Genomic DNA, 72,089 nt, shown 5'->3' with positions numbered 1-72,089 from the left:
CGTGACTCTCGGCTGCTTAACCTCTTATGTTCTGCTTTTTCTTATTTGTAGTTAACTAATTAAACATTACTAATTATTTATGTTTATGGCTTCTCAAGTTGTCTTAGGTGTGGCCCTAATCCCATTAATTGTCCGACCGACACCGGCCACGAACAATGAAATATACTGTGCTATGCAACGGGTGTTACAATTCTCTCCTCTTAAATAAATTTCGTCTCAAATTTTACAGTATCAATCTCTCGAATAGCTGTGGGTATTGTCTCCTCATGTCCTCCTCTCGCTCCCAAGTAGCTTCTTGGCCCGAATGATGGTTCCACAAAGACTTTTACCAACGGTATCCGCTTATTCCGTAGTCGCTTCACCTCATAAGTTTAATCTTTATGGGTTCTTCTTCATATGTGAGGTCTGGATTTACTTCAATTTCCTCTACTGGTAGTACATGAGATGGGTCTGATCGATACCTCCTCAACATAGACACATGGAAGACATTATGTATCTTCTCCAACTCTGGAGATAGTGCCAACCGATATGCCAAAGGACCCACTCTCTCCAGAACCTCATATGGCCCAATGAAACTAGGACTTAGTTTCCCTTTCTCGCCGAATCTCATAATTCTTCCAAGGAGAAACTTTGAGGAAAACTTTCTCACCCACTGCATACTCAATATCCCTTCTCTTCAAATCAATGTAGGACTTCTGACGATCTGATGCAGCTTTAAGTCGATCTCTAATCACCCGGATTTTCTCTTCAGTCTGTTGAACAATTTCGGGTCCAATCATCTTTCTTTCACCCATGTCATCCCAACACAACGGGGTTCTACATTTTCTACCATACAAAGCTTCATATGGAGGCATCCCAATGCTTGATTGGTAGCTGTTGTTGTAAGCAAACTCAATCAAAGGCAAGTGTGTATCCCAACTGCCCTCAAACTCAATCACACAAGCCCGTAGCATATCCTCCAAGATCTGAATTACCCTCTCAGATTGGCCATCTGTCTGTGGGTGGAATGTCGCATCAAGTTCAATCTAGTTCCTAGGGCTCTCAAGACTACCCTAATCTAGAAGTGAACCTAGGATCTCTGTCGATACGACGATAGATACGGGCACTCCATGCAATCTCACAATCTCATCGATGTATAACTTGGCCAATCTGTCTACACTCGAGTCCATCCGGACTGGCAGACAATGAGCAGATTTAGTCAATCTATCAACAATGAACCATACTGCAACATGACTCTTCTGTGTCCTCTGAAGTCCCATCACAAAATCAAACGATATACTCACCCATTTCCACTGCATCGGTAGTGGATGTAACAACCAATGGTACTTGATGCTCGCTTCACTTGTCGACAAGTTAGGCATTTGGATACAAACTCGCCACATCTCTCTTCATACCCATCCACCAAGAATGCTCCTTTAGCCCTCTATACATTTTTGTACCACTGTGGTGCATGGCAAAAGGAGACTCATGTGCTTCCTTTAAAATGATCCTCCTCAATTCAACATCATTAGGAACACACATTACGCCTCGTGTAGCAATAGACCATCATCTCTCGAGTGAGAATTCGTTTCTTGCCCCGCTGACTTTTTCCATCGACCGATACTTCGATCATTCCGAGACCATTCTAATCTGATCAATCAACAGTGGCTATACATGCCATGCAACTGCTGCTTGCCCCTCATCATTAACCTCTAAGCTGGCATGCAATGATCTTAACTCATGTACCAAAGACAAAGGAGTAACTCAGAGACTCGCCATAGTCTTGAGACTTAGGCGCCACCACAACATTAGCTTTCCTCGGCTGATAGTCTATCGACAATCATAGTCTTTATCAACTCTAACCATCTCCTCTGCCTCAAATTCAACTCTTTCTGGGTGCCCAAATACTTCAAACTCTTATGATCCTGTAGATGTAACATTTCTCCCCATACAAATAATGTCTCCGATCTTAAGAGCAAACACTATAGCTGCAAGCTCCAAGTCATGTGTCGGATAATTCCTCTCATGCGGTTTTAGCTGGCGTGATGCATAGGCAATGACATTTCGATCTTGCATCAATACACAGCCTAACCCATTGTGAGAAGCGTCACTATATACTGTATATTCTTTACCCGAGTAGGTAAAGTCGGATCGAGCTTCACCAAACATCTCTTCAATTCATCAAAACTCACTGGCATTTATCCGTCCACGAAATTTTACATCTTTTCTAAGCGGCTTGGTCAATGGAGATGCCAACATGGAAAATCCTTCACAAATCTACGGTAGTATCCAGCTAAACCTAAAACTACGAATCTACGTGACATTTCGGTGGCCTCCAATTAAGGACTTCAATCTTACTTGGATCTACCTTAATGCCCTCTTACGATACTACATGCCCCAAAAAGATATTTCTTTCACCAAAATTCACACTTCGACAATTTGGCATATAGTCGCTTTCTCTCAAAGTCTGCAGATAATCCGCAGATGTCTATCATGCTCTTCTCGCATTCCTCGAATAGACCAATATATCATCTATGAATACCACAACAAACCGGTCGAGGTATGGTCTGAAAATAGTGTTCATCGATCCATAAAAGCAAATGAGCATTAGTTAACCCAATGGCATGACCAAGAACTCATAATGGCCATAGCGGGTTCTCAAGGCGCTTTAGAAATACTTTGCTCTTGTACTTTCACCGATAATAACTCGATCTTAGGTCAATTTTGAGAACATACCGCACCCTCAACCGATCAAACAAGTCATCAATGCGGGTAATGGATATCTATTCTTTATTGTCACCTTATTCAACCGCCGATAATCAATGCATAACCGAGAGTGCCATCCTTCTTCTTTACAAACAATACCGCGCTCCCAAGGTGACACACTAGGGCGGATAAAGCCCTTGTCAAGCAACTCTTGCAACCGCACTTTCAACTCTTTCAATCGCAGTGCCATTCTATATGGCATTATGGAGATTGGGTCCACACTGCATAACATCAATTTCAAATCGCACTCTCTTCTCGAGGTAATCCTGCAATTCATCAGAAATACATCCGAAAGTCACATACCGTAGGGATGTCCCTTAGTGCCGGACTCCCACCGGGTGTCTATCACATGTGCCAAGTATGCTTCACACCCTTTTTAATCATCCTTCCGCTAGTGCAAATTAAATGATGTTTGATGGCGAAATGCCTCTCCGTGTATTACCACATCACCGCATACAAGGAGACCAAAAGTGATCGCTTTCGCCTACAAATCAATCATAGCATGATGCCTGGCTAACCAATCCATGCCCAAGATAATATCATACTCTCTGAAGGGCATTTCAATCAAGTCTGACAGGAAAACATGTCTTTGGATCACCAAAGGACAGTCTCTATAGATTCTGTTAACCCGGACCTCTTGTCCTAACGGACTAGTTACTAGCACTTCAAAACCCATTTGCACACATGGAACAGCAAGTGAACAAACTATGCTAGCACTAACATATGAATGGGTTGAACCCGGATCAAACAATACAAATACTTCTTGATCAGAGATAGAGAATGTACCAGCTACCACATCAGAAGTCTCAGCCTCTTCTCGCTGTTTCATTGCGTAGATTCTGGTTGAAGCACTTCCTTGTCCTGACTGACCAATTGTGCCTCGATCGCTCAAGCGGTGCCTCTACCTCTGCTTCCTCTCGCTAACCGATCGTGAACCTCTGGGAGCAGGACTTTGAATAGATCCCTCGGCAGTAGTAGGAGCTGGACCATATCTCGGAGCACTAGTACAGTCTCTTGCTAAATGACCCTTGCCTCCACAGTTAAAACAGGCTCCAGTGGCCCAATAACACTCCCCCCCATGAATCTTGCCACAAGTCTCACAGGGCGCATCGTGAACCCTCGCTGATGGCTGCGGACCTAGGGTCTCTGTCCTGAAAATCTGCCTCTACTAAATCTTCCACCCCGACCCCTGCTAGGTCCACTAAACTTCTTTCTCTTTCCAGAGGTAGCACCAGAACTCTGTTCAACTGATTTTTCCCCCTTGTCTTTTTCTGATTTCTCTTGTGAACCCTTCCTCACCGCCCTTCTAATTCTATCCTTTCTAATTCCAAGGCTTGTGAGATCAATTCAGAAAAATTCGATGTCTGAAACCCACAACTTGCATTCTCGCACTGCCTTAGCCCGACTCAAACCTCTTGCATCCGTCTCTGGGTGGAGACTAATCTTCCAAAGATAGTGGCTTAGCCTTGAGAAATCTCTTTCATACTGCTACTGATTCGGTTCCCTTGTTTCAAACTCAAAAATTCTTGCGCTTTTGATCAACATATGCATCCAGGATGTATTTGTCAACTCTCTCGATGAAGTCATCCTGTGTCAAGATCGTGGTTCAGCCAAGCTGTGGGGGATGGTCTTCCACCAATCATACGCATCCCCTTGCAGTAGCGACACAGAATATTCCAACTTCAGCTCATCTTGACAGTACAGTTTCTTAAACACTCTGTCCATTCTTTCAAGCCATTGCTTTCGCCTCTAAAGGGTCCATCAGTACTTTAAATTTCGCAGCCCCATACTTTAGCAATTTATCAAACTGTCTGGCCGAGGCGTGGTTGTGCCACAGTGGTTGGGGTGGAGCTTGAGCAGCATACCCCGACCATTTGTTGAAACATTGCCGCTTATTCTGGCGAATCGTGGCAGAATTTGCGGCATTTGTGGGGTGGTGTCCGACACCATCGACATTCGTAAAGTCGGGCTTCCTTGTGCCTCAGCTTCAACAGACTGCTCAACTGAGCGATCCCCTTCTTCCATTTCAGTCTGAAGTTAGGGTATCTCCTAAACAAATAACACAAGGAGATTTCCCTCCGTTAGATCATATTCATGATGTAATGCACTGTATGTAACAATTATGGACATTGAGCAGTTGTACTTAACAAAGAAAAACACAAATTCACAATTTAAAACATAATTCAAAAATTTGCTCTGATACCACTAAAACATGTCACACCTTACCCCTCTGTAAGGCATAACATGATCCCGTAGAATACCTAATGAACTACCGAACTTCACCTACCGATAACTCATTAAGTACCCTACAAGGGATTTTAAAACAATTTTCTTATCTTTGACAAGTGGTGAGCATTTCAAATAAGTATTTAAAACATTTAGTTGAAATTAAAACTAATTAATATTTTTGGCCATTTTAGTTTTCCGCAAATTTTATAAAAATTTTGACAGAGTTTCCTCTGTATTTTGAGAAAACCGTTCTTCAAATACCTGAAATAAAAGCACTTCCAATAATTATCTAACCACTGCTTCAAACTCATACTCAATCTCAACCAATTTCTCAAAATTCACAAGTTCAAAAATTCTCAAAATACTGTCCATCAATATCATTTATTCATATTCCATTCAAGATAAACAATTTATATATTCATCATACTAAAATTTACATTCAAAAAGTCCAAATTAAAATTTATTACAACTTTTATACAAACTTTGTTAAAGCTGATGAATACCCATGTACATTTGCATAAATTTATGTGCTATTTATACATCAAAAGTAATATTTTCAGCTAGGGTATAAATTATACCCGAAGACTTCAAGCTGATGACTTCACACACCTCAGCGAATTTTGCTCCTCTAATTCTCAGATCTGACAAGAATAAAGCTATCACGAGTACTAAGACTCATGGTGCACAATATACTAAAATAATCTTTATGCAAAACTTAAAGCACATTCATTCAAAAATTTGACTAAACATGAAAATTAAATACAATCATGCATTGTAAGATTTTACATGTAAACCAAGTTTATTTCAAAGTATCAAAACACATTTCATAAAACTCACAGTTAAATCATGCCATTCGAAACAAATAGAATCTCAATAGCTAGAGGCTAAAGAGAAATCACATCACAAGGCTAGCTAGCTCAAATATATGGATATCCATTCACATCCTCTTCCACTGGCACACCTCAACACTTCTCCAGAGAAGGAATCAAAATTCGAAACTAATTACCCCCACTAGTCGTGCTAGTGAGGTGTTCAAATATGTGGTCATGACACTGTGGTTTCAAAACTTATCTTAACAATTTGCTAAACATTTTCTTTTCAAATATACATAATAACTTTCAACAATTTAGATCAACATCATAAGAATGCCATATCCAATATTTCACATTATTCAAAACGATATGCAAAAGATGATTATAAAAGTATATGTTGTGCACAAACCTCAAACGAGTCGTCCTTTAGCCTCGACTCGGTTCCTCGGGTTCTATCCCGGTATTCTTTTCCACTGAAACACGAAATTTTCCAATGTTTCAGTACTAAAACTTAAAATAAATCCAAAATAAACTTAACTTCACATTTACCTAGCTCTAACGTGTTAAATTTGACGTTCTCGAAATTTTGTGTTTCGGGTTACTATTCACTGCACTATTCAAGTCAAATTATTGACTTTCTAAGGCTTAATAGGTATGGGAACTCCAACTTCACCCACATACCACATTTTGGTCACCAAACTTGTTGGTTTTGGTCATTTGTTTAAAGCTTAGGTCATTTTGGCAAAATTGCCAATTTTCGCTTTGGTTTTCCGAAGTTACACTATTTCATTGGTCGATCTACTGTTGGAATTTGACAAAACTTCCTTCATAGAAAATGTTCCTTATTGTCTTAAGTGTATTCTCATTTTTGGATCACCTCAATCGGAGTTTTGTAGCTCAAGTTATGGCCAAAATAAGTTTACTATTCACGTGCAATCGCTCATACTGCAATTTAGGTGCTGGCAGATTTTTGGTCCAACTTTGGTCAATTGTTTGATCAAGTTAAGTTCATAATTTGGTCTCACTTTCTTCATATGAAATGTTGTACTATGTCTTAGGTTTCCATCGGTTCAAGAATCGCCTAAATCCGAGTTTTCTAGAGAGAGTTATAGCTATCCAAACATTGCTGCTCAACTAAAAATCTGCAGAATTTCAGTACAGAAATTTTAACTTTGCTCAATGATTTGAATGAGTTAATGGCCTAATTTGGGTTGGTGTTCTTCATGAAAGTTTTAGGTCTATATCATATCTAATTGCTGGTAAAATTTCAGGTCAATTTGACCTACCTAGCTCGAGTTATGACCAAATGAACAGTTACTGTTCATTTGGTCAGTTTAGTGCAGTGGCAGCCTGCTATCAACTCACTTTGGTCAATTGTTTCACCAAGTTTTGGTCAGTTTTGGCAATGGTTCCTTAATGAAAATTGTGCTCTTTTATGTCTATTTTCATCTCCAATTGGTGGCATATCCATTAGGCTTGTAAAATTTGAGTTTTGGTCCTTCAAAGTGGGTTTGGTCATGCTGCCAGCAGCATGACCATTGGACCTCCGAATTTAACTTAGTTTCCTATCATTCCCACACAAGTTATTTGGTCCTAATTGACCATTATTTCACTTCATAATAGGTCAAACATGCCATTTATGCATTTCTTCAAATTTTAGTTCACTAACCCTAACATTCAAACCCTAATCTCACTAATTCATTGTGTTTAACTACTTTCAAAGCCTTAAACCATAATAACTCAACTACTTAAGGTTCATATACTCATACACACCTTTAAGTCCATCAAATTCATGCACACACATCAAAACCCTAGCTGGATGAATTTGTCTTTAATCCTCCCACCATTAATTTCTTTTCATTTTAAGTATATTCCTAGGTTAATTAAGCTATAAACATAACTAAATCAACTAACAATTCAAGTTTAGTTTACTAACCTTGTGTGCAGAATTTCTTCTCCCTTTTCTTCAAATTTTTCTTCTTTCTTTTCCTTGAATCCTCTTTCCTAGTTGTCCAAACAACATCTAGTTATGGTAGGACAATTGGCCATGGTTGGATTTTGGTTCTTCAAGCTCAAAAATGAGCTTTCATGGTGGTTTTGTGAGGGAGAGAAGAGAGTGACGTTTTTGAGAAGATGAAGATGACTTTTTGTTAATTTTTTTCTTTTCTTAATTTATTTTAGTTGATGGAAGACCAAAAAATCCCATTTAATAAATAACTTAATTAATTTCTTATTGACATCATTCATGATGTCATCATCTTTAACTTTTCTATCTTCTTCTTCTTTTTTTTTTTCTATTAGTTCTTTAATTTAATTCTCGATTCCGAAATTTTCTTTTCTCCGATTTTATTTGACAGTTAGGTCAGGAGTCAGCTCTCGGGGTCAATTGACCAAATTGCCCCTCGCCGGTTCATCCCGGTTTGCAAATAATCCAATATTTCTTCCGGCTCCCTGACCTAATTATTTGACTGACTTAACAGTTCTTTTTCGTGATTTTCTCTTTTCCACTGTGTTCATAAGGGTCCTAAGGACCGCGTCACTTTTACGGTTCAAATTTGAGTTTAAAATGACTTCGCATCGTTCTCGAGGAGGTCACTCATCGCCGTGACTCTCTCGCTTAACCTCTTATGTTCTGTTTTTCTTATTTGTAGTTAACTAATTAAACATTACTAATTATTTATGTTTATGGCTTCTCAAGTTGTCTTAGGTGTGGCCCTAATCCCATTAATTGTCCGGACCGACACCGGTCACCGGAACAATGAAATATACCAGGCTATGCAACGGGGGTGTTACACACTGGGTATCTAGTACCTCGGGCCGTCACACCATCGGTCACATATGCATCTCCCGGTGTGCAACAGAACAGCTACCAAGCTATAAATAATTTCAGGCACAAGGCCAAATCTCAATGCAAAGTCAGAATGGCTAAAAGCCATGAAATCACAGAACGGCATATTGCCATGTGCAGTACTGCTAACTGAACCTTATTGGCATGCCAAACTATCCAAACCAATCTTGTTAGGTATACTAGGGCATTTGAAACTTTTAAATTCTTCAATTTGTGCATTTCAAGTTTTGGTGTCACTATTCACCTCATTGGTCAACAAAAATGTTGACTTTTGGATAGAAAATAGGTGTATTGGTTTTAACACCCCAAACATACCACATTTTGTATTTAAAACTTGTTGGAATTGATTGCCATTTCCATTTCTAACTTAAAACCAAGAGGGCAGAAAATTTCAGTTTTGGAGCCTAAGTTTACTGCTCCATTACACATCACTGTGGAAATTTGAAGAAATGGCAAACATGAAAGTTGTTCCTTATTTTGTCTAGTTAATTTCCTTTTTGAATCACTCCATTTGGAGTTTTTAGCTCCAGATATGGCCCAAAACCCAAGCTGGCCGGATTGCCAATCTGCAGAAATTACCATATCTACTGAACATGAACAAAGGATCGCCACTGCCATTTGGGTTAGGTTCTGGCCATAATTTGGGGTAGGTTCCTTCATGAAAGTTGTTTGTCTATGTCTTAACTTGTTGCTGTAAAACTTTCAGGTCAATTGACCATATCTACAGTGAGTTATGGCCAAATGAACAGTTACTGTTCATTTGGTCAATTCTGCAGAATCGCTGTGGTATCCGGATTGGGGCCCAGTTTTGGTCCTCTTGCTTTGGTCTTTTGGGCATGGTTTCTTCAGCAAAAATGTGTCATTATAAGCCTAGTTTCATGTCCAATTGGCCAAACACCAATTGGACTAACACAGCCAAAGTTATGGCTTTGTAATATGACTGAAATTTCAGTCCATTTGTCGCCCTAGGGCAGCTTACACCTTGACTTTGCCATACCATTTTTCAGTCCAAATTGTGGTCAACATACCTCAAATGGTCACTTATTGACCATTAGATTGTTCTTTAACAGTTTGATAAGCCAAGTCAATTTTTTACTTCTCAAAACCCTAATGTCCAATGCCATTTACCCATAAACCTCAATTAGCACCCTAACTCAACATCCATGCATATTCACACCTTAAACACCATTTCTAGCTCACTTTAAGTCCATTAAAACAATCAAAACCATTCCTCTATTAGGGCTGCCGAATTCTTTGGTGGACATACACATGAATTTGTTTCATTTATTTCACAATTTCTCATCCATTACAAGCCTCAATCATGGAATTAATGAGTTTTAACTACATATATGCACTAACCTCTTGTAGGGAGATTTTTCTCAAGCTCAAAACTTCACTTTCCTTCTTCTTCTTGGCTGCCAAAAGCTTCCCCAAGTGATATGGTCAAGGTTTAATGAAAGGGGTTAGGGAAATATGGTGGAAATGATGGAAATCTAAAGCTTGAAAAAGCTTTAATGGAGGGTGGCTATGGGACTAGGGTTTCGGCTGCATGAGGAAGGGGGGTGGCTGCTGCAATTTTTGGTTATTTAGTCTTCATTTAGTCTTTTTATTAGTTAGTCAATTGATGGCTTAATTGTGATTGGTCAAAATTTTCTTAATGACATCACCATGATGTCATAAATAAGCTTTTTCCTCATTTTCTTTCCTTTCCTCCACTACTCATTTTCAATTTAATTTCTAGTAATGTTTCTTCATATTTTATGTCATATTAATTATTTACTCAACTGGACAAGTCGGCCAAAAATCACCTCTGAAGGCGAAATGACCAAAATGCCCTCCGTTTGGCTTAACGGGTCAAAATTGTCTGTACCGATTGAAAAATTTTTCTAGGTATTTTCTTGGCATTCTAATGCCATGGGAACCTCAGTAATCCTTCTCTGGAGTCCCAAAAATTATTTTATAATTTTTCTCCCGGGTCTAGGGCTCCTCGTTGCGAGAACCGCAACTTCCCTCTGGTTACCCATCGCTTGGGCACCCGCTCGTTTAACTCGGTTGTATTTTATTTCTAAAATTTTTACCAAATTTCTCTTATTAATATTTGAGTTAATTATGGTTCCTGACTTTAGTTTAAATATTTTTCCGGACGTTCTAGCTGTCCGGACCGACACCGGTCACCGGAACAGTAGAATGTACGGAGTTGGTACAGGGAGGGTGTTACATTCATAATCTACATTACAATACTATAACTAAGCATTTTATACAACATACAAATTATGACCTATATGGGCTCTATCTACATGCATTGCTGAGGAGGTGACAACCTTGAAAATTTCAGACACTTCTGCAGATTAGAACTCCAAAATCTCTGTTTAATATTCGCTGGCCTTTACCTTCAGTACCTGCGCGAGGAAACAAATCCATCGCGCTAAGCATTGTTGCTTAGTGGTGCAATAATATAACAAGAAAATAATATACAATAATAAAAAAAAAAAAGAAATAGATCAAAATTTGGATACTCTGGAATTTAATCTAATTTCATATAATACTTCTAGTATTAACTATCCTTTGTTCGAATTTATTCCTCTTTAGAAGCGCTCAATTCTTTCATAATAATTAAATTTTAATATCATTCCAATTCATTTCAATTCTTTCTGTTAAATAACTAATCTAATTTATTTTAAATATTCTTAATTATTTATTTAATTGCTAATATTTTCAGTTGCTAATATTCTTAACTTATTTTAATAAATTTCACTGTCCAAGTAACCTATGACAGGCTAATTAAACTGGATAAAGGGTCGTTGGCACTGGACACCACGGTGCCTTGGGCTGTCATACCATGGGACGTAGAACGTCAATCACGTATGCAATCAGAATGGCTAAAAAGCCATGATAACACATAATCGGGCATAAAAGCCATGAGCGTGGGCATAAAGCCATGATTACAGGCATAAGGCCTTTCGCAGTACTGCTAAAACAATACCCTATTGGCATGCCAATCTATTCAATCTGACACACATGTCTAGGAGATACATAGGCATATAGTACCATTAAATGTTCATAAGTTTTATTATTTCATTATAGGTTCTAATTATAATTTCTAGCATTTTAATCTTTTTCATAATAGAAACATAAATCTCTAAGTTTAATATTTACATAATTTATGCATTCATAGTAATTTATATATTCATTATGTTATCCATAATGATCACAATTCAAAACAATGGTTCTCATGCACCATTATACTCAAAATACTTTTTCTTGTCCTTTCTCCCATAATGGGAACTAAAGTCTTATTTATACATTCATTTATTCATTGCCTTATTTATATAAATTATTATTCATATTCCAAGTAGTCCACGAATATTTCATGGATTTCAATTTTAGTAAATTTTCCTTAAATCCTAGTGTCACTTCAAATTCAAAATTTAAATCGACTATTTACATTATTTATATCTTAACCATTATAATAGCTTTCTAATTTATTATATCATTTCCTATATCATTGGAGTCACTCAACTTCACCATTCACCATTTTACCTACCACATCCTATATTAACAACTACAATGGTTCTTTTTACCTACCACATCCTATATTAACAACTACAATGGTTCTTATAGTTTGTTTTTCTACTTCACATAATTTAGTAGTTACTATTCATTTGACCATTTCCATTCAAAGGTTGACTTTTTGATTCATAATAGATTTGTTAAGCCTAAATTCTCCAATATACCACATTTTACATTTTATTTTTGTTGGCATTGATTTCCAATACTATTTCAAAGCTTGTTTTATGTTATTCAAAATTTTTAGATTTCATAACTTAAGTTTATTGTTCCATTGGTCTAAGCTACAGTGAGAATTTGGCAAACTTTTCTCCACCAAAGTTGTTCCTTTATGTGTCTTCTTTAATTTCCTTTTTGAATCACTCCATTTGGAGTTTTCTAGCTCAAGTTATTGTCATTCTACCATAACTGGCCGGATTGACCTGTACCCAGAATTTCTGGGTAATCTTGGTTCTGCCAGATTTAGTATCTTGACTTTGGTGGACAATTCCATTAAGTTCTAGTAAAATTTTGGAATTATGTTATTCATGAAAGTTGTTCTAAATTGTCTAATCTTTCCATTGATATAAAATTTAGGTCATTTAGACATTTCTACACTGAGTTAAAACCAAATGAACAAACACTGTTCATTTGGTTAATTTCCAAAACCAGTAGGTTGGTTACCCGGATTTGGTCAATTTTTAAGGTATTCTAAATTTGTTTTCTGGACAAGTTTCCCTCATCAAAGTTGTGCCATTATGTGTCTAATTGCATGTCTAATTGACCTTGCACCAATTGAACCTACACAATCCAAGTTATAGCTGCCCAAATATGCTGGACTTACAACCAGACCTACAGGTCACTCAAGGCAGCACACCCAACCTCAAATCCAAAGCTACAATTCACTTCAATTCCTTATTATACTTAGCCAAATGGTCACTAATTGACCATTTGAACTTCCATTCACCAACACATGAGAAAAATCCAAATTTTGTCCCAAACCCTAACTCCAAAATTTCAATTCATACAACATACATCAATTAATGTACTAATTCATTATCAATTTACACATACACTTCAAACACTATCTCAAATTCACTTTAATCCATCAAAATAATTAGAACTACTCCCCCTATAAGGCTGCTGAAATTCAACATATCCTCCAACATAAGTACTTTGTTAAATTTTATAATAATTTCTCATTCAATTTACCTTGCTAACAAAAATTAAAGAGGGAGGAAGGTGAATATATGCACTAACCTCTTTGGAGCCAAGCTTGGTCTTATAAAACCTCAAGAATACCACAAGCTTCTTGAAGGTGTAGGGATAATTTTTAGTGAAGGGACCCTAGGGTTATGGGGTAAGATTGGCTACGGAATCAAGCTCATTTGGAGCTTTAATGGTGGTCTTCCTCTCTCCATGACATTCGGCCAAGAAGAAAAAATAGAAGAAGAAGATGGCTTTTTAATTTTTTTAACTCATTTATCTCTTTTATTCTTTCTTTAAGTGCTTGTCAAATTTTGATTGGTGGAATAAATTTTAATTACATCATTTTACGTAAAGCTTATGTCATAATTAGCATTTAATCTCATTTTTGTTTTCTTTTTCTTTCTTATTTATTTACTCATTTTTAATTAATTTTTCATCAATATTAGTTCATATTTTATTTCATATAATTTATTTACTTAATTGGACAAGTTGGTCAAAAATCATCTCTGAAGACGAAATGACTAAAATGCCCTCCGTTTGGCTTATTGAGCCAAAATCGTCTGTACCGATCGAAAAAATTTTCTAAGCCTTTTCTTGGCATTCTAATGCCATATAAACCTCAATGACTCTTCTCTAGAGTCCCAAAAATTATTTCATGAATTTTTTCGTGGGTTTAGGGCTCCTAGCTGTGAAGACCGCAACTTCCCACTGGGTTACCCATCGCTAGGGCACCGGCTCATTTAACTTGGTTGTATTTTATTTCTAAATTTTTTCTAAAATTTTCTTACACTTATTTGGTTTCTTTATAACTCCTCACGCTAGTCTAAATATTTCTCTAGACGTTCTTGCTGTCCGGACTAACACCGGTCACCGGAACAGTAGAATGTACAGAATTGCTACAGTGAGGGTGTTACAAAGTTGCTAGTGTTGTCACATATGGAAAGAAGTATGTGATTAAACAATGTACAACCGCCATAACCCATACTTAGTAATTTATTATAGGAAGGTAATCATAAAGTACATTATGGAAATGATTTGTTTATTCTATGCGCACCTAATGTTTATGTCATTAAAGTTTATATTACTTAATTATTGTGCCAAGTGGGAGAATGTAAGATTTTGTCCGGTAATTAATATTACTATACGGGCCAAAATCAATTCCTTTAATGTGGCCCAATATTAGTTGATATTTACTTTAATTAATACAAATCCTAATTATACAAGGTTATTTTAATTAAAGTAAATCATAATTCTAATTGTATAGGGATACTTGATAGACATACCAGATTATGTCTTAGATATATATATATATATATATATATATATATATATATATATATATATATATATATATATATAAGCTGGCCCTCTCTCTACCCATAAGGTCATACACATTCTCTTTCATAAAGTCAGAGATATTATGGTCATCTCAAGAAAGTCTTCCATCACTAAAGTTTTGTGTGTGAATTAAGAAGGGTCAAGAGGGAGAAATCAGTTTATTGAATCAAAGGGTCTCTCTCAATCATTATCATGACTCAATTAAAACTCCGCATCAGGTACGCTTTCTAGATTTGTGAGAATTTATTTATTCAAGATCCATTATTAGGGTGATAGTTGAATCTTACGTTTATGATTCACATTATGTTTATGATTGTTATGATCGATTAAGATTTATTTTTACACCCCACCATATCATAATCATCATAAAGCCAATGTGCCTAGCCCAATAAAGGAGCTCCTTAGGACTTCCTATTAACATAACACATAATGGATACTAGGGACATAGAAGTCATGACTTACCTAAGGTGTGTCCACTAATCCTTGGAATTTGGATGTTAGAGACCCAAAATTATCTTACTCGACTCTTTTATTAATGAGCTTATGATGCATGTATGCCATCCTCAATTTAGATGTGTAGTCTTAGAATTTTCAAAGATTCTTCATCAATAACATAAAAAATGAGATGCATAATTACACAAATTAACACACAATTACAGTTCTATCTAAACAAATCTCTAAATTTTCTGCAAATTTACAAATTAAATACACAATTAGGCACATTTCATTAAATCTATCACAAAATCACACAATTCAAAGCATATCTCACTTTATAAACCCTATATATGAATATATCTACAAACTAGAGTAAAGAGAGTTAAAGAGAGATTTGACTTCATCAAGGACTTAGACATGTAGGAGCCAAGAACAATAAGATAGGTTAAAGTTGTGAACCAAAAAGCTTGAGGAGCTAGGAAAAATTAGAGATCGAGAAGGAGGAGAATGAGACTAAGGAGGTAAGCATTGAGGAAGCTAATTGACCAAGTATGATAGTAACAAACAAAAGGGAGAGAGAAGAGAACGTGAGGACGAAGAGGAAAAGATGCGTGAAATACAATCAACAATGAGAAACAAAAACAAAACCTGAGGGAGGGGAGGGGAGGGAGGTGTGAAACAAATTTTACTAAGGCAAAGGAATTGTCAATGTGAGGGAGAGAAAAAGAGGCTTGGTTGATTGTGTCTGTGAAGGATTGGGTGTGTATGGGAGCTAGGATAGAGAGGGCAAGGGAAAGGGTTAAGAACTTTGGGTTTATTGTGACTAAGTACTGTGAATCTACGTGAAATTCTAGACTTTAGGTCTAATTGCAAATTTGCAATTTATAAGGAGAACATGAGGGAGGAGGCTTAATTGGTTGTGCACACACACACACACACACACATATAAAGAGAGAGAGAGAGAGAGAGAGAGAGAGAAAGAGAGAGAGAGAGAGAGAGAGAGAGAGAGAGAAGCTAGTTTGAGGTCTCTACTTCTCTCCTTATTGAGGAGCTTTATTCTCTCTAACCTTAAGAGCGTTTCACTCATTTCTGAACCCTTATGTTTTCTTCTCTGATTCCTCATCAATAGCCTCCCTTTAGGCATTAAATCTTCTTCACCTTTTGTGCTGTTAACATTAACTTTAATTTTTGGAGTATGAATATGATGGAAACTTCCTTGAATGATATAATAACCATGACAAAGACTCTTAGCTATGAGGAAACTTTGTTGGAACCAAATGCCTCTGACACTTTTGAGCAGTTAATGACAGAAGACAAACTACTAGCTAAGGTTGTTTCTTCTAGGAAATAAAATCCATGGATATTGAAATCAATATTAAGCAAGGCATGGAAACTGTCCTTTGATTTCCAAGTTAAAAGGGTCACAAATGAGTGTTTCATATTTTGTTTTGATGATACTCTAGACAAAGAAACAATTTATGAAGGTCCTTGGTCTATCGATAATAATTTGCTTATCTACAAAACATGGTCACCAGATAAAGCTAATCAAGAAGTTGAATTTTCTATGATTGCCTTCTAGGTTAGAATTCATATACTTCCACCCAGTTATTTGAATGAACAAAGTGTTAGGAGGATAGGGGAGTTATTGGGTGCCTTCATCAAGCTAGACCTCATTCTTGAGCATATGAGTGTGGACTCAGGTATGCAAACCTTTTCTTATGGGTTTTTTTAATTTTAAAAGAAGAAGGTAAAAGAGAATGGGTTAGTTTTAGATATGAGAGGCTCCTCTCCCCCCCCCCCCCCCCCCCTCTTTGCTTTTTTTTTTATAGAGCTATTAGACATTTAGCTAGAAAATGTAAGAGAAGTTTAAAAGAGAAAGTGAAAATTCCAGTGCTGGTTCAGCTCTCTGGTATGGTCCCTAGCTCTTTGCAAAATACTCCATGCCTCCTGCCCCACATTTTAGTCTTACCCCTCTTCAACCCAAACCAAGCATCACCTGCCAGCCAACATAAAATCTAGATCACCCTAGCACCGCATTAACCATAGCACAATACGCACAAAATCACTAAAATTTGACAGAGCCTTTACCGACACATTCCCCTCACTCGCCTAATTCAAACAACCTGCATTAAATGTTCAGATTTTACAAATCCAGCAATCTCGATTAAACATAGTATGGATGGAGCCAAGCCTATGTTTGTCACCGTGCTCGACAAAAACCTTAACCATGGAAAGCATCCCTCTTGCCCCTCATTTCCATCACCTACTTCCACTATAACCTTTCCCTTCTAGACAAGGTTGTTAGTAGCTTGCAAAATTCTAACTTTCACATTTATGGGCCATCTCCACCTTTTCACCTCTCTCCTCTATAGTCTGGGGAATAAGAAATTGGTAATTATTAGCCCCTATAACTTTAATGACCGACAAAAGAAGCTCTCCTTATAACCATTTGGAGATGGGCTACTCTTCTAAGGAGGCCCAATGAGACTAAATCCTCCACTGACCTAGCTCAAGACCTAGATAAAGAGATGAGTTGGGACTTAAGGAAAAGGGCTTTTCAAGGGTCTCTAGCCCATATTAAAGTTAAAAAACCAAAGTTGTTGGACCTAAAAATTTTAAAGCCCATGTTTTTAACTTTCTTATAAACCTACCATGCAACCTCTATAAACCAGAAAATATTGTGAATTCAGCAAATTGCTTCTATCCTGAACTTAACAAATACCAAAACCCCAGTCTAGAATGCCCATAATTTCTATTCAAAAATAGATGATGCAATGGTTATGCGACAACCTCTTGCAAATTATTCAAACTTGATTGTGAGCCAACAATAGATGCCTCTTACTAGTGCTCATCTTTCTGAGTCACGAAAAGCTTCAATAAAATCTCCTTTTATCATAAAAGAGCTCCCCTCTAGTACTAGAAATGAGAGTTTGCCTGAATCTAGTATTGAGAATATTTTCCATGAAAGCATAGAAAATGCATATAAATAATCGTCTCCCTCTAAGTCTAAGGCCTTAATGGCTAGCCAAAAGCCATCGGTGGAAACATAAGTCTCATCTTTTGGAATTGCCAGAGGATAAAGCAACCCTAGGCAGTTTGACTTTTAAGGAGCTCATTTTTAAATTTCTCCCTTCTATAGTATTTCAAATGGAGACCAAGGATAAGCAGGTGTACATGGAATCTCTGAGAATAAGGTTTGGTTTTGATAATTCTATGTATGTGGAAATGAATGGATTGGCAACGATTGTCAATTTAGTGGTCTAATGAAGTTAGGCTCATGGTTAACTCTTCTACTAATTATTTTGAGGATGCTAATATTGAGTTCCAGGGATGTAATTTAGTTTGGCATTCGACCTTCCTCTATGGAGCCCCACACTAAGATGACAGGAGATCTTTCTGAGATGCTGTGAAAACTTTAATTTGCTCTCAGCTAAAGCCTTGGTTATGCATAGGAAATTATAATTCTATTTTGTCCTAATATGAGAAACAAGGGGACAGGAGGTATGCCAGTCCCAAGCTCAGATATGATTGACTTCATGAACAATGCTAACTTGATGGATCTTGAATGTAAAGGCTCGTTATTCACATGGTTCAACAAGCAATTTGGTGCAAATGCAATTCAAGAGAGGCTTGATAGAGCCATAGTAACTATTGAGTGGAGGGGACTTTTAACTTTTTCCCAAGGCTTTTATTCTTCGTGAAGCTCTTATTGTTTAGATCATAAGCCATTAGTGTTGTGCTTAAATGGGTTCAGACCTAACAAAAAAAGCTTCTTATTTAGTTTTGAAGCTAAATGGCTACAACATAGGGACTATTCTAGGGTTATTGTGGATGCATGCAACTAGTAGGTTAGAGGCTCTCTAATGTTTTTAGTTGCTTAAAAATTGAAGACCTGCAGGAAGAAACTAAATCAATGGAACCAGGTCCACTTTAAAGGCAGACAATAGGAGATAATTTATCTTAAATCAAAACTATAAGAGGTTTATAATAGCCTGGACAAGGAGGGTAACCATGCAGTAGAGCAGCAAATTTTGTACAAACTCTAGTGTTTGTGGAAAAGGGATGTGATACATTAGAAGTAAGGGTCCAAAGATAATTGGCTCATGAAGGGAGACAGGAATACTAGATTTTTTCACCTCTTCACAATCCAAAGAAGGCATTGAAATTCCATCAATAAGCTTTAGAAAGATGATGGTTGCTAGATAAGCCTGACCAAGAAACCATTGATGAAATGCTTTCTTAATTCAAGAGGATGTACAAGAGAAGTAATATGTGGGGGGAGGAAAAATAGTTTGTTTCCTAACATTGTCATGCCAGAGATGAATAAGCACCTCTTAGCTCTGGTAATTAATGAGGAAATTAAGATGGCTTTGTTTGAGTTGGGAAGGTTAAAGGCTCCAGGGCCCAATGGTTTTTTTGGAATCTTTTATCCAACAGAATTGGGACAAAATTAGGGGTGGGGGGGGGGGTGCGGCGCGGGGTGTTGTAATGTAGTCAAAATCTTTTTTGTTTCTGGTTTTCTTTGAAAGAATTCAATAAAACAAATATGATACTTATCCCTAAATGTAAAAGCCTAATTTTTATAAATCAATATAAACCCATAAATCTATGCAATTTCATTTACAAGGTTAATTTCATTTACAAGGTTATCTCTAAAATTATTGTTAATATGCTCAAACCATGGATGGGTACTCTTATTTCTTATGATCATGCTGCATTCATTCCTTTAAGAGCTATCTAAGACAATATCATTATATCTCATGAAGCCTTTAACCATTTAAAGACTGTTAAGAGCAAAACTCATGCTATGGCATCAAAATAAGATATGCACAAAGCTTATAACCAACTAGAATGGTCCTTACTTCAAAGAGCTCTTATTAAATTTGGTTTTACAATTGAATGGAATCATTAGGTTTTACAGTGTGTAAGCATAATGAGTTTCTCTATCCTTATTAATGGCACTCCCACTCAGCCTTTCTCCCCTTCAAAGGGGCTTAGATGAAGAGATACTTTATCTCCTTACTTATTTCTATTTATCTCCAAGGCATTATCTTGTCTCTTCAATCAAGCGAAATGCAATGGCGATATCAGAGGATTTAAAATGTCTCAAAATACTCATGTTGTGACTCATATTTTATTTGTAGATGATACATAACTATTTGGCAATGCGTCATATGTTGCAATTGTTTCCATTATGAGCCTCATTAATAAACATACAACCACAAATAGGGCAGAGGGTAAACTTTAACAAGTATAGTATTTTGTTTAGTAGGAATGACCCTTTCAGTTGAAGGGACTTATTTTGTATCAGAGAAAAGATACCAAATGATAGATCCTGGGACTTCCATCTCTCTTGGGTTGATCTAAATCCCAGGCTCTCAATTTTATAAAGGAGAAAACTATTATTAAAACTCATTCATGAAAGCAAAATCTTTTGTCCTATGTAAGTAAAACTGTGCTTACTACCATTCCTACATACTCTATGGCAATTTTAAAGTTCTCTAAGACTTTTTTGTAAGTAAGTAAATAACCTTATGGCCAAAGTGGGGCAAGAAGGACAATGAAAAGAGACTGCATTGGGTCAGTTGATTCAAAGCCTCCTTTTCCAAAAATAAAGGAGGTATGGATATTAGAGATTTTGAGAATTTCAATTTGGCTTGTCTAGCTAAACAATGGTATCGTTTTCTTAACAATCTTGATGGCTTATGGGCCTATATCCTTAAGGGACTTTACTTCCCTCATTCTCTTTTTTAGTAAGCTCCTAGTCACTTAAGGAGATACTCATGGATTTGGCAAGGTTTGATGGCAGATAGGAAGAAGCTCCAAGAAGGCATCTAAAATAACATCGATGATGGTAGAGGCGGATAGGAAGAAGCTCCAAGAAGGCATCTAAGATAACATCGATAATGGTAGAGATACTATATTGTGGTTTAATCGTTGGATACCTCAAGTTAATGGATTCAAGATAGATAGGCCCTCACAATGCCCTCTTCATGTTAATTTGGTTGCAGACCTCATTGAGTACGATTGGTTGTAATGGAAAAGAAATATTGTTAAGAGTTTATTTAACTCTGAGGCTATTGCGATCCAAGCTATTCCTACTGCCCCTATTGGTTCTAATGATGAGTTGATTTGGCATTTTGATAATGTAGGCAAATGTACGGTCAAGTTAGGTCAGGTAATAAATTCCAAATCTATCCCTGGTAATTCCTGATGTTATTTGGAGCACGATATGGAATCTTCTTGTTCAGCCAAATAGAAGAGTATTCATTTGGAAGGCCTTGAGCAATGCGCTACCTACTAGGGACAATCTTGAAAAGTAAGATATTCCTTTAAATCCTACTTGCCCCCTTTGTAGATTTAGTTTGAAGATAGTTGAACACACCTTACTTTGTTATGAGCATGCTCGACTAACATGGTTTACCAGTATCTGTAATTACAAACCAAATCTAGTTGGTTTCACAGTATTCTTTCAATGTTGGATTAAGCTTATCCACGAATTCCAAGCTAATAGAGCGGCCTTGATACTTGTAGATATTGCTTGCTGGTCAGCTATGGAAGGAGAGAAATAGATTTGTTTTCGAACATTTGGAGCCAAATCCAATTGCAACATTTAGGCGCATTTCCCAGTGTTTCAATGATCAGATGACAACCTTAAAGGATAGGCCACATGTTTCTTTACCTTCAAATGTCACTTCTGTTCTTAAGTCTTGGAGCCCTTCTCCTTTTGGCACTTTGAAATTCAACTGTGACACACTACTTGGAAGGAAGGTAGACAACATGCATTGCAGTTATTATGAGGAACCATTTAAGGTCTATTGTTGATGGGTTTTTAGGTCAATCTGTGGTTCTTTCTCCTCTGGTAGGAGAAGCAGCAGCTATGTTGGAGGTCATGACATTACCCAAGGCAATGGGAGTTAAATTCTTTCATAGTAGAGATTAATTCATCCATCCTATATTCTGCAATCTCTGGCAATTTAGAAAGTATTTGATGGGAGATATTTTCTAATGTGAAAGCTATTAAGTCTTTGGTCCCTATATTTTTAATGGTTTCTTTCTTGCTAGTCAAGAGGGTAGCTAATATGGTTGCTGATTTTTTAGCTAAGCTCCATTTAATGGGTAATCTTCAATGTAATTGGCTTGTAGCTCCTCCTTCAGAACTTAGATCTATATTGTGTAAAGATGCTCAACAGGCCTTGTAATGCAAGAAGCTTTTACAGTTCAAAAAAAAAAAATGGTTGTGCCCAAGAGCCTAGCTGCGGCTTGCCTAAGTGCTAGTCGCCTAGGCCTCGGTTGGTTAGACTAAACATAATCAGTCATTTCAATTTTTTTTTATTAGTTAATGAAAATAATTAAACTAAATTGAAAATAAAATTCCCCAAAAACAAAAACCAAATCCAATCGATTAAACAAAAAATTCAAATTAAAAAATAAACTAAAACAGTTCAATTTAAATTCTTTTTATTATAATCGAATTTCATTCTTCCCCACAAATGACATTTACTATGTTTCTTTATTTATTATTTTCCATCGTAACTTATTAATATGATTTTGGAGACTTACTTTTTCCATTAATTACTATTCTTCAATTTTCTATAACTTACAATAAATTTAACTAAATGTTAAATAATTTCCATTTTCAACCAACCTTAATGTGGTTACAGACCTTATATAAGAATGACTTTAATAATTCTTAAATTAAATATTTAATTAAAATTTACATTGTACTAACTCTGTCTATTTTTATCTGTTATTTTTTAGAAATTATTTTGTCCATAATTATTCATCATTTTGAAAAGATGAAAAAGTATCAATTATTTTTTGTTTCTAATTTTACCGTTATCTCTACTAAACACAATAACTATTTATACAGTTTTCTGGTGGAAATAGCTTAAGGGATCAAATAGATTTATATTTAATACAGATCAAAGGAGTTATTTGTGTGATTTTACTAGGTGAAAATTTACGCTTTTACACTATTGTCCTTACAGATATTGTCCTAAAATAATGTATCAAATTTGAATTTCAAATTGCAAATTTTCTCTCATCCATTAAGTATTACAAGTCTCAAGAAAATGTTACTACTTTTTATGCACATGCCAACTAATTTATATCAGTCACTTTAATTTTCTTTTTTTACCTCTACATTATTTCATCTTCTTTTTCTACAAGGCCTTCTCTCTCTCTCTCTCTCTCTCTCTCTCAAGAACATCTTCTTCTCCTATATGCCTCACTCTCTTCAACAAAAATGTCTTCATCTTTTTCTCCTTGCCCAACATTTACATCAGAGACCCTCTCTCTCTATCTTCATCTTCTTTTTCCCAAACCCTCCATTTTCCATCAGATTTATCTTTTAAGTTGTTTCATCTTCAAACAAGATAATATAATTTATTTCCATCTATGTTTTTCTATTATTTTTCATATTTCAAATTACTATGGGTAAATGAAGGAAAATATAAAAGAATTATGTTGTTTTTTAAAGTGCTTATCCTGGAATATACAGTTCATGGCATGAATGTGCACCTAACATTATTAGAGTTAGCAAGAGTTTAAACAAATCTTATGATATGGAGATAGAGGCTATTAAAGCTTATAATTGTCATGTTAAGATGAAGAGAAATGTGGGGTTCATCTTCAAGTGGTGAAACTACATCATATAATAATAATGTATTAACATCAAATGCAAAAGTTACCGATGGAGAGAATATAATCTGATAATTCAAATGTTAATCCATTGTTTGTTGCTTTAGTGGTTGGGATTTATATTTGTTTATGTTCATCAAAAGCAAAATTGACTATATTGAATGGAATTTAATATTTTTCGATACATTTATTATTTGTCAATTATTTTACAATTGAATTAAAATAATCCTTTTTTGTTTGCTAAAAAAATTTTAACAAAAGAATCATGAAATGGATTAACAAATGAACCCAAGCTGAGAAAAGAGGCATATAAGTAAGCTATGCAACACATTCTTCTTCCAAGTATTTAAATGTATTGAACATCTTTCTTGGGTTTCAAGATGCTCACAACTCATAAATTATTTGTGGAACAATAATATTTCAATGAAATTACAAATGGATTTTAACTATGGCATAAACGACGATGAGTATTTCTTATTGTCTATGAGTGAGGGATAATATCACTTTCCATATGCATGAAAGGATTATGAATATAATAATTCTGACCTAAGGTTTTTTCTCCAACATTGATTATGCATGAGATTTTGCTATGTTATAAACCTGTAACCTTATCTGGTTTTCTCTTTATTATTGTACTTAACATATTATATTCTCCAATTTGTTATGTTAATCAACTTATTTTACAAGAGTTAATTTATAGAAATATATAAAAATTAATAAAACAAACAATGACATAATAAGAAACCACAACAGTTAAGTGAGATGGAACATATTGTTAAATACTCTAAATAAAACATATATACATTGTTCCAATATTCCAAATATAGTTAAATACTCCAATATATAAATATATTGTTAAGCTTTTAAAGTTAAATACTCCTAATAAAACATTGATTTATTATTCTTATAGTAAACAAAAAAAAAAACAAATTTCTAATTTGACCTTTTGATTATGGCGTAGAAGATGACATATGTTAGTTCATTTGCAGTCATGACAAACTCCACTAAATCAGTTTTCTTTAAGTTGTGGACTATTACAAACTGGATCCATCCATTCTCAATCACTCCTTTCTTCATCACTCCTCTGGCATTATTCTTGGCACGTACTCACACCTCTAATACATTTGCTCCATAGTGCTATAAACATATAATTTCTTCCTCTCGACTCCAACATGATTTCTTGTAAAATCAATAGGGATGTTCTGTTGTACAACAAGAAGAAAAACAAAATTAGCATCAATGGAAAAATCTTATAAAACATTTTATAAAATCAACAATGATTAAATTCAATGTCTATTAAAGATTTACTTCCACGCTATCTTCCACATACTCATTATCATCAAAGATCTCAATTACATCATACTGTGTTACTCCAGTAGCAAAAGCAATAACATAGGGAGGAGCTGAAGCTTTACACTTAAATTTTGACCCATTTCTCATGAATATTTAGGTATGCATATTTTCATTTGAAACTACATTAAAACTCATAATCCACATAGGTTTGATATTATACTAGACTAACATATCATCCACATAGGTTTGATATTATACTAGACTAACATATCCCCAATGCCTTCATCAAGAAAATACACAAGTGCATTTTTATCAAGGAATTGTTCTACTATTACTCTCACTCTCCAGGTATGTTCCTGTTTACCTTGCACATATAAAATTATATACTTTGTTAATGGTTTGCCTAATTTTTAATAATGTGTCTAAAGACTTTCTGTAGTAAGAAATCCATATATAAAATGAAAATATCAGTATATGAAAAATTAATCATGCAAACATGATTTTTAAAATTTCAAAAATTAAACAATTTAAATACAACATTGCATAGATAATACAAGAAACCTAAGGAAAAGGAAGAAAGGAATAGAAAATGAAATAAATCCAAAAGAGTATTGATAAAAGTTTTTTTTGTAATCAACAACTACAAACCCATATATTACCCAAATTAATCAACAAACCCATATATTACCCAGATCGATTGTGATATAAATCACAATCGTAAAAAAAAATAATAATAAATATTGAACCTAATTTTTAAAGGAAAAATTGTTCTTACCAATTTAAGATCTCTAGGGATGTACTTGTGATAAAAATCACAATCTTGAACTTCATTTTAGAGGTTATTGTATGCGTCTCTAATGATGAGTAGAAATAAGATTGAATGGCCCTTATGCATCTTCAATATGTGGCTAACGAAAAACTTTTCAAACTCAGATTGACGAAGATAATCGATGGAATTAAAATAGATTATGTTCACTGAAGGGAATGAAAGAGAAAGCAACCTATGAAGAAATGGTTTTCCAATGATAGAAGAAAGAAATAGTTTGGGAGAAGAAGAGGCATGCGTTAGGGGTAAGCACTGAATAGATTAAACTAAAAAACAAAATCAAACCATTTTAATTCTATTTTTTGGTTCAGTTATTTGGTAAATCAATTCGGTTTCGATTAGTATTTTCAAAGTTTTCGATTATTTAGTTTAGTTCAGTTAAGTATAAAAACCAAATTAACCGAACTGAACCGATTTTACTCCTATTCAATGCTACACCATTTTTAGCCTTATAAATCCTAGGTATTTAATCTTCTCTTATTGTCGCCAATTATGACTCTACCTTCATTATCAAAAAAATGACACTTCTTCTTTGTTCTTCTTCATCTTTTCTTTTGCGCCCTTGTCTTCTTTTTCTTCCTCAATCTCTCTGCCCGACGACTACCCTTTTCCCTCTGACTGACTAATCATGGGATTGTCTCTCTTGGCCTTGGTTTGCTGCATGTTGAAGATTCTAATTTCTTCACCTCTGTAATTGTCTCATCTACAACTTTTGTTTGTATTATAAATCCCTAATTTGCTAATTTGTGATTTGTTAATCTTCTTTATATTTATTATTTTGTAGATTTGTGTTGTAAATTGCTTGGATTTACAGAATTATTGTATGTTAAAAATATCGTGCCTGTATTTATGATTTTAATTATTTATTGTAGAGTTAATCTTTTAGTTTTATTCTATATTTATGATTTTTTGGTGATTTTGTGTTCCTAATGATGAATTGAAGATTTGGGGTTTTTTTGGCTCTGTAATCGTGGAATGGAGAAATGCCTTGGCACTAAGTGACCTAACTAAACTGAACCTATTTTTTTTTGTTTGATTTGATTCAATTTCTCTCTAAGTTCAATTTGGTTTAGTTCATAAAAATATGAGTTTCAAATTTTTGGTTTTTATGGTTTGGTTTGGTTCGAAATCGAATCGACCGATTGCACCCCCAGTGTGCTTACATGGCTATAAGATTTTTCTCTCTTCTTTCAAAACTGAAAGAAGGATTTTCTTCTTGCAAAACTAAAAGAAGATATGTTTGGTTTTAGGAGAAGTAAAGGCATGTTTACATTTGATCAATAGAGGTTCATCATAAATGAAAACATTATTACGGTGCCATTTTTTTTCGAGACTATAAATGGTGTTTTTATAGTACTGACTGTTAACTATACTCTACCAAATACATTCCCTCCCAAATGATAAAACATTGTCGTTACTCTTATTGTTTGCTTAGTATAATTTGTTCTTTAATTTGGTAGAACGAAAGTGTTTTATTTTTAATTTTTCAATAATATAGATATTTCAAAATAATAAAAATAAAATATATATATTATAAATTAAATAAAATAAATATATATTTATATTAACAATAAATTGACTAAAAGTAAAATTAATTATGTGAGCTTAACCTATGATCTATGTTATATGCTACGTAGTGAATCATAAATTGACTCTATGTACTATATATTATATTAGCATTAACCTATACATGCCACATAATCAATTATAAATTGATTATATACACTATAAACTATATATTGATCTTAACTTATGATATATGTTACATTTCATATAGTCAATTATAAATTAACTATGCAAAATTAATTATATGAGTTTTAATATATAATATATGTTACATGCCACATAATTAATTATATACTTATTCTATAAAAAATTAACTATATAATCCACAATAATAATTTATTAATAAATATAACACCCCAAATTTTTAAATTTATTATTTTTGGGTAAATATTGATATTTTATTTTATTTGAATTTTAGGAAATTATTTGAAATTTTTCGGATTTTAGAAATCGGGTTCAATTTTTCAAAAATAAAAACTTTGATGATTTTTAAAAATTAATTTAAAGACCACGTGGCAAAACTAAAAAATATATTTGGAGTCTACGAATTTTTCTGAGTTTTCTAGAATTTTTTCAGAATTTTTGGATCTCGTTTTCGGTCCCAAGGCAGAGTAAAAATTCAAAATTTTGTATCTTGAATCGGACCGTCCGAATCGAACCGAACCGGATCGGACCGGTCAAATCGGACTGGCTTCTTCTTCCTTTTTCTTTCTCCCCGCGCGCGTCCCGACCTCTCCTTCTCTCTCTCCCGTTTTCTCTCTCCTCTCACCTCCCCTCGCCGGCCAGCCTCCTCCCCAGCCACCCCAGCTCGCCGGCGCGCCTCCCCAGCCACCCCAGCTCACCGGCTGCCTCCTGGAATCCCGGGAAACGTCGCGCGAAGCGACGCAACGCGCCTCTACGTCTTCCCGGCCGAAATCTGGCCGATCCGGCCACCATTTGGGCCGGGTCTTGTGTCAAACACCATCTACACCTCGAGAGCTTTCCATAGACACCAAGAACACCAAAATCCATTGAGCAGTTTGTCCAATTTTTGTTCAGGAAATTTTAGCCCATTTTGACTTTTGGGCTAGATTTCTCGCAAACCGTAAACCCCACGAGAAAACCGAGAGTATCAGGGCGCTCCACTCGTCGAGAGCTTCGTGGGAATATAAATTTCAAAATTTTTCGAAACTGTTTTTCGGTAGGTCCTACGAAACTTCGTAGTGTTTTTCCGGGCATTAAATAAGCTTAGAAAATTTCGTAAAATTTATGTACTAACCCCCGTGTTATGGGCTTCGTGTAGGTATCTTCAATTCGCAGAAATTCGACAGTTGTCCTGGTCTGTGAATTTTCGGCCAGACCGACCGGCTACCAAAAAAGTCTTGAAATCAGATCTAGATTTTGGCTACCCCACTATTGTCAGACGTCCCGAGCGCGTCCCCGGAGTCGGAATCGGCATAGGTAAATCCAAACTTTACTTTTCGTAATTTTCTAGTGCTTAAATGATATTAAAAATCCATAAAATATTCGTGGTAGCTCAGAAAATTATGATTCTTTTTGCATTAGCCTAGTAATATTGCTAAGGCCCGCGGGGCAAAGTTTTAGAATTTTTAGAGTTTATTTGGGTGGATTTTGCAAAAAGGGATCAATTATAAGGACTAAACTGTAATTTTACATCGTGTGATTGATGACTGTTTGGATGGGCCCAGGAGGGGCTGTGTGATATGATTGAGTTGTGGGTGTATGGTATGCGAATATAGAGTGTGTTTTTAGCCTTTTTGCAGGTTGGGTAGGTCATAGGTATAGGGAAGACTCTGCCGGATTTTCAGCACGACTTATGATGTCTTTGGTCTTTTTCTTAGTTTGTATTGAGTCAAATTTATTAAATGATTGTAATAAAATTGTCAGGTGAGTCGACATGACCTTCTTCCTCCGCCTACCGCCACGATGGATCTTGTCAAGTCTGTGAGTAAAATATTAATTTTAATTGTAATTTCACTATTATTATATGTTCAAGCATGCCCATGCATCACTTATATGTATATATTTATGTAGTTAAACTCTAGGCACATTTTATGTTGCATTCACAACTGTTAAAGTGCCATGGATGTTGTTGTGGTAATTTGGAGCAGTGTGCGTGCGTTGGCGTGCGTGTGATGTGGTGTTGGCTATGGATAGGACGGGTAGTCACAGCTTGAGATCTTCTTGGGACCGGTCCTTGGGGTAGTCACGGCTTGAGTTCTTATTTGGGCCCCGATTTGGTTTATTAAGCGAAAGTCCGCTTGAGTTCTTCACCACAAAGTTGGATTTAAGAGGGTCAGATAGGGATCAGCTCCCATATATTATGATTGATATTACTGGGTGTGTGAGCGCTCCAAATTACCTTTTTGCTATTATGATGTGAAAATATTGCTGATGTTGCATTTCACTCTACAGGGTGCATTAGCTTTAGATAGTTATAGAGATTATGATTAAAATTGATATTTTACTCTCTGAGTCGAACGCTCACTCCTGTTCAATATTTTTCCAGGCCACAAGAGGATATTTTTGAGGTTAACCTGCTTTTCTCCCTCGCAGGTCGTTCATTAATGTTTGTATAAACCTGTTAACTCTTAGAATTTCTGCATGTGTTAAAAATATTTATTTGATTTGGGTCTATAATATAAATTGTTATTTTGGACTTGTAAACTTATTATTTTATGCATGTTTGATGGATTGGATGAGGGAGCTGAGCTCCCATTTATTTTTATGATATTTGAGTATGTGGAGGGTGAGCTGAGCTCCCCAATTGATTATTTATTGTGTTTACAGGTCGGGTGAGTCAAAAACTCCCTGTTGAAAGGTCCACTTTATGGTCGAACTATGTCCGGTTGATTTCCTGAAATTGGGCCCAAATGGGCCTTAGAGTTGGATTGAGGAAATAGTTAGGCTTACTACGGGCCTCGGGGGCTTTAGGCTGACCCAGATCCTAGTGTCGGTCCGGCCCATAAGTTGGGTCGTGACAAATGTGGTATCAGAGCTTAGGCTCCAGATTCATAGGGAATAATTGTCTAAAGAGTTGGGAAGAGTCTACTAGGAGTCACATGCGGAAAGTAGGGTCCACATTCGTCTTGCATTGTCATCTTTACTTCTAGTTTCTGCTTCGTATAATTATGTATAAATATGAGTCTATAGAGCTGTGTAACATGCTGTTTTGAATTTTGTGGGCTAATGCTGCTGAATTTCAGGAAAATGCGTAGAAGCAGGAGAGCTGCCACTCCACCAGAACCAGATGTGCCTGACGAGGTGTCGGCACAGGATGAGGAGCCTTGTAACACCCTCCCTGTAGCAACTCCGTACATTCTTCTGTTTCGGTGACCAGTGTCGGTCCGGACAACTAGAACGTCCAGAAAAATATTAAAACTAAAGTGAGGAACCATAATTAACTTAAATATTAATAAGAAAAATTTAGCAAAAATTTTAGAAATAAAATACAACCAAATTAAATGAGCCGATGCCCTAGCGATGGGTAACCTAGTGAGAAGTTGCGGTTCTCGCAACTAGGAGCCCTAGACTCGGGGGAAAAATTATAAAATAATTTCTGGGACTCCAGAGAAGGGTTATTGAGGTTCTTATGGCATTAGAATGCCAAGAAAATACTTAGAAAAATTTTTCAATTGGTACAGACAATTTTGGCCCGTTAGGCCAAACGGAGGGCATTTTGGTCATTTTGTCTTCAGAGATGATTTTTGGCCGACTTGTCCAGTTAAGCAAATAATTATTATGATCTAAAATATGAATAAATATTGCTAAAAATTAAATTGAAAATGAGTAGAGAAGAGAAGAAAAGAAAATGAAAGAAAATGCTAATTATGACATCATATGATGTCATTTAAATTTCCTCCACCAATCACAATTTGTTAAACTCATTAAAAGAGATAAAAGAGACCAAAAATTTGAAAAACCAATCTGCATCTTCAACCTTTGGGCAGCCAAAAAAACGTTGAGAGAGAGAGAGAGAAGAGGTTCCACCATTAAAGCTCCCTTAAGCTTCATTTCCCACTTCAATTCACCTTAAAAGCTTATCCTCCCTTCACTAAAAATTATACCCACACCAAGGAGAAGTATTTGGCAGCCAAGAAAGAGTAAGAAAGTGAAGAAAAATTAAAGTCTTGGTTGGCTTGGATTTGAGCTACAAGAGGTTAGTACCCTAAACAATTTCTTTTCTTTCTTTAATCTTGTAAGCATGCTAAATCAAGTAGAAATTGTGTGAAATTAAAAGAAAAACTTGAGTAAATGAAATCTATAAATTTGGTAGCCATGAGAAAGTTTAAGGATTGTTTGTTTTTGATGAAATTAAGTGGCTTAATTATGTTATTGATGAGTATAGATGATGCATAAAGTGATTTGGTATGAGTTTGGTGTGTGTATGCCATGAATTGGAAATTGGAGTTAGGGTTTGAGCATGAAATTGAGACTTTGATCATGTAATGATGAAAGTGAGTTTTAATGGTCAATTAGTGACCATTTGGTTATTGGTAAACAAGAAATGAAGTGTGTTTAGTGAGGGGATTTAGGTTTAGTGTGGCTGCCCTAGGTGACCTGCAGAATTGGACATGAGTCCAGCAGGTTTGGGCAGCCATAACTTGAATTGTAGAGGTTCAATTGGTGTTTGGCTAATTGGACATGAAACTAGACACATAATGGCATAATTTTGGTGAAGAAACCATGCCCATAAAACCAAAGCAAGTGGACCAAAAGCTTGCCCAAACCCGGGTGACCTGCAGTCTGTTTCTGCAGAATGACCAAATGAACAGTGATTATTCATTTGGCCATAACTCAATGTAAAAAGATCCAATTGACCTGAAATTTTACCAGCAACAAGCTAAGATATATACCAACAACTTTCATGAAGAAACCTACCCCAAATTATGACCAGAACCTATCCAACAAGGGAGTTGCAGTCACTGTTCACTGCATTGTAGATATGGTCAGTCCAGAAAAATTTCAATCCAGCCAGTTGTGGTTTTTGGACCATAACTTGAGCTACAAAACTCCAAATGGAGTGATTTAAAAAAGGAAATTCAACTAGACAAAATAGGGAACAACTTTCATGTTGATCATTTTGCCAAATTCCCACTACAAAAATGACTAATGGAATAGTAAAATGAGGCATGAAAACTGAAAATTCTGCTTACTTAACATTAAGCATAGAAATGGTATTGGCAACCAATACTAACAAATTTTGAATGCAAAATGTGGTATGTTGGGAGTATTAAAACTAATGTACCTAATGTCTATGCAAAAGTCAACATTTTGATTGACTAATGAAGTAAATAGTAACACCAAAACTTGAAATTCAAAAATTATAAAACTCAAAAGTGTAAAATGCCCTAGTATACCTAACTAGATTGGTTTGGATAGATTGGCATGCCAATAGGGTTCAGTTAGCAGTACTGCACATGGCATTATGCCATTCTGTGATTTCATGGCTTTTAGCCATTCTGACATTATGTTGATACTTGGCCTTAAGCCTAATGTTATTACAGCTTATTAGTTGTTCTGTTGCACACCGGGAGACACATATGTGACCGATGGTATGACGGCCCGAGGTATTTGATACCCAGTGCCAGTTTACCCGTTTATCCAGTCCAGTCGTCCAGTATAGGTTACTTGGGCAACCAAAAATGAAAGTGGATAAATTTAATGAAATAATGAATATAACCAGTACAAAATAAGTACGACTACAAATACTCATCGAAAATTTATTTGCAATGAGACATCAATACATTCACTACATATTTGTTTTCTGTTATTTCTTTTTATTTTATTATTGGCACCACTAAGTATTATTGCTTAGCGCGTTGCTTTTGCCATGCGTAGGTTCTAGAGATACTGACCGAGAGCCCAGTAGACCACAGACTGGGTGAGACCTCTTGCAGCTCTGCATAGTATCCGTGTCACCTCACCATCTTCAATGCATTGGTAGGACACTAGGTTTCATTTTGATATTTTGAACTAACTTTTATTTTCTCTTGTGTAATTGAGACTTATGTAATGTATTTTGATGTTAATGTAAATAGTAAAAATTGTGTTTATGAATGGAAAATTAAGTATTTATTTATTGCTTATATATGAATACCATGAGAAATGAATGATTGAGAAATGGAAATGTTGTTGGAGTTTGAGAATGATTGCCAATGATTATTGGAAGTGTTTTTCACAGGTTCCGAAGAACTGTTTTCTCCACTTTTAGCCGGTACTCTGCCGGATTTTCTATAAAATTTTCGGAACCTCAAATAAATTATAATTTTAATAAATGAATTAAATGAATTATATTTCACAAATTATATTCAAAACTTTGATAAAAATAAATTAAGGAAGAATAAAAATGATTGAGATAAAATGCAGTGTTCCGGTACACTGTGTGACATATTTTACTCGGATATACTGTAGACGGGTAAGGGGTGTCACACGCCTGCCCCGAGGAGGCGGGGTAGGAGGCCTAGAGCTGCTCAAGTAGAAGAGCAGCTGCACCAGTTCAGGATCAGTCTTTTATGACACAGGGTCCCACGGACCCAATGGGAGCTACTCTAGCTGGTTTGCAGAGAACCATCGATATGATGGCACAGTATATGGTCTGTCCTCCCCAACAACAGCAGTTCACCACACCAAGAGGGGAACCGTACAAACAAATAATAAATTTCAAGAAGTTGGTGCCTGGTACTTATGATGTGTCAGATGATGCCTATCGATTTTTGGATTCCTGCAGACAGGCAGGAACAGAATTGCAGTTGACTGACAGAAGGCTTATAGAGTGTGTGCAGCATGTCATGGGGCATATGCCTAGACAATGGATGAATGACTACGTATTATCTTGAATGGAAGGTTTGTCGTGGACTCAGTTTATGAAACTGTTCATCAACCGGTTTGTACCAGAAAGTTTCAGAGATCAAAAGCAGTGGGCCTTTGAGGGCTTAAGGCAGAATGGCAGGTCTGTAGATGAAGCTACTGCAATTCGAATCGAAAGGTGTATGCCCCTACAGCAGTAGCTACAGAAACTATGAAGGTGAAGAGATTCCTAAAGGGGCTTGACAGGAGGTATGCAAACCTGGCCATGATGTCTGATCAGTCTTTTGATGTGGTGGTTGATCGAGCCAGACAGATTGAGATTAGCTATGCTGTGGATGACAACGGAAGGGCAAAAAAAAATAGAGCAGAGGGTTCTTCAGGTGTTCCCCACATGGGTACTAAGAATAGTGGTGGCCAAACAAATTACAGAGGAAAAAGCAGGAATAAGAGGAGTGATTTTAGACACAAATCTCGAGGATTCAGGCCAGGGTACGGATCCAGCAGTGGTCATAGTTCGGGGTACAGCAGTTCTGGGTCTGGTTCAGGATCCTCCTTTGCACCTTGTGCACAGTGCGGAAGAGGACATTCAGGACCTTGTATGATGGGTTCAGGAGTATGCTTCAGGTGTGGCCAACCAGGTCACTTTGCTAGGGAATGCCCCATGTTCAGCGAGCCACAGATGGGGTCACAGGGTTCTGTTGTAAATGTTCCTCGTCAGTTGTATCCTGGTGCTTCCAGCATGGCGATGGGTCGATGGCCAATGTGTGAGGACAAGGGGGACGTGGATTTGGAGGCAGATCAGGAGGTAGAAGTCAGTATCAAGGTTCTGCCACTCAGGGTAGGGGTCAAGCTCGGGTTTTCACCCTGACCCACCAGGATGCCCAGGCTTCCAATGCAGTTGTGGCAAGTATTCTTCTAGTCTGTTCCTATGAGGCTCGTGTTTTGATAGATCCGGGTGCTACGCACTCATTTGTCTCCCTAGTGTTTGCCATGAGATTGGGTAGGAACCTTACAACTTTAGAATGCCCTTTGTCCGTAGCTACCCCGCTTAGTGACAACATAGATGTAGACATGGTTTTTCCGAGTAGCCTAGTAGTAGTGGATGGAAAGATCCTCCCAGCAGATTTGGTTCCTCTACCAGTAATGGATTTCGATGTAATCTTGGGAATAGATTGGTTGGCAACTCATTTTGCCAATTTAGACTGCAGGAACAAAAAGTTGTATTTCCACATACCTGGTGTGGAAGAGTTTAGTTTTGATGGTGACAGGAGCGTGGCTCCATATAATTTGATGTCAGCAATTAGTGCCAGAAAAATGTTGAGGCATGGATGTCGAGGGTATTTGGCATTGGTGAGAGATACATCTGTAGAAGGTGTCAACATGGAAAATGTTCCTGTTGTCAGAGAATTCATCGATGTCTTCCCTGAGGAGCTTCCAGGGTTGCCACCAGGAAGGGAAATAGAGCTTTGCATTGATGTTGTGCCGGGTACAAACCCCATATCAATGCCGCCTTACAGGATGGCACCAGCAGAATTGAAAGAGCTAAAGGAGCAACTACAGGAGCTTTTGGACAAGGGTTTTATACGTCCGAGCACTTCACCCTGGGGCGCTCCTGTTCTATTTGTAAGAAAGAAAGATGGGTCATTGAGGTTGTGTATTGACTACAGACAGCTGAACAAGGTGACTGTGAAGAACAAGTATCCACTTTCTCGGATTGATGATCTGTTTGATCAGCTCCAAGGGGCTAGATTCTTTTCCAAGATAGACCTGCAATCAGGCTACCATCAATTGAGAATCAGGAATGAGGATGTGTCCAAGACAGCATTCAGGACAAGATATGGTCATTATGAGTTCTTGGTGATGTCTTTTGGACTCACTAATGCACCAGCAGCCTTCATGGACTTGATGAACAGGGTGTTCAGGCCATTCCTGGACCGTTTTGTCATCGTATTCATAGATGACATTTTGGTATACTCTCGGACCAAGGAAGAACACGTGTGGCACTTGAGGATGGTGTTGCAGACTTTGAGGGAGCACCAGCTGTATGCCAAATTTTCAAAATGTGAATTTTGGCTAGAAAGCATCTCATTCTTGGGACACGTGGTTTCTAGTGAAGGCATTCAAGTGGATCCCAAAAAAATTGAAGCTGTAACTGATTGGCTTAGGCCTACAACAGTCACTGAGGTGCGAAGTTTTCTAGGTCTAACTGGCTACTATAGGCGTTTTGTGCAAGATTTTTCCAGGATAGCGGCTCCTCTAACTAAGTTAACTCGGAAGAATGTTTCATTCATTTGGACAGATGATTGTGAGGAGAGTTTCCAAAAGCTTAAGGAGTGTCTAACCACCGCCCCGGTGTTGACACTACCGATGAGTGGTGAAGGATATACTGTGTACTGTGACCCCTCCAAAGTTGGCTTAGGGTGTGTTTTGATGCAGAATGGAAAAGTAGTAGCTTATGCTTCAAGGCAGCTGAAGAGGCATGAGCAGAACTACCCCACCCATGATTTGGAAATGGCGGCTGTAGTCTTTGCACTAAAAATCTGGAGACACTACCTGTATGGTGAAGTGTGCGAGATATACACCGACCATAAGAGTTTGAAGTACATCTTCCAACAGAGGAATTTAAACTTGAGACAAAGGAGATGGATGGAGCTTCTAAAGGACTATGATTGCACAATCCAATACCACCCTGGGAAGGCCAATGTAGTGGCAGATGCTTTGAGCAGAAAATCTTCTGGTAGCTTGGCGCACATATCAGCGAAAAAGAGACCGTTGATTCAGGAAGTACATGAGTTGATAGATCAAGGTTTAATCCTAGATCTTTCAGATGAGGAGGTATTGTTGGCTCATTTTTCAGTGAGACCAGACCTGCGAGATAGAGTTAGAGTTTCCCAGCACAAAGACCAACAATTGATGAAGATCATAGAAAGAGTATAGCAAGGTGAAGGTGGTGAGTTTGGATTTGCCAATGATAGCGCCCTAGTGCAAGGTTCTAGGATATGTGTGCCCAATGTGGACAATCTCAGAAATAAAATCATGCAAGAGGCACACTATACACTGTACAATATCCACCCAAGCTCCACCAAGATGTACCATAATGTGAAAGATAGCTATTGGTGGAATGGCATGAAGAGAGACATAGCAGACTTTGTGTCCAAGTTCTTGACTTGTCAGAAGGTAAAGTTTGAACACTAGAGACCGTCAGGGAACGATTGAAAACAGCTTTCAGTAGGCAGAAGATTTATGCAGACCCTAGACAGAGGGATGTAGAGTTTGCAGTAGGCGACTATGTATTTCTAAAGGTTTCTCCGATGAAGGGAGTCATGAGATTTGAAAGGAAGGGCAAGTTGGCACCTCGGTATATTGGACCTTTTGAGGTTACTGATAGAGTTGGAGCAGTTGCCTACCGGTTGGAGCTACCACCCAACCTTTCTCATGTTCATCCTGTGTTTCACATCTCCATGCTCAGGAAATACATTCCTGATCATTCTCATGTGCTACAGCCGAATGTAATAAAACTGAAAGAAAACTTGACGTTTAAGGAGCAACCTGTAGCCATAGTGGACTACCAAGTGAGGCAGCTAAGATTAAAACAGATCCCTATGGTTAAGGTTTTATGGAGGAGCCGGTCAGTGGAAGAGTGCACCTGGGAGTCAGAACGGGACATGCGTAGCAAGTACTCTTATCTATTCAATGTGTAATCCTGTACTTTATTCTGCCTTGTGTAAAATTCGAGGACAAATTTTCTGCAAAGGGGGAAGAATGTAACACCCCTAATTTTTAAATTTATTATTTTTGGGTAAATATTGATATTTTATTTTATTTGAATTTTAGGAAATTATTTGAAATTTTTTGGATTTTAGAAATCGGGTTCAATTTTTCAAAAATAAAAACTTTGATGATTTTCAAAATTTAATTTAAAGACCATGTGGCAAAACTAAAAAATATATTTGGAGTCTACGAATTTTTTTGAGTTTTCTAGAATTTTTTCAGAATTTTTGGACCTCGTTTTCGATCCCAAGGCAGAGTAAAAATTCAAAATTTTGTATCTTGAATCGGACCGGCCAAATCGAACAGGACCGGATCGGACCGATCGAATCGAACCGGCTTCTTCTTCCTTTTTCTTTCTCCCCACGCGTCCCGACCTCTCCTTCTCTCTCTCCCATTTTCTCTCTCCTCTCACCTCCCCTCGCCGGCCAGCCGCCTCCCCAGCCACCCAGCTCGCCGGCGCGCCTCCCCAGCAGCCTCAGCTCGCCAGCCGCCTCATGGAATGCCGAGAAACGTCGCGCGAAGCGACGCGACGCGCAACACGCCGCTTCGTCTTCCCGGCCGAAATCCGGCCACCATTTGGGCCGGGTCTTGTGTCAAACACCATCTACACCTCGAGAGATTTCCATAAACACCAAGAACACCAAAATCCATATAGCAGTTTGTCTAATTTTTGTCCGGGAAGTTTTAGCCCATTTTGACTTTTGGGCTAGATTTCTCGCAAACCGTAAACCCCACGAGAAAATCGAGAGAACCAGAGCACTCTACTCGTCGAGAGCTTCGCAGGAATATAAATTTCAAAATTTTTCGACATCGTTTTTCGGTGGGTCCCACGGAACTTCGTAGTATTTTTTCGGGCATTAAATAAGCTTAGAAATTTTCATAAAATTTATGTACTAACCCCCGTGTTGTGGGCTTCGTGTAGGTATATTTAATTAATGGAAATTCGACAGTTGTCCAGGTCTGTGAATTTCCAGCCAAACCGACCGGCTACCGAAAAAGTCTTGGAATCAAATCGAGATTTTGGCTACCCCACCTTTTCAGACATCCCGAGCGCGTCCCCAGAGTCGGAATCGGCATAGGTAAACCCAAACTTTACTTTTTTGTAATTTTCTAATGCTTAAATGAGATTAAAAATCCATAAAATATTCGTGGTAGCTCAAAAAATTATGATTCTTTTTGCATTAGCCTAGTAATATTGCTAAGGCCTTCGGGGCAAAGTTTTAAAATTTTTAGAGTTTATTTGGGTGATTTTTGCAAAAAGGGATCAATTATAAGGACTAAACTGTAATTTTACATCGTGTGATTGATGACTGTTTGGATGGACTCAGGAGGGGCTGTGTGATATGATTGAGTTGTGGGTGTATGGTATGCAAATATAGAAGTGTGTTTTTAGCCTTTTTGCTGGTTGGGTAGGTCCTAGGTATAGGGTAGACTCTGCCAGATTTTCGGCACGAGTTAGGACGTCTTTGGTCTTTTTCTTAATTTGTATTGAGTCAAATTTATTAAATGATTATAATAAAATTGTCAGGTGAGCCGGGACAGCCTTCTTCCTCCGCCCAGCAGCCACAGTGACTGCTGTCAAGTCTGTGAGTAAAATATTAATTTTAATTGTAATTTCACTATTATTATATGTTCAAGCATGCCCATGCATCACTTATATGTATATATTTATGTAGTTAAACTCTAGGCACATTTTATGTTGCATTCACAACTGTTAAAGTGTCATGGATGTTGTTGTGGTAATTTTGAGTAGTGTGCATGCGTTGGCGTGCGTGTGATGTGGTGTTGGCTATGGATAGGACGGGTAGTCATAGCTTGAAATCTTCGCTGGGGCCCCGATTTGGTTTATTAAGCGAAAGTCCGGCTTGAGTTCTTCGATGGCACAGGTTGAATTCAAGAGGACTGTATAGGGGATCAGCTTCCATATATTATAATTGATATTACTGGTTGTGTGAGTGCTCCAAATTACCTTTTTACTGTTATGATATGAAAATATTGCTGATGTTGCATTTCACTCTACATGGTGCATTAGCTTTAGATAGTTATAGAGATTATGGTTAAAATTGATATTTTACTCTCTGAGTCGAACGCTCACTCCTGTTCAATATTTTTCCAGGCCACAGGAGGATATTTTTGAGGTTAACCTGCTTTTCTCCCTCGTAGGTCGTTCATTAATGTTTGTATAAACCTGTTAACTCTTAGAATTTCCGCATGTGTTAGAAATATTTATTTGATTTGGGTCTATAATATAAATTGTTATTTTGGATCTGTAAACTTATTATTTTATGCATGTTTGATGGATTGGATGAAGGAGCTGAGCTCCCATTTATTTTTATGACATTTGAGTATGGAGAGGGTGAGCTAAGCTCCCCAATTTATTATTTATTGTATTTACAGGTCGGGTGAGTCAAAAACTCTCCGTTGAAAGGTCCACTTTATGGTCAGACTCTGTCCGGTTGATTTCCTGAAATTGGGCCCAAATGAGCCTTAGAGTTGGATTGAGGAAATAGTTAGGCTTACTACAGGCCTCGGGGGCTTTAGACTGGCCCAGGTCCTAGTACCGGTCCGGCCCATAGGTTGGGTCGTGACAATAAAAATCATATAGAATAATATTATTAAATTTATATATAAAAGATCTTCAGGCTGCCATGAAAGACTTATTATTTTTCTTAGACTGGCACTTTCTTCGTACAATGTTAAAGTGGATACACAGGATGTGCCAATATTCACGTTAATAATGTTATAAATTATTTTTTTTTTTAATAATATTCCTATGCTTATAATAGATTCAATATAATAAATGAGAAAATTAAAACCTTCGTATCAATAAGTTTACTATTTTATCTTGAAAATGAAAATATAATTTGCAATTGCTTGCTCAAAATATATATATATATATATATATATATATATATATATATATATATATATATATAAAGAGAAATTATTGGAGGAAAGAGTGCATAAAGAAGAGAAAATTTACCCCAAAATTATAAAGCATAAATAAAATATTTTATGTTATTTAGAATTATCAAGTTAATCCTTACCTTAACGCCTCTATCTCTCTCTTTTACTTTGGTAAAATAAAAAGTAATTTAATCAAATTACAAAATATTTTATTATAATTTAAATAATTTAATTATTTAGTAAACCTTAATTAATTGTGTACAAATCCTAATACAAATATTTGCTAAACTCATTCTTGGAGTTCGTATAACATCTTGCACCCTAATTTAAAACAAAGAGACGCTTATAATGATCAATCCCAAAAGCTTAGAGACATTAAAGAAAACCACATGCCTTCATAAAATTAACTTACAAAATGGTAAAATAACAAGTATGATTTCTGAGACCGTTAACTGGCCAAATTTAAGATTAAAACTATTCTTCTTAGGCGACCTTGTTCAAAGACATTGTATAGTGACTGCTTGGTAATGAAATTCGTCAAAAAAATACATTCATTCGCTCTCCAAAAAGTAGACAAAAATTTTCTATCAATGCGGATAAAATTTCAATTAGCGTTCTAATGCTTCTGGACTCAGCTACTTGTTCTATCAGCACTGGTCTGAGTCTCTGCAAGAACTGCTGCCCCACAATTGATGCTAGACATTTTTCTTCTTCCCTAAATTAGCTTCAGCCAGCTGTTGTCTTTTTCTCCAAGCTGGAATCCTACCTGGGAAAGCCCATCTCAACAATCTCTCCCACGTGTGGCAGACCAAAAACATAAGAAATGCCCAAACCAAAAGCTTATTCCTCAATCCTGGGGGCAATGGCACCAATTTTAACCAGTCATTCAAGTCCCTGAATAGATCAGAAGTGATAACCGTGAAGAAACCTACAGCAGCCAATAGGGCATACAAAAATGGTTTATTTTCTGTGATGCTCTGGTTGAAAGGATGGCCCATATAATTCACAGCAAAAGTGGCCACCTGGAGCATCATGCTCACCATATATGAAACTGTGTTCACCAGATTGGGATGAAAATCAGAATCTGGCTCAATGCATTCATCGGGCATATACTTCTCCGCCTCTTTGACAGAAGATATCAAGAAAAACAGGTGGACTGAAAACTGTCCCATGAGAGAAAGGAAGACGTAGAAGCAGAAAATATTGGGGTGGGGCCGTTCCGCTGAAAGAATGGGAAGGGGGCGAGCATGTGAGATAAATAGAAAAAAAGCTGCAGTAAAGACACCGCTGATTGTGGCCTGAACATCACCAAGCTTGACACCATCCAAATACATGACACTCAACACATATGCCGTAGCAAGGCAGTTAAGGCCCAGTATTTTAAACATCTGGAGAGTAGTAACAAGGGTACTGCGACCTTGACGAATTATGTCGGTCGTAGGGGCAACTGAAGCATGTTTTGCTGTAAAAGGAGAGGCCATTGAAGCATCACCAAGCTTCACAATGGGAGCTGAGCGACCATCGCCTTCCTCATTCATCTCATCCATAAGTTTTTTCAGCTTCTGTCGTTGCACTTCTGCAGCCGTCTGAGGACGGTTACCAACTAAGGGGCTACTGGAATCTGATTTTGCAACAACCTTGCCTTTCATAGAACCTTCCCCATTTAGATTACTAGATTTGCCTGCCACTTCTGATATGGGTTTTGATTTTTTTGATTTGATAAACTTAGGGTTTCCATCTTTAGATATTTCTGTGGAAGAGTTTCCACTTTGTGCAGGAGGCACCGCATTCAATAATGCAACTCCTACATGGGCCTGAAAAATGTCATAAAAATGTCATATGGTTATTACTTGCTGCTTCTGATTTTGGGATCATCCACAACAGGATGAAAATGAAAAGGGGGAGGGGGAGAGGCGGGGTGGGGAGGGGAAACACAAAACCTACCTTGCATTAATAAGACGAATCAGTTTCAGCAGAACCCCGTCTTTGTGAGTATTAAACACAGAGGGGAGAAAGCAATGCATTAACTGTTTGGACTTTTTTGGTTCAAGGAATGGAATAGCTATTCATAGTGATAGAATAGAATAGCTATTCTTCACTTAATTTTTTTGAATTTATACCATTCTAATTTTAAAAGTATTTGTTATATAAAATAATTATTGCACATTTTAAAATTTAGTAAAAACATTAAATCCTAAAATTGCTATTCAATGGAATGATATTCCACATTTATTTTGCACCAAATTTAGGAATAACTATTCTATTACCACCCTGGTCCATACCATTCTGCAAACCAAACGAAGCAGCCATAGTCTACTTATATGCCATGAGTGAATCGAATCCAAGTTTCATTAAGTAGTGTAATAGTTGGCTGAGACTTTAATTAATAGATGCATCAGTTCAAATTAAATTGCAATCTACAATACTGAAAGAACCAATTACACATGTGAAGACTTATATAAACATATGTACATGTGCATGCTCACAGTGTGCATAGGCATGCGTACATGTATTTGTCCAAAAAATCAAATACAAAGATCAATATATAGTCAAGAAATTCAATTTCTTAAGAATGCAAATGGGAGTGAATTAGCACATAATATAGAACTAAAAATGAGGATGGGATTGTATGCATACTTTTTAAAAAAAAAAAAAATACCATGTGATTTCACGCACTTTGAGACCTATGGTTCAATTATTGACAAGAGAGTACCTTGAGCTTTAATCTGATAGCACTTAAGAACAAATTCACTAACACCATCGCCTATGCTCATGTGGCAGTGTGCATCCAATAAAATGATTTTTTTTTTTTAATATTTTATGGATCCCACAAGTGATATAAGAATTTAAAAAAGCTTTTCAAAAAAATTGAATTAAGATATTTAATTAAAAAATACTTATTTCTCCAAATAAACTTCAAGAACACATCATCGTCTTGAAAATCTCAATTACTATCAAATCCTTAATCCTTATTTCTCTTTAAGTTCCATTATATTTGGCTCTTGTTCTTCTAAACAAGTAAGCCAAGCTTATTCCAAATATGATTTTCTTCTTATCAAGAAAAGATGAGAAAGAAACCAAGTATCTAGAGTCGCATCTTAATCTTTACCATATCGACCTCCTTGGATTTGTTCTTCTTCTTTACCAAATGGGCCTCTCCCTGCATCATTGATAAAGTCCAAGATCCTCAAGCAATGTATTTTACTTATATTCTGAGTTTTGGTTTTAGATTTTGGTTGGTTTATTTGTTCAAATTCTCTACTTTCTTCAATTTTAAAAGTTAAAAGCGCTCATGAATTTGGCTATTGAAGGAACCAATAACTGATTTCTCTTTGCCTCTTTGATAGCAACAACAAAGGACACCCATTTCTTCTCAAATTAAGATGAAAAAGACCACAATTAATAAATACCTATTACCAAGTCATTCGAATCGCAACCAATTAGCTGCACAAGGAGACAACATCATATTTCTATCTGCAGTGAGATATGTGCTCCCAAACACAAGTCAAATTTTGATCAAATTTGTTGGGCTGCTTGTGAATTTTGTAATCGTTTAGAGTGGAGAAAGAGAATTCATATAGCCGACCCCAATAATTTTTGGGATAAAAGGCTTAATTGAGTTGAGTTGAGCTTGTGAATTTTGTTGGTTTTTATTGGTTGCATGAATAGAAGTTGGGATAATCAGAAAGAAAAGATAATTTGCTGCTTGAGAAATGGAACAATTGCTAAGAGAAGAGGACTTCAAAGATATGAGTAACAGAATTCTTTTTAATTTATTTTTTCTTTTTCCTCGAAGTTCATTTATTTCTTTTTCAACAGACTTAAATTTAAATTTTATTATTGGTGGGACCCATGAAATATTAAAAATATTATTTTACTAGGATCATATTGCCAGGTCAGCATAAGTCAACAGTGTTGGTGAATATATTAAAGCTCAAGGTATGCTTTTGTAAAAAAATGGAACTGGATGTGTCAAAAGTGTCAAAGCTTGAAACCACATAGTACTTTCTTTGTGCTTTCTCCTTAAAAAAGTAGTTAAAAAATTGTACGAGTATAAATACCTGCTTCAAAGCTCCAACATCATTGGTTCCATCCCCACACATCAATGTTATCCTTCCCACTGTTTTGAAAGTAGTCATAATTAGTTCCTTTTGCTCAGGAGCAACTCTTGCAAAGACCTGAGATGATAATTGGGAATATGTATCATCAAGCACAATTCATCACAAAAAAACTAATTGCCAATAAATATTATTGTTTAGAACCTTGACATGAGGAATGACTCGAAGAACAGCAGAACTCTGCTGCAACATCTCAATGCAGTCACCTCCAATGCAGAGATCATGAGTTTCTGATAAAGCTCCAACCTCTTTATCACTGAAATTAATTGCACTTTGTCAAATCAGAATGACATTTAAAAGAAAGGATTAATTACAAAAAACAAAAACTGATGTTTGCCTCAAAATACACTTCGACCCTTGTTTCAAAATTAACCCTTTAAGACCCTAAGTTTGTTAATGAACAACAATTTAGTCATTGATTATAAAATTATGAATTTTTCAACTACACTTAAGATCTTGAAGTTTCAAATTATATTACATTTTCGTACCAAAAGTTCAAAATTTAGCCACATTTCAATCCCTGAATTATTATATTATAAAACAAATTAGTCCCTAAACAAAACTGGGCAACCACTGTAGTGATAATTACCACTCTCACATAGCAAAAGGTTAAAAAAAAAAGGAAAAAATAAAAACTAAGATACAATTTAACAAGGTTCACCTTTCCAAGTATATTGTTATTTAACTCTAATAAACAATGCACTAACAAATACTATTTTAACAATAAATCATAGATATATAAACATTTTAAATGATAATAACGGATAAAACTTGAATATATATTAATGAAAAAAATAAGAGATGCAACTTTACTTGTAATGGATTTTCTCTGCCTCATCTGGTGATATCCATTCATATCCTTCAGGATGCCTGGCTCGACCAAGAATTAATGCTGGTTTTGATATGATATGCACTTGGCTAGCAACATGGCAGGCTGTCAAAGCCTGGTCACCCGTGATCATCACCTAACACACAAACTTTTCTTGAGAAGGCTATTATCAAGTTATAAATGATTTTGCAGGAAATTACATAGACAAGGAAAGGAAAAGTAATTGTAAGATGGAGTACAAGGTATCTCAACAAAACAAATGCACAAAAATATAATTAGAAAAGCAAAACAAACGCACAAAAAGAAAATTATAAAAGCAGAGCTCTCCAAAGAACACTTTGAGATACTCCATTAAAATGCCCCCAAAAAAGCTCAGAAAGAAAGCCAACAAAAGCACCTTATCCCACAAAAGATTAGAAGACAAGATCTGAACCTTGAAAATAAGAGCATTCCTTGCCATCCAAATCTTCACCACAAAGAATGAAGACATCACAAGAAAAAAAGAAATGCAGAGCTAAACTTTTTAATCAAACCATCTGTTAATTATATATCAATTTTTTAATAATTTAGTATTATAACCTATTCATATAAGAATATAATTTAGAATTCCTTTCCATCCAGATCTTCACATCACCACCAAGAATGAAGACATCACGAGAGAAAAAAGAGAGAGAGAGAGAGAGAGAGAGAGAGAGAGATAAAGAAGTGCAGAGCTAAATTTTTTTTATGCAAACCATCTGTTAATTATATATCAATTTTTTAATGATTTATTATATAACAATTTTTTAATGATTTAGTATTATAAGCCATTCATATAAGAATATAAAATTCTTTTAAATTATTGTTTATAACAATTTATTTCTTTGTCTTTTTATTACAATCATAAGATATGCAAGATTATAATGACATGTAATTCAATACTTGCTTACTGTTGATTTTACTCATTTTGCTAATGGTATAAAAAATCACAAAGTTGGCTGCTGTTTCGGCCAGTTTCAGACATTTGTTACACAATTTCCAATTCCATTATTTCAAAAACTGACAGATTTAGGGTCAATCACTCAGTACATCTATAGATGACAATTTAGCAAGGTTTGGATTTGTGCACCAATCCAAAAAATTCTAGAGAAAAGACACATCAGCAAGCAAGATAATATGAGAAGTTTTGCATTCCCAAATCTTCCCATTGCAAAAAACAAGTTGGGATATTTTAGTGATTAATACTGCTGAATTCAGAGGTTCACGTGAAGAAGCCAAATATGTATGTATGTTATTTTGATATTTTATGCATTGATGTCAATGCTAACCTACTTTATATGTATACACACATATGCATATACTAATACAAACGCATGTGTCCTGTAACAGAGCAACAGAAGATATAACAGAATATCACTAGATATATAACAGATCGTGCTACAGAGACTCCTGCATTTTCATGAAAGAATGAGCATTTGCAAGAATACTGAAAGTCACAGTTCATAATAAATAATATATCAAGCCAACAGCCGTCTTCTCACTTGCATTTCAATGCTGTATCACAAAGGTGATTCTATAAATATCCACATTTTTAGTTAAAAAAATTTCGTTCCATGCACTTTTCAGGCAAGTGTAAAAGATTATTTACCATTCTTCAAAATTCAATTCTAAACAACTTCAACTTCTGCTTAGCTTACACACTATTTTCTCTTCAACTCCCATGTATTAATAGACTTCAAATTTCATTAGGAAGAGCTTGGACTGAGAACTTGCAGTCCAAGGATATGAATTTGAGTTTTTAGGTCAACATCTATAAATTAAGATAATTCATGGCCTTACACATCATTTAAGTTAGACTAGCATATTAACTCCAAATCCATTCATTTCAAATTCATTCTTCATACATATCCAAATGCAACCACAGCTCAACTTCTATTTGGATAAATAAATAGATTGATATCCAGAAAAAAACAGCTAAACAAAATTTTGTTGCGTACCAAGTCATGTGATGAATTCTTTAATTCAGATAAAATGGTGGCTGAATCTGCTCTTATAGGACAATTAAATACCTGAGATTTAAATAATGAACATTTCACACCAATAAGTATACAGAAGGCATCTGATGAAAAGTAAACTCCCCAAAACCAAACCAACACATCAGAAGCAGTTCGTTGGTAAAGCTAAAGCAGTAAAGGAACAAATGGAGAAAGAGAAATTTGCTTACCGCAAAACCAGCAAAAGTAAGGCCACTTTCTACTACATCTCTATCCAAGCTTCTAGCCTCACTAACCTTCATCCAAATGAAAGATGCAATTTAACAGCTTAAGCATACCATAAACACATTGAACAGTTTTACATATTGCAAAAAAAGGTATAAGAACCATGCAAAACCACACTTCCTTTTAAACTATTGCATATTTACACTTTGAATTAACAGCAATTAAAAAAAAATATTAATACAAATTAAAAAAATTTAAAAAAAAAAAAAAAAGAGGAAAATTTTCACAAGTGGAATATGGCTAAAAAAAATATTCAAAATGAGTAAAAAAGAATAGAATGAGCTATAAAGAGGATGACAAATATAAAATCACAAATTCACAATGTTACAATCCTAGGTACAAGGTAAGGGACTTGGATCCCACATTGAAGGCATGGCACTATGGTGTGGGGTTTATATGAATATGGGCTCTCCCACCTCAATAGCTAACTTTGGGGGTGGTTCTCCTAAGGTTAATACGAATTGGTATCAGAGCCAACCTACATGCACACACAGCTCGAGACTTGTAAAGTGGGTACACCTTATAGGCTAGATTAAAATTAATGATAGCCTCATTGCAACACTTGGAAAGGGGTATCCAGCAAACCAAATTAAAATTATGTGTAGTCTAACGGAAGAGCCAGAGCCAGACCAATGTCGATAGCAATAAGGTGTATAACTACAGGGGAATGTTAATATCCTAGTTGCAAGGTATGGACTTTGGTGTAGGGTTTATATGGACTTGGGCTCTCCCACCAAACTAGCTAGCTTTTTGGATGTAGTTCTCTTAAGGTTCATATGAATAATGTTAAGACTAATGGAGATTAGCTGCTGTCTAGCCTCCTGTTAGTTAGCTTGCTGTTGGTTAACTTGTCAGTTAGTTGTGTTGTTGTAAAAGAAATGATCTCCAGTTGTGTCACTGCAGAGTAATCAATTACAAAATCTAATCTTCTCTCTAATTTCTCTCTCTCATCTATTCCCCCTTTCCTCTCATCTCTCCCTGCTGCCAAACAAGTGTTTAGACCTTCAAATCCCAGTTTTTAACAGTTGGCATCTAGGGGCGTGCAGAGTTCAGTTCCAACAGAATAAACCAAACCAAACAGACCAACCTTGGTTTTTGGATTGGTATTTATTATTGATCGGTTCAAATCAGATCTATTTTTTAGAATAATCAGTTATATTGGTTCAGTTCAGTTTTACTTATTAAAAAACGAAACCAAACCAATATATCTTATATAAATAATAAAATACAAAATATGTAAATACTACATCCTAAAAACTACATTGTTTTTTACAAGCAAAACCAAAGAAAAACCTACCTGCCCTGACTGCCTATCTCCATCTCACTCAGTTTCAGACTTAACTCACCTGCCTCCCTCACAGTCACCGACCATGGTCATAGCTACCCCCCATGCTCTCTGACTCTCTCAATCAGTCAGTCCCATATTACTAGGCCTGCTCTCTGAATCTCCCTATCCCATTTGGTTGAAAACTAAAAGGCTTTGAGGCTCTCTTTAACTGAGACATGCTACCTCTCTCCACCGTTGCTTCTGACCTGTCTCTCTCTGGTCTCTACTGCTCCTGAATCTGAGCTTAGCTCCCTCTGTTCTCTAAGGTAAGCTAATTAGTTAGTCTCTAAATTTTATTATTCTGTTTCTTTTGGTCATGCGTGCTGCTAGTATTATGTCTTTGCCACATATGGTGTCAGCTTAGTTCCGAATTTCGGTTAGTAATTTTCTTGGACCAAATATAAATGCCTTACTCAACATGTGGATTTATTGAATTACATTACCCAAAAAATTAGCTCCTATATAACTAACATAGTAGGTAGCAGATTTATAGTAACTGAATTAGAGAGCAGAAGCAACGCAAATGATGAAGGCAGATGCTTCACACTGATTCACTTCGAATAAAAATCCCTAATTGTTGAACTAATTTGGTTAGAAGTTTTGGAATGCCAGTTAGGTGTTTCTTTTTACTATCTTAGTTTCTCTCCCACCAATGTTTTCAGTATATAGTTAAAACTGAACCAATTCACTTTGGTTCCCTCACAGAATTCGGCACAGTTCAGTTCCCTGCCCAGTAAATTCAGTTATTTAGGTTTTGGTCATTTTCAGGCCTAACCAAACCAAACTGACCAATGCAAACCCCTAACAAAAACAACAATATACATCTTCAATCTCCACAAACACATTTAACCTTTTTAGGACTGAAGTAGAAGATATGTGAAATTTTGAACATAACCTACCACTAGGAGGGGCGAGGTTAATGCCTTTACGAAATGAAACTGACCTCAACATCAAATGGTAATATTAATATAAGGAATCCAGTCCTCATATTACACCAGTATGCAGCATTAGTAAACAATTTCTATGAAATAGTTACGAAGTCCTAACAACTAAGCTTATTACGCCTAGAACACATAAGATAAAGTACATGAAATATATGCACAAAAAAATGTAAGCTTTTGAGGACTTACTGTCATGTCCGGAAGGGACTTGAAAGCAAGGGCCAGAACCCGAGAACCTTGGCGTGTATATTTCTTATAAGTATCAACATAAGATTGTGGCAAATCAATAAGTCTATCCTGAATAGTTTCTGGTGCCCCCTGAAACCACAAGATGATGGAGTAAAATGAAAAAGCAAGGCTCAAGAGTCATGTCAAAGTAAAAGCAGCAATGCCAATGCTCTTCAGATTGTTGTCATTTGCAAATGACAACAAAGCATTATGCAAGATTAGGACATCAAATACTGATCATTACTCATGCAATAAAAGAGAAAATGCCACAAAAGTGACCAGGGCATTTGCAAGCCACATTTATTGTCGCGGGTTTGGGTTCTGAAATGAAAAAGGCAATAAAGATATTGACAGTAATCGCTCACGCAATTTGAAGCTCCATCCCAGATCCACATCACTTGTATTACCCACTCAGGCAAGGCCAACCTCCAATAGTGGCCCTTTTAAAATTTTAAACAGCAGGAAACAAATATATCATATGAGCTCATGGCTCCGCTAGAAAGTAATGATAACATTCTTTTCAAATTGCTCAAAAGTGCTCATAAGTGCAGTAAACTACTCAGATATGCCCATTAGTTCAAAAGGCCAACGAAAAATAATTCAGTAATTACAACAAGCCACAAGCACATCAAAGAGTTAATGTGCCAAAACCCAATCATGAAAACAAATATTTCAGCATTCCATTTGGAAGTAAATGAAAAAGAATTTCATTTTATTTGCAATTGAATTATGTGGTCAAATTCATTTGCAATTGATTTCTCATGCTGGGTAAGTTAATTCAAAATAAAATTGTATTGGAACAAATGAAGAATAATTTAATGTTCCTTTTCTAATATCCCCTATGCATTATTGAGAAAATGAAAAGAAAGTATGACTATCAGAAAGAAACAAAGAAAGAGAAGTTAAGTAGTTATTTTAATTAAATAATGCAAACAAAGAAAGAGAAATTAAGTTATTATTTTAATTAAACAATGAACGGCATCTAAGCCTAAATAATTACACAGTTCATTTGTATGGATTCTATACAGATTTTATCAATTTTTATAAAAAGCGATCTATGCATATTGAATTTCATGGAATTGAAACCTAGAAATATGAATTAATTGTTTTTAGGTTCCAGGTGTCGCAACTATGGAGTTACAAATGAATTCCAGATAGTTTATGCATTAACTGACAAGCTACTAAATTATGCCAGGATCTTGTATAATAAAGAATATATATGGTTTGCATGCAGTATAAATGCTGCACCCAAATGAAACTCGCAACCAACAGACCTTCACAAAAGCAAGAAATTCATCCTGTATGCGAACAACAACTGCCATTCGTTTTAAATGGGATGCAAAATGATGCCTTTGGACAATCTGCACAGCATTGCCACCTCCCCTGCCATTGATAAGAAATAGCACACTAAGTCGTCCAGTAATGTAGAAAAGAAAATAAGATATAAAAGAACAAAGAGAAAAGAGAAAAGGCAGCGTGCACATTTATGTATAAGCATAAACATGAAAAATTTGGCAAAGTAACAATATGAAATCAGATTGGGGGAAAAAAATACCACCAATTTGGCAATGAGGATGAAGGATAAGTATGAATAAGTATGAGAAACAAAAAATGAATTGCAGAAGTTACTTTACTAGTTACTAATGGTTTGAAGCCACCCTAAACTACTTCCCAAAAAGCATATATGAACAGTTTCAAATAAACTATTCACTGGATTATCCATAAAATACAACATATTGGGCACAAATATGATCTCAACTGTAACTCACAATTTTGCAATCAAATGCATGTAAACCTACTTTTGGGATCATAAAATAGCTACGACAAAATTCAACATTATCCAGCATATTAAAGAAACCTGTGCTATCCAGTGAAATTTATGAACTCTGATTCTGTAACAACATAAGCTGTTTAATTTCCTAGCATAAATGGCCCTCCTCAACTTCAATTAAGAATCCACACACATTCTTTCTAATATGTCACTCATCCACTCCAAATGCAGAATGCTTCTAGGAGTTTCTAGATTCTTTCAAATCTTGTCCTTAATCAGTTTTTCTTATCTTCTGTGTTTTTCTCCATTCTTTTTTTTTTTTTTTTCAATTTTCTTCAGTTTATCTCTTTTAGACTCTTTAAAACTCACAAATTTCATAAGTTCAAAAGTTTCTACTAAATAAAAATTCACATGTAAAGATACAAAAACAACAAATTCAGTGTTCAAATGGGGGGAAATATCTGAGACTCATACATAGCCAACCAAAAAAAGAAGGGGAAAAAAAAGAAAAAGAAATGGTCAACAATTCATAAATAAACATCCAAAATTAATAGCACACCAATTAATGTAATAGGAATATAGGACCCTAAGACATATCCCAACCTGATGCACTCCCTATGGAAATTTATGGGCTTAAGTTCACAAATAATAATTGAACTAATCAGTGAATTTCAGCAAAGTTACTAAACTTCAATTTGTATCAAAAAAATAACTCAGACTTGAGTTTGTCTCAATAAGGTACCTGCTACTGAGTTTGTACAGAGAATTAGCCAATTTTTTATGTTCTCAGCAAGAAAGTTTCAGCTGTTCATCAGAACTGTTGAACTAGATTAGAAACATTTTAACACCATAGTTGAAACTAAGCAAATTTATTCTTAAAAATGTCCTACCAAAACTCCTATACCTATCAATTAGTTCTTTTAATACACACTAGCATCTGTAGCACGTGCATTACACATGCAACACAATCTTTTTTTTTTTTACAGAAATTTTTGAAGGGGACAAGGCTACCAGGATTTGAATCCTAACCTCTTGCATGCAATTTGATCTTTAATAAATTACAAATTTATAATTTATGCAATTTAATTATAGATATATTTAAATTTGTGTTAATTATACATTATATTAATTAAAATGCAATTTTAAATTTTTTAATATCAAAAAAAGGAAATTATAACTGATGATATTTAAACTCTAACACACTCTTTTTCCTAAATAATCAAATCTTTAAGAAAAACCATTTATAACTTGATTTAATAAAATTAGTAAATTAATGACTGTTTTAGTTGCATGAAATAAATTTACGTAAACCTCAGAACGCATGTATTGTGTGAGGCATCATTTATTAGTACAAGTCATATCCACCATAACTATTTAATTAATAATAAATTATTTTCATAAGATTATAACAATAAAAATATAAATAACATAAATTCACAATTTCTTTTGAAGAAGGCAAACATGCTAACTCATTATCAGCAAATAATAGGCCCAAGCTTTCAAAAGATTTAAGTTTCTATTATGCATGTGCCAAAATATTATTACAATTTAACCAAGCTGAATTCACAATTTCTCTTAAAAGAAATAAACATATAGAATGATAATTACTAAAAAGAAGTGTTGTGTCATGTTATAATTCAGAAATGCACGTGTGTGCGTGTGTGCGTGTGTATAACCACTCAATCGTATTAATTAAACTCATGAGCCATACTATGAAATTGTGGGAGAGAGTTGTGGAGCATCGACTACGTCATGATACTTCTATCTCTCTCAATCAATTTGGCTTCATACCCGATCGTTCAATTATGGAAGCGATCTTTCTCATTAGAAGCTTGATGAAGAAATATAGAGATGTGAAGAAAGATCTACACATAGTTTTTATTGATTTGGAGAAGGCTTATGATAGTGTTCCAAGAGATGTCTTATGGAGTGTGTTAGAACAAAAGAGGATATCTATTAGGTACATACAAGTGTTGAAAGATATGTATGAAGGAGCAACTACCATTGTGCGCACAGTGGGAGGGGACACAAGAGATTTTCCGATCTCAATTGGATTACACCAAGGATCAGTTATAAGCCCTTACTTTTTTACATTAGTTTTAGATGAATTGACGAAACATATACAAGAGAGTATTCTTTGATGCATGATGTTTGTGGATGATATTGTTCTGATAGATGAAACGCGAGAATGAGTCAATAGAAAGCTAGAGCTTTGGAGAAGTACTCTAGAGTCAAAGGGCTTTAAGTTAAGTAGAATGAAGACAGAATATATGCATTGCAAGTTCAGTGAAGGCCAAATTGGTAATACGGAATGAGTTAGTTTGGATGGAGTGGTTCTGTCCCAAAGTAATCACTTAAATATCTCAGCTCAGTCCTTCAAGTAGATGGGGGATGTGAGGAGGATGTTAGTCATAGGATTAAAGCCGGATGGTTGAAGTGGAGACATGCTACGGAAGTTTTATGTGATCGCAAGATTTCCAATAAGTTGAAAGAAAAATTTTACCATACGACCGGCTATGTTATATGGTAGTGAGTGTTGGGCACTGAAGGAGTCGTATGCGTCTAAGATAAGAGTTGCAGAGATGAGAATGTTAAGGTAGATGAGTAGTCATACTAGACTAGATAAAGTCCGTAATGAGAGTATAAAAGAAAAGGTAGGAGTGGTGCCAATTGAGGATAAGTTGAGAGAAGGGAGATTGAGGTGGTTTGGTCATGTGAAGCATAAACATACAGAGGCTCCAGTTAGATAAGTAGAGCACATTAGGTTAGAGGATAGAAAGAAAAAAAAGGGTAGACCTAAATTGACTTGGAGGAGAGTAGTACAACATAACCTAGAAGCATTACACATTTCTGAGGATTTAACCCAAAATCGTTTAGAGTGAAGAAAGCGAATCCATATAGCCGAACCCAAATTTTTGGAATAAAGGCTTAGTTGAGTTGAGTATTGCAACACCAACAACAAAAGCAAATACTTCTTTTCCAACATATAGTACCTTAATCATAAAGCAATAGCATAAAAAAATAAAATCACCAAAAAATTACACATACACGTGTATAGAAAGTTTTCAAGTGACTATTAAAGGATCAACAACAGTTAAATCAAACATGCCTTAAATGGTTGAGTAACAAAAGTTGATGACTCCCACCCTAAATCCTAAAGGTATAACTGATAAACCCCACTATCAGTAGATGGAGAGACTCAAGACTCCATTACTTATATCTTTAAACTGTAGGAAAACAAGCTAGGTTACCCTAATCGTAGAATCTTTCATGCAACTTTAATTCTCTACCTAAACTCTAGAAATCACACATTTTTTTATGTTAATAATCAAATTACAATTTCAAATTCACAAGAAGAAAAACTATAATAAATTAATATTATATATAAAGTGTCAAAAGACAAATTATAGCGTTATCAACTCCTTCAATTTGAAAGTTGGCAAAGGCGTTCAAGCATACATATTTTAATATTGAATCTTTTTCTAACTACCACCTATATGTCTTATATCTATTTTTTTCAAAATTAATATGATTTTGCTCTGTCATATCATAATTAGGGATGAAGCCAAAAAGATCAGTGGAATTTTTTTAGTATTAAAAAAAAATACATTAAATTATGAAGAAAAAATAAATTTGGCCCCTTCAATGTACAAATTAATAAAAAGAATTCTACTAAATTACTCCATAAAATATTTTACACTACATTTTTTATACATAAAATTTATAAAAATTTTAGAAAATAAAATATGCTTGCATCGTAGAGTTTGTATTACCATAATTTTTAGCACCTGTGTATAACAAATAAAAAATGCAATAATAAATGAATTTCATAGAAACAAAAGTAACGCCTAAAAGTTGGACAACTGAAATATATAAATAATTTGTAAATTTTAATATTTGGTATTTTATTTCTAATTCTCTATTTTTCTATTTTAATGATTATATAAAATTCATATAATCATATTTATTTTATTTTATTTTAATTTTAGGGTGAAATAAAGATAATTTTATTATTAATTAGAAAAATAAAAGTTTGAATTTGACCCTTAATAAAAGAATCTAGATTAATCTTTGATCATGGTTTTAAATAACGGCCATTATGTTACGTAACGGCCGTTATAATGGCCGTTATTTAAATGTTTTTTTAGCTTACTGTTACCTTTACTATAGTTTTTCAATGGATTTTTAAATTTGTGACTGTAAAGGCCATTATGGCCATTATTTAAAGGTAACGGCCATTATTTAAAGGTGATAGCCATTACCGACCATTAAGAAATGATCGTAACGCTATTACTTTTCTAGTTAAGAATTCTTAGTTTTTATTTTTATCTCTTTCATGTGAAATGCAGTAGAGGAAACCATTTTTTGGGGAAAAAAAAAACTATCTTGTCTCATTCATTTTATCACCTCTCCATTTTCTCTCTAGCAACTAAGCCATTTTCTCTCAACTCTCTCAATTTTCTCCACAACCAACTCAAGTGAAATTATTTATTTCTCTACAAAATTTAAACCTCAAGAGCATAGATCATCAAATAAACAAGGTAGTTTTGAAGTAAAGGAGATTAAAAGGTGAGTTTTTTTTTCTAATTTTTAGCTATTTTTGAATCATTTTTAGTTAAATACATAAATAATTAGAAAATAATATCAAAGAAAGTTTTAGACTTTAATGATGTTTGCTAAGTGTATATTTAGGCTTTAGCAAGAAAATTTAAGAAAAAATAATAATCATGAAATTAACCCTCGAAATTAATTTTCATAAATTAAATAGTAAGTTTACAACCTAGGCTAATGATCAAAGCTCCTAGTCCTACTCTTCAAATCAAAGTCATGATAATCAAGAACCTTCTAGACATTTATTTTGGTGGTAATATGATAAGTTATTTACTATCTTCCTCGTTATTTTGATTTTAAATTGATTAATAGAAATGATGGTATAAGAATGATGGATTTAATGTCTTCATTTGATATATTTGAACTTATTATTTAGTTGTATATCTTAGTTTTAATTATATCTTTGAATATTTATTCATTTCATTAACTTTGCAAATTTTTCAAAAAAATTTGCATAGCAACAAGTCGTTACCGTTATTTTTACATTACTCTCGTTACAAGCCCCTTTCTGTTACTACGGGCGACGACTGCAAATTAAAACCATGTCTCTGATAACAATGACATTCTTTGGCAGAATTAATTTTATGGAAAAAAAGTAACAGCTTCTAGAAAATATCATGCTTCTTTAGCACCTTATAACATTATGGGGGATCATATAAATCACTTCTTGTTTAAAAAAGAAAATGTATTAGTTGCTGATAGAAAAAATTATTACATGATTTTTTGTGCAAGAACATTTATAATTTTTTATTTTAGCAACTTCCAATAATTTTTATTTGATTAAATTATAATTTCAGAAAATTCAATAATAAATTAGCGATAAAAACACCTATCATTGGTTATAAGAACATAGTAGTCTGAAAATAAAAATAAAAATGTCTTCATACACAAGCTCAAACATGAAATTTATCTTCAATAGATCGTAGAAATACTTCGCAATCTATTAAGTAATATTTAATTTGTTAAAAACAAAGTAACCATAAAATTTTCCTTAAGTTTATAATTGTAGCCACATATCTGAATTGTATGCTTTTAAGACATGCTCCCAACTTTAATCTACTTGGCTTTTTTTTTTTTTTTTTTAAATGGACACATATAACTACGCATAATGAAGAGTGAGAGTTATTTTTAAGATTAGGTTTTGATATAAGGATTCTAGGTATTAAGTAGTCCTTTATGTTTAGGGTTATGATTATGTATATTTATTTTAATTAATAATTTAATTTAATAAATTGGAAAGAGAAATAATTATTCAAGTTTAAGCACAAAAAACTTGGTCATGCATTAATTTGTACCATCAAATCAGATGGTTTAATAAGGATGCCCATTAGTCCCTTTTAATTGGATTGAAATAGAATTAAGTGTCCCAATCATAATAAAATTGCTTATTTTCATGTATGTGCAATTAGAATTAAATTCACGTGACTTACTATATAATTAATGAAATTCACATATTATAAGCAATTCTAACAAGATTCAATGTCTAAAATAATATTTTAATATAAATTCATATAACTTATTATTTTATGAAACACTTATAAATAAAATTTGCTTTTATAATCATAGATACATACAAGGGCATTTTTGTCAGTTCACAAGTTTGCCCCCCATTCATAAATTTTTATACATTATAGATAGATATAGCTACTTTGACGTTTACTAAAATAGACAATAATTCCTCCTATATTCCAATTTGACAGGAGCTGAAACCAATACAACACAAGTTACAGCCAACATAATTGTGTGACTAGATCGAGGCATGACTTGAGGCAAATGGCTGTTCTGCACCAGAATTATCAGAGTTAGAAGTAGGGGTCTGCAGATCTGGTCCTGGATTTGGTTCAGAGTTTGCCTAAGAACCGGAACTGAACTGAAATTTTGATATGGTTCTAGTTCAATTCTTTGATGCTTCGATTCCAGTTCAATTCTCAGTTCTAGTTCAATTCTCAGTTCTTGGGTTCCGGTTCAAGTTTTAATTCTTAAAACAATTTTATGTAATTATTTTCATGTAAAGTCATACCTAAATTGTCATTTAAGCTTTAAACTTAGTTATTAATACACAATATATCATATAATACACCTTTTAGCTATTTCTTAATTATATAATCTTTCAACTTTAACTATATATATTAAAATGTTAATTGCACATTAATATATAATTATATTGAAATTATATAATATATCTAAAAAAACATAAAAAGCATATATATAAAATCGGTTTTCGGTTCAGTTTTGGTTCGGTATGAGTCCGATTTAATTTTTAGTAAAGAACCAAAACCGAATCAAAAACAGTAAAAAAAAAGTATCGTTCGGTACGGTAAGGTTCTTCGGTTTAGAACCCCTGAGAACCGTGCACACCCCAAGCAGAAGCAAAATGATGCAGGACCTTTTGCTAAGGATTTTAGTTTTTGCTCTACCTATGTTAGTAAAAAAATTAGGAAATTTAATCAAGTAATAGTATTTTATTTATTTAGGAAATTTGAGTTGGTTATCCCACTTGGTATTGGTTTAGTATTTTCTTAGTTTCGGATTCCTAGTTCTACTACTAGGACAAGATATAATGCTATAAATAACCATGTCATCTAGGTATTTTTGTAAACATTATTATTGATATTGACAAGTGAGAACTAATAGAATTTGAGAGTTTATCTATTTTTCCCTTTTGATTGTTTATGGTTCTACATTACAAAGGCTCCAAACAAGAATAAGTCCAAAACAAGAAGACTCGTGGTCTATAATACTTGTTCTTTCTAGTCAGAATTAACAAATTCTCCCATTTTGCTTCTTTGGATTCTGTTCCTACTCATCAAATTGCTCTCCCATTTTATTCTTCATATCTCTTTAATGAATTCTTCTTTTCCTAAAATTTGTTTTTTTAACAAAGCAATGACAATAATTAGATTTTCATGAATGGAAACAAAATGGGGAAAAAAGAAACACATAATGGATTTCCAAATCAGTAAGTTCATTCAGAGGAGCAACTAAGACTAAACAAATATCAAAAAAATAAAAACCCACAACTTACCTTTTTGGCATGGCCTTCTCATCAGATTTGTAACTCCAGTCTATCCCTTTAAGTGCAGCCTTCTCAAGAGGATCACCAACCTGCAATTAATAGTGGAACATTAGCAACCTAAAGCAATTCAATACCAAATTTTTCTTCCAACCATATGACTCAAAATATGTCACTCAATTGATAATGAACATATTAATTGGGCTCCAGCCCCCATGACATCACTACCTATGCCAAGAAGAGATTTGCTTCTGCTGAGTAGAGGATATGATGTAATGCAACAACGAAAAATTGGTAAGATGCAATTTAACCATACTACAGGGAAGTAACTAAAATTTGTGAGTTCTGGAAAACATAGTTGCTAATTTTCAGCATGCATTAATGAATTGTATACCAGAAAATTCACTAGTATGGAAAGTTGAGATAAGCAACCAGGGGGCACACATGGAATTTATATGAAATAGTTAAGGGCAGACAAAATGACCAGAAGGCAAGTAGTGAAAAGAGATTTGGAGGCCTTAGATTTTTTCCAAACTTATAACCTAAACTAGGTGGAATGGAAGAAAATATTCATCTAGCTAACTAACACCTTGTTCTGCTCTCACTTTTCTATATACACAGTTACACACCCTGTCATATATTGCATCCAATGCAATTTAAAGTTTTGAGCACTATTTCTTTCATCAGAGAGGGTGGCTTGAGGGGCTGGGCTATTCCATGCAGTAAGACAAAATGTTTTGCAACCTAAACAGGTATTCAAAAGATAACATACCCCCTCCATCCCATTGTAATAGTTGTTTTGGAAAAAAAAGAAAAAAAATTGTCCCACTTCATTTGCTATTTTAGAAAATCAAGAAAGCATTAATTTTTTTTTCTAACTTTACCCTTGTTCATCTCTTCTTTATGACCTTATACAACATCTCTAAGGAAGAAAATGGAAGTAATAAAAGTCTCCGATGGGAAGCATAGACTCAATGGAGAGTTGAAGATTCCGTGGATTTGGAATTCAAACCTTTGTTAATTACAAAATTGACTAAAGGGTATTTTAGTCAATTATTAATAATTTTTTTTATAAAATTGAGGATATCTAATCATTTTTCTTAATTCTTGTGCCAAAAACTTAAAAAGCTATGACAATGGGATGGAGAAAGTATCAGATAAAATTAAACTCAGCATACCAGTTTGTTGTCCACAAACACTAACGCATGACAAGAAGCCAAAATTTCCACAGTTCGAACAGGCACTTTAGTCATATCAGATTCTAAATTCATTCCGTCATTCAACCCTACAACTCCACAGAACTCCTGGAAAGGATCAAGAAAGAAAGAATTCATCGATTGAAAAAATACATAAAGCAAAAGATGACCAAAATAACTATGTCAAGGGCATACCATGTCATCTGAAGTAAGCGTTCCAGTTTTATCAAAACAACATATGTCAACCTGCAGGCAAAAGTGAAGATAATATTTGTCATAAAATGCACACAAACAATCCTATTATGCAGTTAACAATAGGTTAATTAACCATACAGGCCAGAATTTGACCACAAGTCCAAGAAAAGATTATACAAGGCCATTACATTCCATTTACCATTAAAACATTGGGGCATTTACCAACTTCAATTTAAATGCAACAAAGACAAAAGAAGCTAGGTAACCATATTATCTGAAAGCAAGCACTATCTCATTTAATAGAACAATTGATGATACAAAGAAAACTCGTGCATTCCAGCACACAGACAGTTCTTGGTAAGCCAACTTACTTTCCCAGCAAACGGAATGCGAAAGGGTTCAGTACAAAATATTCCACGTCGTGCCAATGCAATAAGAGATGTATTGACTGCTATTGATAATTCCATGGGCAACTCAGGTGGGATCACAGAAGTTATAATAAGCGAACAACTTAGGAAAAGTTTGTATTTGCTCCTTGTGGGATCTTCCAGTCCCTATATCAAATATATCACCATTACTAGAAGTAGAACATGTAAAATTCCATAGAGTACTTTAAAAAGGAGCATTAATTTACCTTTTTAAGTACATAACCAGCAGCAATAACTGCAAAGACAACTAAAAATAGAATGAAGAGTCCACTTTCCCAGCTATTGGCAGTAACCTTCAACCAGTATAATTGAAAACAGAAATTATCCAATTAAAAAATCAGAAAATTAATAAGTTTCACCAATCACTACACCAATGATGAAATACGAATTACCCTATCTGTGGAAAATAAAATTGTCCTCATCAGTTTCCCCTGGCTTGTTTCAAACCCAGTACGTAGAACAACAGCCACACAGCCACCATCAGGCGTTCTCAAAGGAAAGGTCTAACTCCAGGATGAAAATCAAAAGCATAAATTAGAACATCAAAACAGCTGGAAAAGAAAGATAAGGAATATAATAAGCAAAAACAACATCTAGAAAACAAACCTTATCTGGGGTATGTTGCAATATTTTAGTCCCACCAAATAGAACATGGCTTTTATCCCGCTTAATTGATAACTTCTCCTCAGTTCCTCTACCCATGATAGAAACCTGGGAAAAATAATTAGACTATAACTTATCGTGTCGTCTATGTATTATATCCTTCTTTATCAATAAAATTTCTTTTCTTATTGAAAAAAAAAATCAACTCAATCAAGCATTAATCCACAACTAGTTGGGGTCCATTGTATAAACCATTGTCTCCATTCCACTTGGTTTGTAGCTATGTTTTTATCAACCAAATACTAAAAAAATTAAAAAAAAAAAAAATCTTAAAATTTTGTAAAATCAAGTGATTCAAACAACACCAAGGAATAGAACGGTCAAAGCTTATGAAATGGTAACCTAGACAGATATGCAGATTACTTAATTGACAACACCAATTTAATAATAGATGATTTTGGTTTTGCATCCGCATGTGTTGTTGATAATACAAACATCCATAGTCATAAATATGAAAGAGCACACTATCCTAAATCATTAGAAGGCAGCCTACTGCATGTTACAGGCTTACAGCCCAAACTTCAATTGAGTATCCAGGAATAAATTCTTGAAACTAAAGAATTCTTTAACCCAAATGTCAATCCAGGCGTCAGATAACAATAACTTCAAGATCCTTTTACCCAGCAGGATGAAAAAAAGGAAAACAACCTTCCATTGTGGAGTAGACTCGCCTGTGAGAATAGCTTCATTTACAATGGCACTTCCGGCTAATAAAAGCATGTCTGCAGGCACTGACTTATCTTCTCCACTCGGACCAGAGGAGCGCCCAATGGACACAACATCGCCAGGCAAAAGATCAGTCCCAGGAAGTTTCACCCACCTAAAATTTTAATATTCACTGCATAATTCTACAGATCTAAAAGCAATTGTAAAAGTGACCTAAATGACAATTAAATGACAATAAATTAACATACTTCCCACAGCGATGGACCAAAAGGATCTGGCTATCAACTCTAACACGCCTTAACTCACTTAGAGTCTTCAACCTACTTTTTGCCATTGTTGACTCAAACATAAACAGCATGAACAAAGTGAACAAACTGTAATACCAATACTCATCCAAACACCAGAGTCCTACACAGAAGACCTACACACAAGAATATATGTGGCAAAAATGTCAAAAAATAAAGGATCGTAGAAAGATTAAATTTCAAACTAGTCAAAAACAGCACAAGATAAAAATCTAAATTCTTGAATGTGTGTGTGTGTGTGTGAGAGAGAGAGAGAGAAAGAGAGAGAACGTTTAAAGATAAAAACCTGAAATACAAAAAAAGGCTCCATGCAGTGCTCTTTCATTAATTTCTGGAATGTAGGTTGCGGATATTCAAATCTATGAGATCAAAGAACAACACACTCAATGAGTACAAAAAAAAAAAAAAAAAAAAAAATATTCATGAACATAAAAATATTTTATAATGCAATATCCCCAGAATAAAGTTATATGAAACTTAAAAACTATATTAATGTCCAGATAAGCTCGAGGAGAAAGCCAATAACTGTATCATCCCAATGGTTGTATCATCAGCTATATTTTACAATAAGTAAAAAAATCATATTCATAATTGATTTTAGATGTTGAGGATCTTCATAAAATTTGAGTGATTTTGCTTAATTTAAAAAAATCATGATAACATCAAACAACATGAAGCCTTTATTTTAACAAAGTTATACAAACCAATACAGTCTAATACTGCAAAAGATGTCATTCTTTAAAACCCTGGTTAATGAAGTTTAATATTTTCATCCAATGGCTAGAAGCATTCAATTCAACTTTGTTTTAGGACCCTTAATTTAATAAATAAACCATAAGGAGAATTAATATTTATTTCCTTCTCACCAATGTCATTTTCATTAGTATGGCTCAAATCATAATATTAATTCTCACCAATGTCATTTTCATTAGTATGGTTCGAATCATACACATGAATAAAATACCAAAAGCATCGCACGAAGAATTAATACATTGAAGCCAATACAAAAGCATGCAACAACAACCAAAATAAAATAGCCAATTAATAATGTCAATTAAATAACATTTATAAAATTAAATGCTATAAAATATTGTTATATAAGATTAATAAAATCCTGAACAAAATACAAGAATTATCACTATTAGACATACGAATGCATGAAAAGAAAAAAATTTTTAAGAACAACTTACACATTCCGCCCCCACTTTTCAGTAGCAGCTACTACTTTACCCTCAGAGCCATGACCAGTAATTTTAAGATAGTTGCCAAACGTTTCCTTGGTAGGGTAAGGAAGCTTGCAAAATGTCTCCTCCTCTTTTGAATAGATGAAGCGCTGCTTTCTAAAATCAAAGTAAATCTCTTCTCTGTCCCCCAAGGATGAAGAACCTTCCAACTATGGAAGTGAAGGAAAATGTCACCAAAAGAATCAAGGAATTAATAATAAATTGCACAGAAAATCGCCTAAAATATCAAAAACCTCATTATCAATTTTAGTCCAACCATTCAAAAATGCCAATTATATTTCCAACTTTGGGTTATTTAAGTCAATTATAGTCATCCTTAGCATTAGCCCTTAGCATTAGACCTTATTTGGACATTTTATAGTCTAATAAGGATATGAAATGACTTCAAAATAAACATGTCACTTACTATTTTCCAAAAAATAATATGTCATCATTTATTGAATTAGTTATAATTTTACTAAAGTCATTTGCAATATCAGGAAGCCAGGTTACAACCACATATGATTAATGTTGTATCACATAATGTAGATACAACAAATGGCCTACAATTAACGCTAACACCCCAAATTTTGAATCTAATTGGCACAATTTAAAGGTGAAGTCCCATTGTCCTATATGGAATAAAATATCCTGGATGTCTCGAGCCTTACATTAATCTATCTTCACCCTACTACCATAAGCTTGGCCCATGAGGCAACAACCCTAGAACCCAAGAATGTGCAAAGGAAACATCCATGAATAATAAATTTGCTAGCATTGAGAACACTTCTTGTCTATGCAAATAAATGAACAAAGGAAAATGATCCGTGTAACAAATCCCAACTATTTTAATGTTGAAACTCAGCTACACAGGTATATGTTTGTAGATCATACCAGCAAGCTTTTTCATCCATTATATATGTCCTATGAATTCATTAGAAATTTTGGAAGTGACAATAAATTTATAGGGACAAAAAGCATTTCATATGAATCATACATTCCCTCCAAATATCTCATACATAAAGATTTTTACTCCTTTGTTCTCCAATCCAAGTAGCATGGCCAACCAACTTTACAAACGATCATATCAAAACCATCAAATCAGCTAATTCTTTCCAATCACGCACAATGGAAAATTCTTTACTGTCATCCTTAGCTTCATCTCCTTTAACTATGACAGCTAATAAACAACGAGCAATTAAAAAGGCGAACAACTTATCAACAAATCAATAGATATTCCACCATCTCTCTCATTCAAGTAGCTTCATCTACGAGATTTGGTCAAATTATCACACTAAGTAAATTTTCGTTCACCCTTAAATTCACTTCGCAAGTGGACAAGGAAACAAAGATGGGTATTTGACTTGCACGTAATATTCATTCCTATTATAATATCAAAATAACGCATCCCATCTCACACCCAACAAACCATCCAAAGAAAAAAAAAACTTGAATCCAAGTTTCTGAATAGAATTGAATGACAAGCGTACCTGTTTACGAAAATGCAGCGGCACTACTTCTTTGGAACCGGAAAACTTTGACGGAGTTATTTTACAAGCATCTGCAAGGTGAATATCATGAACCTACAAACCAAACAAATCACAGCAAGTAAAACATCAAGAAATCAACAACCAAAAAAATGAAAAATTAGGACCCAATAAATTAAAGGTGATTGAATCAAGCTAACACATTATATATTGAATATAAACAGCCATATATACCTTACTAAACTGAACGAAACATTTGAAATTGACAGACCATGCAGTAAAAAGCCAGACCAGAATGTGAAGAGCCAGAAGGCCACCAAGGACAATGGCAGCATCTGCAATATCAATGCTTGGGACAATAGTAGTAACCCAGAGAACGTATAAAATAGCAAAAGGCCATACATCCAAACGCCATGCCCAATGCTTCTTCCTCAACAAATCCACTCTCTCCACCACTTTCCCTCCAACATGAAAGCTCGACATCTCAATTCTTTAACCCTAAAACCCTAATTCAGATGAAGCCTTGCATATAAAATTAACGAATTAAAAGAAATGTATGGAAATCTGTAGGTATTGAACATAGAAAGAGGAACTAAGACAAAATACTTCACATTAAATCATCATGTATAAAGAGATTGAGACCTTAGATTTGATGTACAGAAAGAGATAACAAAACCTAGATCAATCTGGGCAGTGACTTTTTTGAGTGAACTAGTCTTGTGCATGATATATATTGTAGCTAGGGCTGAGCTAGAGATAGCAACAAGTAAGTTATCCGCAATTTTTAAATATCTGAACACTACCTGTTGTATATATTAACTACCCGAACCCGAATAAAATATATATTTTATTCCCCGAACTCGTCCCAAATCCAATTATTTATACCAGCACTCCTACCTATAGATGGCAACGGGTAAGGTACCCACGAATTTTAAAGTATCCGAATCCGAACCCGTGTAAAATATGAACTATCTGAACCCATCTTAAATAAGAATAAAATATATCTTTCACTGCCCAAATCCTATTACTAATACCCAGATGCTACCTGAAACCGACCAAACCCGTTATTTTATTATATTTTTGCTGGAAAATGGGAAAAAAAATCTAAATGGGTTGGATAACCAAATCCGAACATTTTAAATTCATGTTTAATAAACAACTAAACATAATACTAAATATTAACCAAAGTTTTCATAATTCAAACAAACATAATACATAAAACATTGACAAAAATATTATCATAGCACATGTCAAATAATAACAAATTACATCCCATCAAAACCAAAAATATATTAAATCAGCAAATATTATCACAAATTATGAAATACAAAACTTCTAAAACAACTCATAGAAATACAATCTTGGAACTCCAAAATTCCAAGGCATGATGATAATTCATTCAATACCTTCAAAAATAAATTATAAAAAAACAGAATTTTACACTTTATAAAACAATATATATTATAAAAGCAAAACCACAATGTTAATAAATCATAATTATAAGATTGAACATGGTAAGCTAGGGATAAGTTGTATCTGGATGTAGTCAACAATACAAAATCATAGGGGTTTCAGAGTTCTTGTCCAATTAATTTTCATTTTCGATCAATGTTCACATACACACATCTTGAAAAATAAATAAGAAATTAGAGTCTGCCTGTTAGATTGTAGAGTTATTGGAAAATAAATGAGAAATTAGTGTCTGCAAAAAAAAAAATCTGCTTGATGAATATTCCAAAGCAGCAGCAAATGATTAAACCATTAACCATCCCCCATATATTAAGGAAATAGCTCTAAATAAACATTCAAAATAACTCTAATCAAGTAAAAATGGCTTACTTTAAGTATTATTTTCCTTGTCCTACAATTTTAAGATCCAAATGGAGTAAAAGCCATTGTTACTAAATTGCAGGTTATAATTTTTAAGAACAGCAAATTGTAATTGGAAAAAAAAAAAAAAGAAAAAATAGGAAACAATGAAAGACCGCTAACAGGGAAAGAGGAGAGACATTGAAAATCTCAATTTCAATTGATTTACACAATAAATGAAAATACCTACAATGAACTGAGCTTACACGAGTTGAGTCATGGAACTACAACAATGCATCTTTCCATTTTTCATCATCAAATCCATCAGTTTTCTCGGTAGCCAAACAGAAAAATTTAAGAAACAGAATATAAAAAGCAAAATATCATCTCAAATAAAAGATCAAATACCCATAGCAGTAGAAACTCCGACAATCAAGAAACCAACACAAAGATCCAAAAATACAGATTATTTGTGAGATTATTTCTGGTTAATGAAGATAACTCACCTATGAGGACTGAGAAGCGGTGAGTTTGACGTCCGTCTGTGTAGAAGCGAGACTGACTGACTGAGAGATAGGTTACGATGGCGATGACAGAGGGCTGCCGACCAGACTGAGGACTTGTGGATTCAGAGAAATCTGAAGCTGAAGCAAAAGACTAAAATAAATTTTAGGGGAGAATGAGAAAAAGGTTTAGCTTTATTTGTGAATGGAATGGAGGGTAGGCCAGAGGGCTTCTCAAAACGACGTAGCTTTAAGGTAAAAATTGATTTTAAACAAACAACTTTTTATAATAAAAAACCTTCTAAATCATAAAAAAAATATATATAGTAATATTAATAATGCTTGAGGACTTTAGGTTTATAATATAAAAAGTTTCTAAATTATTTTTTTTTATTAATATAGTTTAACTAATTTTAATTAGTTAAAAATTAAATTCTAAATTATTTTTAATTAAACAAAATAATTAAAAAATATTATATTATATTATAATTTAACATATCATTCATCTATTTATAAGATAGTCTATGAAATAAAAATAATTTAAATATTTAAGAGAGAATTTTAAATGTAACATATGTGCATCAACTTGATCAAGCTAATTGACCTATTTCTCTTGGTTTTTGGATTTTGGTCCAAATATCAATTTTGTAGGTCTATATCTTATTGAAATTTTTGTACTGATTTCATATCATTTAGCATTCCATAGACCAAGATATAGTCTTTTTATCAAAGTTGGACAGGTTGAATATGCATAGCAAAATCTGGGCAGTTTTGGTACTGGCCAGTTTTGGTAACCTAACTTGGGCAAGCAATTTGACTTGGTTAATGGCATTTTTGGACTTTGTGATCTTCATAACAGTTGTAGCCCTATGTCTAAGCTTTCAAATGGTATAAATTTTAGGTCATTTGGACCTGTCTACAGTGAGATATGACTAAATGAATGAATACTGTTCATTTGGTCAAAATTCTGGATTCACAATTTGTCAATCCAAATTAGGCCAGATTTTAGGTTACTTTTTAGGCAGAATTTGAATATGGTTTTTTCATGGAAAATGGTACATTTTAGGTCTAGTTTTACCTCTAATTGGCCTCATACCAATTGGAGCCACACAAATTAGGTTATGGCTCAAAACACACACTGATTTTAATAAATACACAACCTGCCAAGAAAATTACACTTCCAATAAAATTTCTCCATCTCCCAAACTACAATTCTGCATTCATAGCACTTCTACTATCATCTATCAAATCTCAATTTGGTTAATTTCTAGCAGTTTATACAAGTCTTCAATATTTAATACAAAACCCTAATTCAAATGGTCAAAGTCAATAATACACATATGAAATCAATTTGCTAGTACATGTAACTTCAACTACCAACATATAATTCACTTCCATTTATCCATCAACACCATTAATCACTATTTAAATTCATGAAATTATCAATCCCCTAAATTCATCAAGGCTGCCGAATTCATCAATTGCCCAAAGTCTTCAATAATTGTTCAAACCCTAATTCAAATAGTCAACCTCAAACATACACATGCCATTAAATTCCAATACACATAATTACCTTAATCCACATCATAAATCATCACTTACATGCAAGAATTAATCAAACTCCCTTATTACCAAGGCTGTCGAAATTGAGGCTCATTAAACACTCATCAATTTCTTCAAATTCCTCAACATATCAACTCATTTCAACCTTAATTCAAAGTTTAATTAAGAAAGGAAGAGAAAATTGGCACTAACATTCAACCAAGAATTTCTAAACCTAGTGAAAACTTCACCAAATCCTCTTGTTCTTGCTACCTATGATCTACCCAAGGTGTGGAGAAAAACTTTAATGAAGAAAATTTGTGAATTTAGGTTGAAAATGGGAGAGATGTGAAAGCTTGCATGCAACCATCCGTGGAGGTTTTGAAGAAGCCCAATTCGGCCATTATTGAAAGAAGTGAGGAAGATGAGAGTGAGTGGTGAAATCTGTCTTCAAGTGTCCTTTTATACCCCCACTATCTTTAATTTAAACATTATAATATTTAAACTTTAATAATTCTAATTATGCCCCCCTCATTTTTCCTTAATCACATTACATGTATAATTTCATATTTTTATAGGGTTGCAAAATTTATTACTACTCATTTTTAATGGATATTTAGGTCAAAAGTCAACTCTAGGTTCCAAATGACCAAAATGCCCCCTTTCGAGTTATAATCATACTTTTTTGGTAATACCGATTAAATCCTTGATCCGACGATTTCTTTAATTTTCATTTTCATCTGTACCGATTAATTAAATTTTCTTTGATATTCGCAATGTCAATTATACCTCAGTAGACATTTAATTAAGTCTCAAAAATTATTTCTCGGGGTTCCCCTCGGTCCTAGAGTCGTCAACTGTCTACGCAGTGACTTGCCAGTGTGGTCACCCATCGCTACGATTCCGGCTCGTTTAACCTAGTTATATTTCATTTCTTTTATTTTTCTTTAATTTTTCTTGTATTCTCTTATTATGTATTCCATCATTTTATGCCTCCTCACTATCATTTAAGTGTAGTTTCAGATATCCTGATGGTCCGGACAGCCATTGATCACTGAAACAGTAGAACGTACGGACTACCCAAAGTAAGGATGTCACAACTCTTCCCATCTAAAAAGGAATTTCGTCCTCAAAATTCATTGGATTCAAATAACTAAGACTATCTTTATCTCATAATTTTTGTTCACTCTCCCATCATTATTTCCTCTGCCTTTAGTATTTCCTCTCATAAAATTCTCTTATTCATTAGTTCCTTGATTTCTCATGCTAGGATCCTTACTGGTCCTTCAGTCTCTTTTACCAATTCCAATCCTGTTAACTTGCCCTTGTCTAGGTATTCTGCATTTATCTCATACAATACCTTATATCTTGATATCTTCATACTTATTTAATAACTATCACTATACATGAACTGAAGGAACGGAAGCGTGAAAAACACAAGATTATACCATTGAATTCAAAAATTTTCACCTAGGGTCACATGCATCATGCAAGATTTATTTTTATCTATTTGATTTCAATGATAAACAACATATTAAAACTCTTTTAATATGTTTTTGGATCTGTATTTGCCATTTAAGATTTTAAAATTAATCAGATTAATTTTAGAACCCTAGATTAAATCAAGAACGATTACACTAACCTCTTGATGCCTTTGGCGTGTCTGCGCCTTTGAGATTCGTCTTCAGGACACCAAATGTTGTCCCTCTAGCTTGTCCACACCAAGAACACCTATGGCAGCTCTTGAACAGCCTCTAAAGCTTTTTCTATTAATTAGAAATTCAAGTTCTACCTTTTAAGAGATTAGAGATGTAAACAGGACACTAGAAACAATTTCTAGTGTTCTTAATTCAAGAGATTGATGGCTAATCTCTTTGAATTGATGAGAGATGAAGAGAAATAGCTGGAGAGGCTCAAAGTGGCGTGACAAATGAGAGGAGAGGCTGCTGGTTATTTTTTCTTTTCATAACCACACTTAAATAGCTAGGTTAACACATT

General features: G+C 34.8%; 1 protein-coding gene across 2 annotated transcripts; it reads right to left on the bottom strand.

Moving 5' to 3' along the window:
* Positions 1-41,353: 41,353 nt before the first annotated feature.
* LOC110632460 (probable manganese-transporting ATPase PDR2) lies at positions 41,354-68,715 on the bottom strand. Of its 2 annotated transcripts, none has more exons than XM_021780698.2 (22): positions 68,553-68,715; positions 66,472-66,759; positions 66,241-66,333; positions 64,718-64,920; positions 63,814-63,886; positions 63,471-63,643; positions 63,205-63,376; positions 62,500-62,604; positions 62,286-62,396; positions 62,100-62,186; positions 61,837-62,019; positions 61,466-61,516; positions 61,253-61,378; positions 60,087-60,166; positions 51,954-52,062; positions 50,641-50,769; positions 48,129-48,194; positions 47,902-47,973; positions 45,910-46,061; positions 45,241-45,352; positions 45,040-45,156; positions 41,354-42,792 (listed from the first exon to the last, which is right to left on the bottom strand). In XM_021780698.2, exons 2-22 carry the CDS (start codon positions 66,718-66,720, stop codon positions 41,674-41,676), a joined length of 3,582 nt encoding a protein of 1,193 aa, XP_021636390.2. In that variant the 5' UTR covers positions 66,721-66,759; positions 68,553-68,715; the 3' UTR covers positions 41,354-41,673. The 2 variants fall into 2 exon arrangements, with proteins under 2 accessions (XP_021636390.2, XP_057996961.1); XM_058140978.1 differs by having other exon boundaries at positions 66,472-66,743.
* Positions 68,716-72,089: the final 3,374 nt, after the last annotated feature.

This window comes from Hevea brasiliensis, chromosome 18, assembly GCF_030052815.1.
Source record: "Hevea brasiliensis isolate MT/VB/25A 57/8 chromosome 18, ASM3005281v1, whole genome shotgun sequence".
Classification (NCBI taxonomy): domain Eukaryota; kingdom Viridiplantae; phylum Streptophyta; class Magnoliopsida; order Malpighiales; family Euphorbiaceae; genus Hevea; species Hevea brasiliensis.
Note: the sequence above shows the minus strand (reverse complement) of the source record. Positions and strands in the feature narration are given on the sequence as shown.

Excerpts from the sequence above, each read along its gene's own strand:
- LOC110632460 (XM_021780698.2), bottom strand. The coding sequence starts at position 66,720 with ATGTCGAGCTTTCATGTTGGAGGGAAAGTGGTGGAGAGAGTGGATTTG. Across the intron at positions 61,379-61,465 it reads CGCTTACTTCAGATGACATG|GAGTTCTGTGGAGTTGTAGG; the intron begins GTATGCCCTTGA and ends GATCCTTTCCAG. Across the intron at positions 47,974-48,128 it reads TTACTTTTGCTGGTTTTGCG|GTATTTAATTGTCCTATAAG; the intron begins GTAAGCAAATTT and ends TTTAAATCTCAG.